At 41.4% G+C, this 72,089-nt stretch overlaps 2 protein-coding genes and 1 pseudogene across 2 annotated transcripts; 1 reads left to right on the top strand and 2 right to left on the bottom strand.

Annotated features, from left to right (window-relative positions):
- Positions 1–13,493: 13,493 nt before the first annotated feature.
- On the bottom strand, positions 13,494–13,594 carry LOC119808527 (annotated as a pseudogene).
- Positions 13,595–35,115: 21,521 nt separating this feature from the next.
- Positions 35,116–66,020, bottom strand: Hnrnpll (heterogeneous nuclear ribonucleoprotein L like). Its single transcript, XM_038319478.1, has 13 exons — positions 65,381–66,020; positions 58,115–58,233; positions 56,560–56,797; positions 55,209–55,294; positions 54,424–54,520; positions 54,267–54,339; positions 49,344–49,415; positions 44,134–44,351; positions 41,033–41,154; positions 39,988–40,189; positions 38,938–38,995; positions 38,749–38,847; positions 35,116–36,124 (listed from the first exon to the last, which is right to left on the bottom strand). The coding sequence occupies exons 1-13, from the start codon at positions 65,738–65,740 to the stop codon at positions 36,069–36,071; spliced, it is 1,800 nt and encodes a 599-aa protein (XP_038175406.1). The 5' UTR covers positions 65,741–66,020; the 3' UTR covers positions 35,116–36,068.
- Positions 65,432–67,490, top strand: LOC119807492. Its single transcript, XM_038319479.1, has 2 exons — positions 65,432–66,354; positions 67,216–67,490. Exons 1-2 carry the CDS (start codon positions 65,739–65,741, stop codon positions 67,320–67,322), a joined length of 723 nt encoding a protein of 240 aa, XP_038175407.1. The 5' UTR covers positions 65,432–65,738; the 3' UTR covers positions 67,323–67,490.
- Positions 67,491–72,089: the final 4,599 nt, after the last annotated feature.

The following is a 72,089-nucleotide window of genomic DNA, read 5'->3' as shown; positions in this document are numbered from 1 at the left end:
AGTGACAGGAAGCCATGTGTGTCCTTTCCGGGATCCTGAGTGACTTGGGTCCTGGCTCATTCTCTTTCTCCTGTCCTAATGATGAGTCTCAGGCCTCCGGCTATTACGCAGCACATTTAACCTGCTTCTTAGGCTGAACCCCTTTCTTTAGGGGATAAACTGATCATTTCGCTCCCATCAGCAACAGTTGCCTGACCCACATGACCCTTCCAGTCTCCAGGGTTTTCCTGCTAACAAGAATTGACTGGAAAGCTATTGGGATGGTCTGTCCTGTCCCTTTAAGAGACAACCCATGCCCACTCCCCCATCTGCAAAGGCCTGGGACCCCTGCCACCACTCGGGGACCTTGCAGCATTTTACTTAAAACATTACAACTATGGGGTTTTTGGGGGGGTTGTGGGTTTTTTGTTTTGTTTTGTTTTGTTTTTCCGAGACAGGGTTTCTCTGCAGCTTTAGAGCCTGTCCTGGAGCTTGCTCTTGTAGACAAGGCTGGTCTCGAACTCACAGAGATCCTCCTGCCTCTGCGTCCCGAGTGCTGGGATTAAAGGCGTGCGCCACCACCGCCCGGCTAGGAACTATTGTTTTTAGTGTTCCTGTGTTTCCCGGGAACTGCAGTTCTCTGCACTGTCCTGAGCTGAAAAGCACAAGTCAGATGATGGTAGGGAGGAAAAGAAACAAAGGAACAAAGGTTAACAGACAGAAGAGAGGGCAAAAGAAGCATCTTAGAGGAATCAGCAAATCATTATTTAAATGTAAAGTGCCTGCTCGTCCCTGTGCTCAGGATAGTGGCCTAGCATTTGTCCTCTATTGGTCTTTGTGACCAAGCCTGTGTCTGTTTCATCCTCAGCACACCTGGCCTGGCATCTGGCATCTTCTCAGAGATGCCTCCCACTCTAGCCTTCAGTCACGCCCTGAATGTCAGACTCTACCGGGTCCCGGACATATTCTTCGGTGCTTGCGCGGAAGAGTGTGGGTCAAGAATGAAATAGACAAGAGACAACAGATTGAGTCGAAGGGCATCTAGTAAACACTGAGATTCACCTTGCGGTTGTTTCTAGCAGCCCTTTATATACTCCACTCCAAAAAGGAGTGGGAAAGCAAAGGGCTTCTTTACCATAATGCAAGGAACAAACAAACAAACCTTCTTCATACCCAAACCACAACCTAGGTCAAATACACACACACACAAACTCACACACACACACCCTAGGTCAAAACAATCTGTTAGTAGCCACACCTTAGGTCAAACCTTGAAGTAGCAAGACTAAGTCTCAACTCTCTGACCTTTAGTCAAGGTGGACAGGAAGGCAAGGTCCTTAGCAAAGCTCCTCCACCTGTAGCCAGGGTTTTTGTTTGTTTGTTTGCTTGCTTGCTGGTTTGTTTGCATTTGACCTTGTTTTGTCTTCTGTGACTTACTTTTTTCCTCCCTACTTGCTCCAAGTGAAGAATAGAACCAGACCTCAGTAGAATTTAAGAACAAAGACAAACCCCCGGGGCAGGCCAACGTCAGGATTGAAATCTCTGACCTTCCAGTTGCCAGTGAGGTCATTTGAGGTCATCCAGGCCAATCTCTGCAGATGAGGAAATGGAGACCTGACTAGAGGCCCCACATCACCTCTCACCTTAGTGACAGCCCGAAGCCCAGAAACCACAGCCCAGGTCTCCCTACAGGCTGGGGTAATCGCTGGCATTTGAAACTTCTTTGGAATGTGTTTCCATGTATTTCCCCACCACTCTTTCCAGGTCCCAGAGAAAGAGAACACCATTCCTGTGGTTGTTTACAGTTGGTGTCTGAGCTGTAAACAGAAACCTAGGCCCTAAGTTTCCCAGAGCCTCCTCCTAACAGTAAACAGAACACTTACTATACTTTACACAAGGTCAGCAGTCATTAAGGAAGTTGGTGCTTTGCCAGGTGTTGGTGGTGTTACCCACAGCGGAGCTTGGAGTGAAGGCCGCCAGCCTCTGAGATCAGCTAAGAGCCAACCTTTACTGCAACAGAATGATCCAACGTCATAGTTCTCAAGTTATGCATTGGCTCACCTGAGGTTGGGACTGGTGCACATACCTGTAATCCCAGTTGAAGCTGAGGCAGGAGGGTTGTAAACTGGAGGTTAGCCTGTACTACAGAGCAAGTTCAGGGCCATTATGAACTGCACATAGAGACTCTGTCTTTAAAAACAAAAGAAGATACTAAAAGCAAAACGTGTCATCCCTCAATGGCTAAAGCAATGAAAACAAGAAAACATGAAAAATCACCAAGACAGGCTCCATAGAGACCAACTGAAAAGTAAGCCCAAGTCTTAGTAGTTTTCCCTAAGGCAATACCTGGTTCCAAGAAAGACCACAAACTGAACCCACCCAGGCACCACCCAGGAACAGACCATCCAAAGGAAATTCCTAAGGTTCCAGCTATTGTTGGACCTTCACCTGATGTCCCTTAGCGCAGCACACCCACACCCCTTCACCAAGACACTCCTAGACAGATGTCAGCCAATCAGGGGTTCTGAATCTTAGAAAATCCCTCACCCCAACCTCTACTATATATATACCTTTTTTTGCCTTGGACACATGGAGAGTCCAAGTTTGAACCTGAACAAGAATAAAAACTCTTCCCTTTTACATACGGGCCTCAGTCTCCTGGCTGGTTCTTGGAGGACTCCACAGTCTGGCATCAGATGAACCTGATAGCGTCTGATTCTGTTTTTAATTTATAGAGAGCTTTGGTCTGAAAGACCCGAATAAATCCAGACCTCTCTAGCAGAAAGAGTAAAGCCAAAAATCTAAGCAGGGAGAGAAGAACCAAAAATCTAGGTTAGCAGGTTCAGTGACTCTGTTTTAGGAACTAGCTAAAGATAAAGTTAGATTATAATCTTTGAGAATAATCCTGAAACAGGGAGTTACCCCCTTGTGATTATCACTGGTATTTTTGGAATTTTTCAATGATCACTGGTATTTTCGGTATTTTCCAATGAGGCCCTCCCTATCCCCTTTGGATTACTGGGTTGTGGTTTCTTCCCTTAAATACCCCTTCTCCCAGCTACTCGGGGTCGAACTCCTCCCCTGTGTAGGAAATGAGTCTCAGCTCCAGTGCACTGGTTCCTGTCAATAAACCTCATGTGATTGCAGCAAGGACGGTCTCTCGTTGTAGTGGGAAGCGGCGGGGCTGCGTCCCGCCACCCGCCGCTGGCTAGCTTTACACCCGAAATAATTACACGGAAACTGTATTCTTTTAAAACACTGCCTGGCCCATAGTTTCAGCCTCTTATTGGCTAATACTCATATCTTGCTTTAACCCATATTTAGTAATTTATATAGCACCACGAGGGGTGCCTTACCAGGAGAGATCTTAACCTGCGTCCATCTCGGAGAGGAGAAGCATGGAGACTCACTATGGCGACTGCCTGAAGCGTCTCCCCCACTCTACTTCCTTGTTCCCACAATTCTGTTCTGTCTACTCCACCTACCTAATTTTCTCTTAAAGGGCCAAGGCAGTTTTCTTTATTAATAATGAAAGTAACACATAGACACTCCTCCATCATCTCGTAAGTTCTTGGGTGTTCATGTTATCCCGAGACTTGAGTGAGAGTCTCCCCACACTGGGGGTCTTTCAGGTCCAGTGTAATACAAGGTACTTAATGACCTTTTATTCCCCCAACCATCTCCCTTTTGATGAGAAATCCCCAATACAGGAATCCATAGTTAGGGAGAATGTACACAGAGACCACTCAGACCCAAATAATCACTCAGAAACTATATTAATTACAACCCTGTTTGGCCAACAACTCAGGCATATTTCTAGCTAGCTCTTGTATCTTAAATTAATAAGGCTTGTGGTTTGCTACCTCTTACTTCGTGGGCAGCTACATGGCATCTTTTTTACTCCGCCTACTCTCTCTATATATCTCTATTCAGATTTCCCACCTGGCTTTACTCTAGTAAGCCATTGGGCAAAATAGCTTCTTTAATAACTAATGGTAATAAATTATATTCATAGCACACAAAGAGGAATCCGACATCAGGAGAATATACCGAGAACTCAGTGAGGTATATGGAATATCTTTGGGCCTTCTCACCTTGAGCTTGGAAATGACTAAATGAGTCCATTACCACATTGGAGAGTGAAGTGTACATGGCTGGAGGTAGAGCTCCAGGAGGACAAGAGGGAGAGGTGACCTGCCTCATTGAGTTTATGGGTGGCTGCCCAGTACAGAGGGAGGCAGAGAGAGATCCTATAAAAAAGATAATGGGAGACCGCTGTCTTGACTGTCAAAGAAACTGCAGGATGCCTAAGGGAAGATAAGCGTGAGGAGAAAGAGGCACTAGGAAACTGGCTCCTGACCATCCCTGCGCCCTGGTCACTTCCCAAGAGTCTCACCTGCCCCTGAGGTGCTGTCCTGGTCTCTGTGCTTCCCCGAGAAGCTATACTTTCCATGTAGGTCATTCCATAACAAGGCTGAGTCACTTATTTGTGGAAGGATGTGGTACAGGTCCTTGGAGAGAGAAGACAGCTCGACCTCAGACAGAAATATGTCCTCTGAAATTTGAGTTGCCTTCTGCTAATTCCCCTGGAGACCGGTGTCAGGTAACTGAGGGCAAGATCATAAACACAGCCCCTTCTGTCCCATCCACCACCATGTGCCAGTGTCTGAATGATCTCTTTCCTGGGGCTTAGATGTTAAACCTTTGTATAGGAACCTTGATGGGAAGGAATCTCCAAAGCAGCTCCTCCTCCCAGGGTAACCTTAGTGCTTCAATGGACAAGGACACATTCACAGAAGGGACTGAACAACAGAATGGGTGTGGTGAGGAGGTCTCAGAACACAGATGGGGGAAACCTGCACCAACAGAGGCCCTTACTGATCCGGGAGTTCTGCTCACAAGGCCAGAGTGGCCTATGTTGACCCATCCTCACCGCAGCTGGGGGAAGATGTAGAAACAGGCTAAGTCCTAAACTATTGGGATGCTCCAGGTAACGTCTCTGTAGTAGCTGCTCCAAGCGAATCAGGAGCCCATTCTCTCTATGTCCATCTCCCCACACATGTAGTGCCCTAAGGGTAGCAGGAATGTCTGTAATATGGAAAGAGAGATGTTCTCTATCCCTGCAGCATGGAAGCTTTAAATTAGACACCCACAGGCATTATAAAAAATGCAAACAGATTGTGTCAAAAAGTTGAAGAAAGCCCTTTGTGGGGACAGTCCACAGAATCCTCCAGTCCTGAGGTTGGAGACCTCAAAGGGATTCATTATATAATCCAAGGGCAGTCCAAAAGGACAGGCATGGATATGAAGCCCTCGGTAGCTCTAGACAGTCACAGAGGGAGATTTACTATGCTTCCTATCCCCATAACCCCATAACACACACACACACACACACACACACACACACACACACACACACACACAATTATTATTATTACTGAGGGCTGGGGGTAGAATGGCAAAATGGTTACCTAACTTGTGTGTTTGTGTCTGTGTGTCTTTCTGTGTGTGGGGGAGGGGTACTAGAGATTGAACCCCAAGCTTTTTGCATGCCAGGCATTCTGCCACAAAGCTACATCCCCAACCCCAATACCATACAAAATAAAAATTTAAGAAATAACTGTAAGTTGAAGGCTTTTATGTATGTTTTGCTTTTTTACTCTCCACGCTGGTGTACAAGAGGTGTGCCAGGCTCTGGTCTGCAGCCGGATCCAGGTGTACAGCAGGTGTGCCAGGCTCTGGTCTGCAGCAGGATCCAGGTGTACAGCAGGTGTGCCAGGCTCTGGTCTGCAGCAGGATCCAGGTGTACAGCAGGTGTGCCAGGCTCTGGTCTGCAGCAGGATCCAGGTGTACAGCAGGTGTGCCAGGCTCTGGTCTGCAGTAGGATCCAGTAGCTGATTTGGACAGCTAGAGAAGCCTATCCCTTCCCTAGGACACCCCTTCACATCTGATATCAATGCTGTTACTTCTTCCATCCAGGAGCCTATAGGATGAGAACAGGAGATAGAAGTTGGGCAGGGAGTTTATGGCATGTTTCTACCCCAAACAAAAGTCTAAGGATCTTACTAAGTTCCTACTCCCTAAAGGAGACAACAATGGACTCCACCCAGGGAACGGTTTGCCTACAGAATGGTTTGGTCTAGGGTGTGAGCATGACTTGTTTTGTTCTAGCAACAGAATGCTTAACTAAGAAAGTAGCCCACAATTGGTCTGTTCATTTCCTTGTATTATGTTAATGCAGGTTTTTTTTTTTTCTAATCTTACACCTACCCTTTGGGGTCAGGAAATTTTAAGCAAATGGAAATTGAATGCAGGCGATTTCAGTATTCTCTGGCACTCCCTCCCAGTGCTGTCCTATGTTTTCTGTTTTATTATTTTCAGCAGCATCTTCTTTGTCCTATTGATTAATTTTCTAATCCCCATGCCCTATCCTGGTAAGTGGTGTTTTTGTTGAAGCTGGTCTCCAACACCCTTTATGCTCCAAAGCCTAAAAGTCAAAAAATGATGGAGACTATAAACCCCAATTTCAGTCTACCTCCTAAATGATTTTAGGATCTCAGCTCTTGATAGAGGTAGTGGGTTTTACAATTATAGATTGGGATTAGTAAGAGTCTTGGAGGCCATTTGTGAGCAGATCTCTACTTCATGATCACCTTTGGACCCCACCAACCATTCCCATGGCAACCCTGGGAAGGGAACTATCACAGCTGTCCCTCCTCAAGGTTTAAAATATCACATGAAACCAGGCAATGGTGGTACACACTTAGGAGGTAACACAGAGAAACCTTGTTTCAAAAAACAAATAAAATAAAATGTCGCATGTAAAGGGGGGGCGTATCAAGGCTTAGGTAGGGAAAGCTACTTCCTCCTGATCAAAAAAATGGAATTTGAGTTCAGCCTCTGGTCTTGGGTAGAGACACCACATTCTAATCTGCTCCAAAGATTAGAGCATTATAAACGATGGTCCCATCCTTAGTTAATGAAACTCAGCCTGTCAGTCACCTGATCCAAAAGATCAGCCCTTCGTAATTCATATGAGGTCAAGCTGAGGAGATGGGAGAATTAATTATCCTCCATGATGTGGTGTACTTAGCTCTCCCAGAACCCTGCCTCTGAAGCTACTGCTTAGAGAACTAGTACCTTGGGGTACTGGTAAGCCTGCCTACATTTCTCTCTTCTGAAACAAATGGAGTAACTTTCCTTTTTTTCTCATCTCTGCTCAAGCAAGCTTTTCCTGATACAGTGTATCTGTTGTGCCCAGAGTCCAGACTCCCAAAGACGACCAAGTGACCAGATTCAATACAAAAGCAAAGAGTCCTTTTAATTATCAGTTGGAATCAGGTTCTCTCGTCCACATGACAGAGCTGTGGAATAGGAGAGACCCTGAGCCACACTGGGGCAGAGCACTTGGGGTAGAGCAAGGGGGGATCTGGAGGACTTCAAGTTACATAGCAGCAGTCTCAGGTTTGGTGTACATCCAGACTGGGGGAAGCTGTCCTAAGTTGATTGGTCAATTACAGCAGTGGGGAATTGCTGCTTCTGGTGGCGCTTGCTGTGGGTACTGCATTCCACCCTTATCCAGAACCTGCTAACCTAATCGTATAGAGGATATCTGGCAGTTTCTTCTGGTAATCACGGCAAGGTCGAGCAAGGTTGGGGGGCACAGAACATCCTGCTGAGTCAGGGGCTTTCAATGTGTTGCTTTTACTGACAGGTTAATGAATTAAGAAGCTGCTTTGGCCTGTGACAGGGCAGAGTAGTTCTAGGCAAGAAAACTAAACTGAATGCTGGGAGAAAGAAGGCAGAGTAAGGAGAAGCCATGTAGCTGCTGCAGGAGACAGACACCACCTAACAGAACCTTACCAATAAGCTACAACCATGTGGCAATACATAGATTAACAGAAATGGATTAATTTAAGATATAAGAGCTAGCCAATAAGAAGCATGAGCTAATAGGCAAGCAGTGTTGTGTGATATTTTTCAGGTCTAAGCAGCCAGAAACAAACAAACAGCCTCCAACAATAGGCTTACGATTTTCTGGGTCTTTTCTGAAGCCTGTCATGGTTGCCAAATTGCTGGGGGGAGGGGTTGCTGGGTGAGGGTCTGGGTACTCTAGGTGAGGGTCTGGGCCCTTCAGTATCCACATTTATGAAAGTCTCAGAAACCAATGTCCCAGGCTTTATAGCAGATATCTCTTGGTACTAGGGACAGAGAGTAACAACAGAAAAAGGGAAAGGTTCATAATTTCCCCCATTCAGAGTTAGGTTGTTTAAGATTTAAGCAATGGGTCAAGCAGTGATGATGCATGCCTTTAATCCCAACACTTGGGAGGCAGATCTCTGTGAGTATGAGACCAGTCTGGTCTATAGAACAAGTTTCAGGGTAGCTAAGGATACACAAATAAATCCTGTCTTGAAAAAGCAAAAAACAGAACAAACAAATAAAAAAGATTTAAACAGTGGGGAAGGAGAGATGGCTCCGCAGTAAAGAAGCATTCACTGCTTTCCCAGAGATCCCAAATCCAGTCACCAGCATCCATAGCAGGTGGTTCACAACCACCACCTATAACTCCAGCTCCAGAGGATCTAGCACCCTCTTCTGGCCTCCACAGGCATCAACACACATGACATACCCAGAGACAGAGAGACAGAGACAGAGAGAGACAGGTCTATCCCTCACATTAAATACCGGGATAAGTACAGATGAATCAAAGATCTTCATGTAAAAATGAAAACATAAAAACAAAAGGGGCGGGAAAGGGAGCTGGCTCACAGGCGAAGACCCCTGGGTGTTCCAGAGGAACGAGGTTTGATTCCCCATACCCAGGAGGGCTCACAACTATCTGTAACTTCAGTCCCAGGGATCCAATGCCCTCTTCTGGCTTCCTTGGGCAACAGGCATGTACATGGTGCACAGACACACATGCAGGCAAAACATCCGTCCACATAAAGTAAAATAAGCTAAAAATAATTCTTCCAAAATTATTTTTTAGAAACAAAGAAAAAAAAATCCATAAAATGCTTTATAACACAAGAGAAACAAACTCACTCTAAATTATACCTCATAAAACTCATAACTAATGAAAGTAATAAAACATTAACGGAGATATGCCTCTGTAGCAATATAAAGCCTCCTGAGCGAGATAAATGGCAGATGAAAAGCTGGGTGGAGTCACCTCAGACTGCATCAAATACAAAGAAGCTGTCTAGAGGAATTTCTAGGGGGAAAAAATAAACAATCACCTCAGAAGGGGGAAAAAAGCAATTCATGCAAAAAGAAAAGCAAATGAAAATACATCCACCATTGCTCATAAGGGAACTGTAAATTTAAAGTCTGCTGAGAAACCATCTATGTTTCTGAAAGGCAGAAATCCAAACGTTTAATAATAGACTCTAGAACTGAGGCTGGGGAGTGGGGCTGCTCTTAAAATGGGATGAGAGTTCACAATGGTCTGGTCTCGGTGCAAGGCGACTTTTGCAATGCCTAACAAAAGCACGTGTGATTTTCCCTTGGACCCAACAGCCACGGCTGAAAGCATTTAGTCCCAAATACAGCCACCAGAATTGTGAACTCACACGTGTCCACATTGTCCTCCGTAGCACCATTTGTGATAACAAAGACCAGAAGCCAGCCAAGTGTCCTGGTGAGGCTGAAGAAACTATGGAGATGACACATGATGGATTGCTGGAAGCTGATCAAAGGGTTAAGCGTGGGGGCTGGAAAGGTGGCTCAACAATTAAGAGCACTGACTGCTCTTCCGGAGGACTCAGCTTCCATTCCCAGAACCCACATGGCAGCTCCCACTGTAACTCCAGTTCCAGAGGATCTGATTCCCTCTTCTGGCCTTCCTGGGCAACAAGCACACACATGGTGCACAGACATGCATGCAAGCAAATCATCCATATATAATAATAATAATAACAGCAATAATAATAATAATAAATAAAACCTAGTTCCCAGGGTACACTGGTAAATGAGAAATAGACAGAAGAATAACTACAGCTGCAGCCTGTCTCTGTCAGGAGGGAGAGTTTTAGTTTATGTTCACGAACAATAAACAAAGGACAGGAAACAATGCACTAAAAACCATTATCTCTAAGATGAGGAGGATGCCTGGGGGGAGCTTGTTGAGGCCCGTGTGGGCTCCAACATAGATAACTATTTTCCCTAACTAGACCGGAACAGAGACGCGAGGAATAATCGGACACAACTTACATGGTCATCCTTGAAGGGCAAGCTGCCCTCTCGTTTATTCTCCAAATAGTTTATATATCATCACAACAATTGGGGGTGGGGGGACACATTAGGCTGTATCCTAGGTAACCAGGTGAATGGCCTTTTGTCACCTGTTTGTGAGTATGCTAGCTGTCATGTAGGCCATGAATTAGCATCTCTATAAGACATCCTCCAAAAGGAAGGAGCACCAAACATCCTGATCATTGTTAAGCAGAGACAGCTTGTCTGCAGAGCTCCGTGACCACCTCAGATCTGGCCTATGGCTCTTGTGCCATACAAAAATATGGGCCTACAGGAGCTGAATGGGAAGAGAGAGAGAGAGATGAAGATAGCCCTCTCTGCTTATATTAACACTTTCTTAGCATTTTTGCTTTCAATCATGTAGAGCATTGAAAGGTAAACTTGTGTTTGGCAAAGGCAGACACACCTCCTCCATCAAAATCCAACTGAGACAAATGGAGCTAAGGATACATCAAGTCGATTTCACAACTACATAGGGAAGAATTTTGTCACCTGACTCTAGCCATGTTAAGCATCCTTAGGGGGTCGAGCCTAGAGACAAAGAGAATGGCAAAAAAAATCTGAAGCTAATTACCCTGCAGGACAAATGACCCAGTTTCTTCAGCAAATAAGAAATACGGAAAGGAAAAGGAAAACATTGGTTTGTGGCTTAAGAAAGATTTACACACAAGGAGTGGTGACACATATTTTTAATTCCAGCAATCCAGAGGCCGAGACAAGCGGATTCCTGAGTTTGAAGTCAACCGGTCTACAGAGTGAGTTCCAGGACAGCCAGGGCTACACAGAGAAACAAAAACAAAAATGTAATGGCATTTCATTTTTATTTTAATAGATAAACCTTGTTTGAGAATCAAAAAGTAAAAAAGCCCCACTGGTCAGCCTTACCAACCAGCAGCGGTAATACACACCTTTAATCCCAGTAGCCACACTAGTTGCTATAGAAACCAGGCGGTTCATGCCTTTAATCCTAGTAATGCATGGCTTTAATCCCCATCCTAGAGAGGATTATAAAACGGAAGAAGAGGGGGCTGGAGAGATGGCTCAGAGGTTAAGATCACTGCCTGCTCTTCCAAAGGTCCTGAGTTCAATTCCCAGCAACCACATGGTGGCTCACAACCATACATCTGACTAGGGTCTGGTGCCCTCTTCTGGCCTGCAGGCATACAGACAGAATATTGTATTATGTATACAATGTATATAAATAAATATTTGAAATAAAAAAAAATGGGAGAAGACAGCTATCATTCACAGTCTCATTCTGAGATTCTTGGAAGCGTGATCACCACCTCAGACTGAGGTTGAGGTAAGAATCAGTAGCTGATTGCTTTGCTTTTCCAGGTTAAACCCCAACTTCTCTCTCTTCTGCTTCACAAAAAGAAAGAAAAGGGGGGAGAAAGAGAAGAAAGAAAGAAAGAAAGAAAGAAAGAAAGAAAGAAAGAAAGAAGAAAGAAAGAAAGAAAGAGGAGGGAGGAAGGAAGGGAGGAGGGAGGAGGGAGGGAGGGAGGGAGGGAGGGAGGGAGGGAGGGAGGGAGGGAGGGAGGGAGGAAAGAACAAAAGACAGGGACTATAACTGTCATGACTATGGTGACTATGATGACTTTGCAGCCATCAGAGAGCTCTGAGCTGCAGTGCCAGATAACACGAAGGAATTACTCCTGCTTTTCAGTACAATTGTATTAAATTATATGGTTTGTTGCGATTCATTTTATATTGTGGCTGTGTTCTGTTATTACAGTATATTCTACTCATCTATAGTTTTATTTGTGTGCCTGTTTTTCCTGTTTAGAGGTGGGTTCTCCCACTAGGGCTAGTGTGCTTTTGTTGACTGATTTTAAATTTTATCTTGCTGGGGTGTTTTTGGATTTGTTTGTTTGTTCACTTGCTTGCTTGTTTTGGTCTTTTGAGGCAAGTTCTCACTAGCTCCGACTGTCCTGGAACTCATTATGTAGAGATCTACCTACCTCTTCCTCTCAAGTGCTAGAATTAAAGGCATGCGCTACCACAACCGCTTTATTTTGCATTTAAAAAAAATAATTGTTTACATATATGTGTATGTGTTTGTCACATAGATCTGGATACCTGCAGAGGCCTAAAGATCCTAGACAGTGTCTGTTGCGAGCCTCCTGATCCAGGTACTAAGAACCGAACTCAGGTTCTGTGCAAGAACAGCTACCGCTCCTAACCGCTGAACTATCTGTCCAGCCCTTACTTCGCCTGTTTTTGTTTTGAGATACGCTTGTGCTGTGCAGGCTAGGCTGGCTTAGAACTCACATTCCTCAGTGCTCCGGTGCTGGGATTGCAAGCATCATCATGTCTGGCTCTTAAGGTAAATTTCTACTTGGGGTCTGTCTGCTCTGCCCATCGAAACTCAGATCACTAGCCGGCTCAGCAGCTAAGAACGCTGCTGTTCTTTCAGAGGAGCCAGGCTCTATCCCCAGCACCTGTAGCAGTCCACGCCCATCTGTAACTCCAGTTCCAGGAGATCTAGCGCCCTCTTCTGGTCTCTGCAGACACCAAGTATGCAAATGGTACATGGACATACATGTAGACAAAACACCCTACTGATAAAATTAAAAAATTGAATATGCTTATATGATCATCTTCAGTACATAGTCCTTGCTTCCTTTCATAACCATTACTGAGAATCTTTCTCAGATATAATCCTCCTCCCCAAAACCCTTGATATTGGTTAAAAAGATAAATCTCATCATAAGGCACACTCACAACCAATCAATTGGAAAGGCAACTTATGGAATGAGAGAAAATATTCTAACTCATATACCTGTTAAAAGTTCAATACTGGAGCTTGAGAGATGGCTCAGAAGTTAACAGCACAGGCTGCTCTTCCAGAGGTCTTGAGTTCGAGTCCCAGCAACCACATGGTGGCTCCCAACCATCTATAATGAGATCCGGGGCCCTCTTCTGGCATTTAGGCATACGTGCAGGAAGAATACTGTATACATATTAAGATAATTTTTTTAAAGGTTTAATGTTTATAACATATATAAAGAATTTTGACAATTAAACAACAAAGGAAAAACAGCTCCAGAACTTGAACAGACAGTTTGCTAATGAGGACATACAAGTGGCCTAGGGGCCCGTGAAAAGGTGCTAACCATTACTAAGTATCGGGGAAAAAGCATGGTGAGAGACTACTGCTCCCCATCAGGGTAACCACTACCAAATAAAACCCAGAAAATAGTTAGTGCTGGTAAAGATGTGGAAAAATAAGAACCTTGGATGGGAATGTAAAATGGTACAGCTGGTAATTTTTCTTTCCTTTTTTTTTTTTTTAGGGGCCATGGTAATCTTCTCTGTATCATTTCAATTTTAATATATGTGCTGCCAAAGCAAGCACAAAAGGGAAATTTGGGGGGGGGTGTTGGTTTTGAGACAGGGAGCCCGTCCTGGAACTAGCTCTTGTAGACCTGGCTGGCCTCGAACTCAGAGATCCACCTGCCTCTGCCTCCCAAGTGCTGGGATTAAAGGTGTGCGCCACCACCACACCGCCCAGCTGAAAGCAGGATTTTAAAGAGATATTTGCACACGTGTTGTTAGCAGGGTTATGCAAGATATCCAAGAGATGGAAACCAAACAACTGTCCAGCAACAGGTGAATAGTTTTCATATATTTTGTATTCCCACGAGGGAATATTATTCTGCCTTAAAGAAGAAAAAAATTGTTTGTTTGTTTGTTTGTTTATATTTAGTAGACAGTGTTCTGCTTGCATATACGCCTGTACACCAGAAGAGGGCACCAGATTTCATTATAGAATTTCCAATGATCACTGATATTTTCAGAATTTTCCAATAATGCCCTCCCTACCCCCTTCGGATTACTGGGCTGTGATTTCTTCCCTTAAAAACCCCTTCTCCCAGTTACTCGGGGTCGAACTCTTCCCCTGCGTGGGTTATGAGTCTCGGCCCCAGTGCACTGGTTCCTGTCCTGTCAATAAACTTCGTGTGATTACAGCAAGGACGATCTCATGTGAGTTACTGAGAGGGGGGGTGTCATCTTATCCCGAGACTTGAGTGAGAGTCTCCTCACACTGAAAGTCTTTCACATTGAAATGCCATTTCCAGCCTGCAGACATTTTGGACTTGCCCTTTCTCTGCCTACCTTCCAGCTCGTTATGCCTATGGCACTTATCACCACGGTACCTAAGGATTCCGCTCAGCTTGTTAAGTTCAAAAGCAGCCATCAGTGGGAAGACTGTTCCTCTGCTGAAGCCGGGTCTCCAGCCCCAAGCTGAGCTTGGTGGAGGAGCCACAAAATGGAACAGATTCCTTGGATGATGAAACCTATCGATTTATGCAGCAGAAGAGGAACGAGCAACGAATATCTATCAAATGGCCACAGGGTGAAAAATCTTATTAACTGCCTGGAAATTTAGAGTAATGTGTCCCTGCTTCTTGCCTTCAAGGACTTAGAGCCTCTCAGGCAAGGAAGGCTGTCCCAGTTCGTTACTCCAAGACTAGTTCAGCTCAGCCCGGGTACATTTGGGTACTCCTCTCCTCTCACTGCACTCAGGGCAAACTACTTACGTAAATCAGCACGGCAGAGACCCATTGAGGGGAAGGATTCCTGGGGTAGCCAGGACTAAGCCCAGAGATGGGCTTAAGGGCTCATAGTGAGAAGCAGACGCCACAGTAGGCGTGATTTACTAACATTCATCCAAATGGCATCCAGAGAGGTCAGATCCTGATTTCTACCTGCCCTGTTTCCACCACCTCCACAGATGCTCTAAAAAAGATGACTTTAGGGGCTCAGTGGTTAAGAGCATTGCCTGCTCTTCCAAAGGTCCTGAGTTCAATTCCCGGCAACCACATGGTGGCTCACAACCATCTGTAATGAGGTCTGGTGCCCTCTTCTGGCCTGCAGCCATACACACAGACAGAATATTGTGTGTGTGTATATATATATATATATATATATATATATATATATATATATAATATAAATAAGTATTTTTAAAAAAAAATAAAGGTGACTTCTTCTGGGGCTGGAGAGATGGCTCAGCAGTGAGAGCACTTACTACCCTTACAGAGGACCAGAATATAGACACCAGCAGCACCTACATTAAGTGAGTGGGTCAAGGAGAATTAACATCCTCTTCTGGCCTCAAGCATGCGCGCGCGCGCATGCGCGCGCATACACACACACACACACACACACACACACACACGGGGAAGGGGGATTTGTTTTGTTTTGCGTTTTGCTTTGTTTGTTTTTGTTTTTCAAGACAGGGTTTCTCTGTGTATCTTTGGCTGTCCTGGAACTCACTCTGTGGCCTGCATTACAAAATTAGGAAAAAAAAAATCAGAACCTGTGCTTCCCACGGGCTGCATGCAGATGTGCCTGCTAAAGTCAAGGCACCCGGATGACTTTACAAAGCCCATTCCTACCTGAGGTGCAATGCCTCCAATGCACTGGGTGTCTGTGGAGCCACCTGCATTGGAATTCTCTTGATTCCACAGCCTAGTCGTGGCACGAAGAACCAGGAATGGCCACCTGCCTCTGCCCAAAGAGTGCTGGGATTAAAGGTGTGGACCACCACTGTCTGGCTAAATTTTATTTATTTATTTTTGCTTTATATAGCCCAAGCTGTCCTGGAACTTCAGCTCTTCTGGTCTTAGTCCTTTTTATTCTTTTCTTTTCTTTCTCCCTGCCCCCGCCCCTCAAAAATAGGATTTCTCTGTGTAACATCCTGGAACTTGCTCTGTAGGCCAGGCTGGTCTCCAACTCACAGAAATCCACCTGCTTCTGCCTGTGATTAAAGGTGTGGACCACCACATCCAGCTACATTATCTCCTTTATTGGTTTTTCATTTGGCTTCTAGGACCCAGCCAGGACAAGCTCTGTAGAGGCCTGAGTCTCTCAGTAGTTTCCCCTAAGACAATACCTGGTTCTAAGAAAGACCACAAACAGAGACTATCCAGGTATCACCCAGGAACAAACCATCCAAAGGAAATTCTTAATGTTCCAACTATTGTAGACAGGATCACCTGATGTCCCTTAGCCCAATACACCCATCCCCCTTCACCAAGACAGTCCTAGACAGATGTCAGCCAATCAGGGGTTCTGAACCTTAGAAATCCCTCACCCCAACCTCTATTATAAAAACCCCCACCCACCTGAGCTCAAAGCTCTCTGATCGTGCCAATGCATTGGACACATGGAAAGTCCAAATTCAAACTTGAATAAGAATAAAGGCTCTTTGCTTTTGTATATGGGACTTGGTCTTCTTATTGGTTTGGGGGGACTCTGCCTGTGATCTGGGCACAATGGGCTCACATTGAAACTATGGATTACAATGAAAAACTTTCCTACAAAAAAAACCTAAATCTAGGGGCTGGAGAGATGGCTCAGAGGTTAAGAGCATTGCCTGCTCTTCCAAAGGTCCTGAGTTCAATTCCCAGCAACCACATGGTGGCTCACAACCATCTGTAATGGGGTCTGGTGCCCTCTTCTGGCCTGCAGACATACATGGAAGAAATGCTGTATACATAATAAATAAATATTAAAAAAAAACACTAAATCTAGACCCTGTGAGGTTTAAATCATGTGACGGTCAATCTCATGATGTGATCATCTTGACTGACTGGGACTTAGACAAACAAGGGGCATTTCTGTGACGGTGTTTCCAGAGAGGTTTGACTGAGGTGAAAGGAGCCAGAGTAGAGCATCAGCATTCATTGCTCTCCACTTCCTGACTGAGCAACAAAGTGACCAGCCATGCTGCGACTACCACAGCTGGAGCATAACCCTTGCCTTCCTCTAAGTTTATCTTGGGTATTTTCTCACAGCAACGAGAGAAGTAACTTAACACATATTAAAAGAAGTCCAGAAGGGAAGGGATTTATTGGACCCCCAGTGTGATCCTTAGCCTTTGGGTCCTGCCAACACAGTTACTTCCCCAGACCCCAGAGGCTACAGCAATTATACCGCTATTGCCCTATGCTTACCCTGTCCATGCTTAGATGACAAAAATACCATAGCTTGGGTGACTAACCCCTCACTCTAAGGCTGCACAAATATTCCTTGCTATAGTTTAAGTAAAATGCTGCAGGTCCCCAAGTGGCTGCAGCAGGTCCTGAAACCATGCAGCAGGTCCCCAAAGTGGCGGCAGGAAGCTGGCAGTGGGTCCCCAGAACAGCCAATCCCAGGCAGGATGGCGCAGTTCCCCAATGGCTACAGCGGGCCATGAGTCCCAGGCAGGGAGCCATGTGGTGGGTGAGAGACCTCGATGGGGCAGCGAGTCCCATGAAGAGAGACAGACAGACGGGCATGTCACGAGACCCTGCCGCAGGTCTCTGAAGGTGGCTGGTCCCGGGGAAGGAAGCCATGTGGTGGGCGAGAGAGAGAGACATGGATAAGCACACATGCAGAGTGAGGTTGGATATTTATTTAGTGGGTTATGGAGGGAAAAGAGGAGAAGAGCAGAGAAAGAGGGAGAGAGAAACAGAGGGGAGGGGAGAAGGGAGAGAGAGAAGCTGCCTCTTGGAGAGACAGAGACAGAGAGACAGAAAAGAAAGGACTCAGCCTAGAAGCTGAAGATCAGCTTGCCTCAGTGGGCAGGGGAGGGAGTGGGCATGGCTTGTCTCTTAAAGGGACAAAGCAGACCATTCAATTCCTGCTCAGACACATATTTGCCAAATGTCTTCAATTGGACTGGCACGGTGATTTTACCCCTCAGACAGAACCTAGATTTTACACAGTGACACACAGTTCACAAAGTAAACCCATCTAGCCCTTGGGCAGAGAGGTCTCCAGAGACTCTTACCTGCTTTTCTTCAGACAGATCTCAGTGAGGGATCTTATCTTGCCCTTGATGGGGCTGCCCTTCTTCTAGGGCATCCAGAACCTGCCACGTGTGGCAGAAGGTACTGTGCAGCATGTGACCTCTGACCTGCACACTGAAGTTTCCCAGCATAGCCCTTCCTTCAGAATTGGCTTAGCCCTAAGGCAATACAAAGGCAGAATACTTACTGCACAGAGTGGCCTTCTTTACAGGTAGCCATTGAAGTTCTGTGGGTTCACCCTGTATAGCAGAGATGTCTCCTGACCTTGCTAATCTTCCTGGTGTGTTGTAGAAAGGGAGTGGATACCTAGCCTCTGGTGGGGCTGCCTCTCCTAGAGCACCGTGCACACAGCATCCCTGCCACCGCCGCAAACAGTCCTCCGTCTCTACATTTGTGCAGTCTCCCTCCAGCATCAGCGAGCTTGACTTACCCGCCAGCTTTAGGCTGGTGACAAGGTGCAAAAGACCCTGAGTGAAAAATGTCCAGCTAATTTGGCTGGACTACACCTGGGGCTATTACCCTGCCACGTGCTGCTGTAAAAGGGGAGGGGCATATAAAGTGATTCCAACTTTTTTTAAACCCTTTCTGATAAGAAACAAGGTTACAAAGAAAAACACAGAGGCCCATTGCATTATCACACTGATTTCAAGTACTAGGAGAATTTAAGGAGCCCGGGAGGCAAAAGACAAGCACGCCCTTCTCAACTGAGCTTGCCCTGGCTAGTGTAGCCCACTCGCCTCAGGTGCAGCCTCCCTATGCCCTGCAGCCCTGCCTGGTGCCCGGAGGCCATGTCCGGGAAGCCCTTCCTCGGAACTTGAACTTGTAACTGAGAGGCCCCATGAGAGTTTCGTCCCCAAAGGACCTCAGACCGATGACCTAAGTGTCTTAGGGATGTGCAGGAGCGCCCGGGATCCTGCCAAGGGCGCTGTCCTTTAGCCTTCCTGAACAGTAAATCATTGACTGCTCACGCTCCGGCTCTGTACTCGCTGCCACCAGGTGGCGCCACGTGGCCGCCAGCATCTAGACGCGTTCTCCTGAGTCCATCCTCCACCCTGGCTTCAGGAGCTCACCGACCTGGTAAGGCAAACGCAGAACGCAGTTGTTTAAAAAAGAATAAAGAATAAAGAACAAGAAAAAGGAAAGAAAGGAATCCCACTTGGCAGTCCCAGATCAATTAAAAGATTAAAAAGAGCCGGGTGGTGGTGCACGCCTTTAATCCCACCACTCGGGAGGCAGAGGCCGGCGGATCTCTGAGTTTGAGGCCAGCTTGGTCTGTAGAGCTAGTTACAGGACAGGCTCCAAAGTTACACAGAGAAACCCTGTCTCGAAAAGCAACATAACAATTAAAAACAAATTAAAAAGAGGGAGCTTGAGAGATGGCTCAGAGGTTAAGAGCACTTGCTGCTCTTGCAGAGAACTCAGGTTCCACACAAATGATGGCTCACAACCATCCGTAATTCCTGTCCCAGAGGATACCCCTTTCTGATGTCCACGGGCACCAGGCACACACCATGTGCGTGGACACGCATGCAGGCAAAACACTCACATAAAATAACTTATTTTCTTATCTCTTTCTCTTTTTTTTCAAAATATTTATTTATTTATTATGTATACGATATTCTGTCTGCATGTATGCCTACAGGCCAGAAGAGGGCACCAGACCTCATTACAGATGGTTGTGAGCCACCATGTGGTTGCTGGGAATTGAACTCACGACCTTTGGAAGAGCAGGCAATGCTCTTAACCACTGAGCCATCTCTCCAGCCCCTCTCTTTCTCTTTTTAATAAAAATTTAAACTGGCAGAAAAGTTGTTGGAGACAATGGCCTACAGGTAGCAACAGCAATTGCTGTTTAAGAAGACAGGATGGAAGTCCTGACATGTCGTGCCTGTAGCTGTAATCCCAGACTGAGGTTTAGGCAGAACACCCATGCTCCAAATTCCAGCCCAGCGGCAGCCTGGGATACATAGGAGACCCTGTCTCAAACAGTGCAGAGATGCACAGGGCCCTAGACCTTAGTAGGCCCAGAGACCTTAGCACAACTGACTCCATCATGGGTACCATTCAGGCTGTGCAACTCAGCACATAGATAGCACCACCTACCAAAACTGAAACAATGGCCTAGTCCATCAGTGTCCACAGTTTGGTACAGTGGTGGCACATGCCTTTAATCCCAGCACTTGGAGGCGGAGACAGGCAGAGCTATGAGTTCTAGGACAGAGTCAGTTCCAGGACAGCCTCTACATAGAGAAACCCTGTACCCAAAAATAAACAAACAAACAAAGTCTGTAGTTCCGGGAAAGTCTCTAAATGTCCTAACCTTGCTTTTTTGGCTTTTATACTTCCACTTCTGGCAAACTGTTCTTGTTAACTGAAGCATGTCAACCCAGGATATGGTTTTTGTGCTTAAAAGCTCACCCTGAGAAAGGTTCAGGGCTACACTGGGATCCCAAACACCCAGGGTAGTCGCCAGCCGAGTAATAAAATAAAGACTTTCTATTGGGTCATGTCTGAGCAGTCTTCTCTGGTGGATACCCACAACAGAGAAGGGAGAAGGAAGTGTGTGTATGTGTGTGTGTGTGTGTGTGTGTGTGTGTGTGTTAAACACACATTTAATATATCTTACATGTATATGTTATGCACATGTTATACTATACTAAATTTAAGTATAAAACTAAATAAATGTCCTAGAACACAGTAACAATTAGATAGGTGGTAGAGGAAAGATGGATGGATAGCTTTTTTGAAGAAGGATCTTATGTAGCCCAGGCTGGCCCCAAATCACTATGTTGGGGCTATTATTGCTATGATAAAACACCACGACCAAAAGCAAGTTGGTGAGGAAAGGTTTATTCAGTTTACACTTCCACATCACAGTCCATCGCTGAAGGAAGTCAGGGCAGGAACCTGGAGGCCAGGACACCAGGAAGCAGCATCTTCCATGGCCTTTGCATCTGTTCCTGCCTCCGCCTCCCAGTGCTGAGGGCTTATGTGTGTGTCGTGGGTGGTATATATTTTATATTTAATTATGCAATTTCTGTGAATTTTTACATTTTATTTTTTAGATTTACGTATTTTATGTGTACATTTTGTCTGCACGTATGCATGTGCTCTACCACAGGTATGCCAGATACCCTGAGAAATCAGAAGAGGCTGTCAGATTCCCTGGAAGCGGAGTTCCAACCAATGCTTGCACTATCACCTGGGCCCTAGGAACCGAACTCAGCAACTCAACGACAAGAAGAACAAATGCTCTTAATTGCTAAGCCGTCTCTCCAGATCCAACCATGCATTATGGGATTGGAGAAACTGCTCAGTGGTCAAGAGTGCTTACATCTCTTCCAGAGGGCCTGTTGGGTCCCAGCCCCCTCGCCAGGCAACTCCAGCTGTAGGGTATCTTACATCCTTTTCTGGCTTCCCTGAGTACCTGTACAAGAGGCGTAGGGGGTACCAGGGGGTAAGAACATATTATAGCAAGTCTTGGTGGAGCACACCTTTAATCCCAGCACTTAAGAGGCAGAGGCAGGCAGATCTCTAATTTCAAGACCAGTCTGGTCTAGAGAGCAAATTCCAGGACAACCAGGAGTACATAGAGAAACCCTGTCTAGAGAGAGAGAGAGAGAGAGAGAGAGAGAGAGAGAGAGAGAGAGAGAGAGAGAGAGAGAGAGAGAGAGAGAGAGAGAGAGAGAGAGAGAGAGAGAGAGGCAGGCAGGCAGGCAGGCAGGCAGGCAGGCAGGCAGGAAGGAAGGAAGGAAGGAAGGAAGGAAGAAGAAAGAGAAATTTCATTCCTACACAAGACAGTCACACAGTTGGGATTTGAAGGGTTAATTTTTATGTGGAAATTTTAGACATTTACAAATGTTGAGGAAATAATATATTGAGTCTCTCTAGTCCTTTACTCAGATTTACTAAGTATCAACACCTGGCCAGCTCCATTCCAGCTGTATCCCAGGCTCCCCTCCACCAGCCAGCTGAATTACTTTAAAGCAAATCCCTGAGCTTGCATGGTTTCACTCATGAATACTTTCCTATTTTACGGTATTTTTAAGCTCAGTATTTATTGCATAGAGTCTATGTTGCAATCTGTCCTACACACCATCTGGAGAGTTCCCACAACACCGAAAACCCTACCCACAGCAGCATTTAACTCAGAGACTGGAACTAAACACTGAATCGGTTATGGGAACTTGGAGCAATGATTTCTTTAGCTGGAAAAGTATTTCCATTTCTTGAGGCCCGTGTTCTAAGGGACAGGATGTGATGCTCGGTGGCTGGTTTCCTCCCAGTGAGAATCAAGGGACCTTCTTTTATCCATAGTGGCAGCGTGGGCTGAATTACTGCGTGCAGGGAAGGGAATGTCTATTAGTGAGATTGCTATGCTCAGGGCAGGATGTGACCCTAAACACATGAAGGTTTTAGGATATGCGTTCAGTATTGTAGGGATAATCCACTGTCTGCCTAAAGCTTCCGTGCTCAGTGTGATGTTCTTTTCACACGAAATTAGTTTTCTTCAAGGAAATTGTGGAACATACACACACCTGTCTGATATTAAGAATCCTTTGAAAAAGACAAAAACGGACAATAGACAAATAAGGTTGATTCTCTGTTCAACCCTATGGTCTTAAAATCAACACAGCTGGCATTCATTACTCGACCCTGCTGGATGGACAGCACCAACCAGCACGATGGGAGCAGGATCAGGGCACGAGATTTTCAAACTGCCTATTTTCTAGTATAATAATAGACCAAACTCTTATATTTCTGTGAATACATATTCACAAAAATTATGTTCTATGCTTAATCCTCTCAACTCTAGGGATTTGCATTTTATACATTTTACAAAAGAGGACAAAAAAAGCTGAAATGGCCGGGCGGTGGTGGCGCACGCCTTTAATCCCAGCACTCGGGAGGCAGAGGCAGGCGGATCTCTGTGAGTTCGAGACCAGCCTGGTCTACAAGAGCTAGTTCCAGGACAGGCTCTAGAAACTACAGGGAAACCCTGTCTCGAAAAACCAAAAAAAAAAAAAAGCTGAAATGTAAGGATATCCAGAAACACACAGGAACACACTTCCCTCTAGCACTTCTGGGTTACTAGAAGGCGGATTCTCTCACTGGTATAGAAATCTAGGCAACATTGGCTCTCTTATACTTAAATAGGCACGTGTCTTCCTCCTCTACTCCAAACAAGAATCAGTGTTATCATGTAACATGAAGCAGAGTGCCTGGGCCTCCCAATCAAATCTCTGTTTCCTCCATTGCCTTTCAACAGCACAAGTTCTCTTGCTCAGATATCCTTTTTCACCAGTGGGCCTGGTTTCTGGTCATTCTTTCCAGGTTTTGACTGAGGATTCCAATGACAAGTCTCTGCATCTTGTCGGAGAGAACTACAGGGTTGGGGCCTGCTTCTAAGAGCCATGAGCAAACAGACCAAAATGGAGGGTCAAGATGAAGTCCAGGATACTTCAACACTTCCAGGAGAGGCCAAGTAAGTGACCATTATGTCTGTGGTCACTGGACAGTGATCTCCTCAAAACCCCCTTTTTCCTTGGAAACCTCAATCTTTCCAGGAAAGTGTAAGCGTCCCCTTATTCAAGTTGCCAAGAGGATTTGGGGACATTTCGAGTAGCCTTGCAATGGAACTGCTGGTGCTCTCAACAGCCTCCTACTTGTGGAAGGCAGAGGTTGGTCTGCTGATCTTTAGCTCCCTCAGTGCCCAACCTCAGAGAGGGTAGGGCCCCAATATATATTAACGCAACTATTTAAATCAAAGCCAGTGCCCAGGAACACACCTATAATCCCAGCGTTCAGTACGTAGAGGAAGCAGGATCAGGAGTTTAAGGCCAACTTCAGTTTCATAGCATGTTCAGGCCAACTTGGGCTACATGGGACTTTGTCTCAAAAAAAAAAAAAAGCCAGATGGTGGTGGTGCACACCTTTAATCCCAGCACTCGGGAGGCAGAGGCAGGTGGATCTCTGTGAATTTGAGGCCAGCCTGGCCTATATAGTAGTGAACTCCAGGACAACCAGGACTACTTAAGTGTTATCTTTACATCTCAGGGGAAAGCTCTGTATCTCAGAGATGGTAAGAAACTCATCTCAAGTCCTACACCTGGTTAGCCAGAGACTTCCACATCTGTTGTGTATATGGTGGAATACAGACTTGTTAGACGTCTTGTATTTCAAATATTTCCTTATTTGTACTCCATCCCTGTGGGTCCCTCACTGTAACATGCGCCACCACCACCCAGCCCCTCTAACATGTTCCAAAGAAATACTCTGCCACAAGCAGTTCTTTCTCATGAAGATCTTCACATTCCTTGCTCAGTCAGCCGGTGAGGTAAATGGTAGGATGAAACCCTGTGTCTTCACTCTACCCATCTGCCTTAATACCTGTCTCTTGGTTTTTTTCTTTTTAAAGATTTCTTATGGGGCTGGGGAGAAAGCTTAGTGGGCTTTGTTTTATTTTTGTTTTTGGAGACAGGGTTTCTGTGTTGCTTTGGAACTAGCTCTTAGAGACCAGGCTAGCTCAGTGGTTAAAAGCACTGACTGCTCTTCCAGAGGACCTGGGTTCAATTCCCGGCACCCACATGACAGATAACAACTGTAACTCCAATATCTGAAACCTTCACACAGACAGACATGCAGGCGAAACATTAATGAAAGTAAAATAAAGATTAAAAATACCTTTAAAAAAGATATATTTATTATGTATGTAGTGTTCTGCCTGCATGTATGCCTACATGCTAGAAGAGCGTACCAGACCTCATTATAGATGGCTGTGAGCAACCATGTGGTTGTTGGAAATTAGACTCAGGAAGAGCAGCCAGTGCTCTTAACCTCTGAGCCACCTCTACCTGTCTCTTGCTAACAACTCCCAGCAAAAGCATATAAGGAACACACACTATCCACCACAGTTGGGTTTATTGACCTGTTCTGTACAAGGAAAGGTGGGCCCTTGGGAACAGCTTAACTGAAGGGTTTAGTTCAGGTGACATGCAGAGGCTTCAGGGAAATGGGACTTTGCTACGTTTATACAAAGTAGGGATGATTCTGTGACTGGTTCCTTAAGTCTTATCTAGAAGCAGAAAACAGGGAAGAAGCTATAGCTATAAATGGAAGTTCTTGTCCTGTAGCTGCTTCCAAATAATCATTCAGAGGAGTATATTAACTACTAATGCTCAACTCAGGCTTATTGCTAGCTAACTTACATTTAAATTAACCCATATTTCTATTTAATTTTGCCACATGGCTCAAGGCTTACTAAGTCATTTTCTTTTCTTTCTTTTTGATTTTTTTAAAATTTGTTTTTGAGACAGGGTTTCTTGTGTAGCTTTGGAGCCTGTCCTGGCACTCGCTCTGAAGATCAGGCTGGCCTTGAATTCACAGAGATCCACCTGCCTCTGCCTACCATATGCTGGGATTAAAGGTGTGTGTCACCACTGCCCAGTGTTGCTTCATTTTCTACACGCCTGCTTGTTTGGCTAATGGTTAAAATCTCTTTGGGTGGCTAGCTCAAGTCTCCTTCAACTCCACCCTTCTTTCTCTCTGTATTCAATTTGGCTTTCCTGCTTAGCTCTCTCTCTCTCTCTCTCTATATATATATATATATATATATAGAGAGAGAGAGAGAGAGAGAGAGAGTACTATATAGGTCAAAGCAGTTTTTATTATCAACCAATGAGAGCAATAGTCACATCATACAGAAGGGTTATCCCACAGCAAAACCTGTACTTAGGAAAGAAGTGACAGTCTCCATTACCAGAGTAGGGATGTTCTAGTATTCATTTGTATAGTTGAGATAATTTTTTTAGTTCAGATTATGCTTCTATATATTTATATATAGAGAAAGTAGTCTTGTCTTGTTTTTTCTTACCCCATCAGATTCCAAAGTAGCTTTGTTTAACGTATCATACTTTTTTTGTGAAATTATCTTTAACAAAAGAATCTCACAGGGGCTGGAGAGATGGCTCAGCAGTTAAAAGAACTGGCTGTTCTCTTAGGGAACTGGAATTTAATTCCCAGCACCCACATGGCAGCTCACAACTGTAACTCCAAGATCTGACACCCTCACAGAGACATACATGCACACCAATGCATAAAAAAGTAATTTTTTTAAAAAAAACAAAAGAATCTCACAAAATAGGACCATATTCTTGAAATTATTGCTTATTTTCACTCAACAGTGTCTTCCTTTCCAAGTTCATATGCATAAATGTCACTTGTTCTATTTGATGACCACAAAGTATTCCATAGAACTAAAAGGCTTTATTGTATCAGCCACCATTTGTAAGCAGAGACTGCTCGTTTGTTCCCTGGTCACCCATACCCAAATAATTACACAGAAACTATAATAATTATAACACTGTTTGGCCAATGTCCCAAGCATATTTTTAACTAGCTCTAACATGTTAAATTAACCCATTTCTATTTATCATGTATCATCATGAGGCTGTGACCTACTGGTGAGATTCTGGCTTGTCTCCTTCAGCAGCTACATGGCATCTCTTTGACTCTGCCCACACTCTATCTTCCAACGAGACTACATTCCCATATGCCAAAACAGCTTTATTCATTAACCAGTAATAGCAATACATATACAAAAGGACATCCCACATCATCCACTAATTAGGAGCTATGCTGAAATCATAGTTGTGTTTTGCTAATCATTTCTTCGTGATTTGTGTTTTAGTCCTTATCTCTTAAATAACAAGGACCATAATTTGTTGGTTTTTTTTTTGGTGGGAGGGTTGGGTTTTTGTTTTTTGGTGTTTTTTTGAGACAAGGTTTCTCTGTGTATCACTAGCTGTCTGGAACTCACTCTGTAGACCAGAATGGCCTCAAACTCAAAGATCCTCCTTGCCTCTGCCTCCTGAGTGCTGGGATTAAAGCCATCACTGCCTGACCATAATTTGTCTTTAATACAAATTTTCTTCTTAGAACCCAGCACATTGCTGCTTACTTATACCACATATTTATCACATGAGTATTTTTTTTGAACTTTGGGAGTGTTTATACTGGTTTCTCATTTGCTAAAAAGAATATCGTTCTTGAGATGAAAGGCTTGTTTGAGACATTCACTAAGCAAGAGAAGATAATTTCTTAAATTTCATTAATCCCGCTGGGCTCACGCCTTTAATCCCAGCACTCGGGAGGCAGAGGCAGGCGGATCTCTGAGCTCGAGGCCAGCATGGTCTACATAGTGAGTTCCAGGACAAGCTCTAGAAACTACAGGGAAACCCTGTCTCCAAAAACAAAAAAAAAAAAAAATTCATTAATCCCATATGGCCCAGTTTTTCTTTATAAGTCAATCTCCCTCCCCAAAATGGATCTTTTTTTAAAATATTTATTTATTTATTATGAATACAATATTCTGTCTGCGTGTATGCCTGCTGGCCAGAAGAGGGCACCAGATCCCATTACAGATGGTTGTGAGCCACCATGTGGTTGCTGGGAATTGAACTCAGGACCTTTGGAAGAGCAGGCAATGCTCTTAACCTCTGAGCCATCTCTCCAGCCCCCCAAAATGGATCTTATTTCCCCATCGATATCCTTGTATCACTACCTGTAGGAAGATAAGGCCTAGGAGGTCAAGAGATGAGCCAACCTAGAGTCTGGCTGAGGGCCTAGCAACAGGCACTGTCAGAGGTCCTGATCGTGCCTAACCAATGAGGGGCGACCATGCAATGTCACCAGTTTGGGATGCAGCATGGGTGCTGTAAATAGGGTATAAAAGGTTCTTCCCATTGCTGAATAAAGAAGTCTGCTGTTTGCCTTTTACCTGACTCCTAGTGTACAAGCCCTTGACGCCATGCCTTCTCAACGCCTACCCTGAGGGAGCTGTTAGGACCCAGCAACAACTACCAAAATAATTTAAATTCTACCTCTGTGCCATATAATTAAGTTTCAAAGCAAGACTGACTAACCCAATATTCTTGCTGAAAAATTTTTAATTACATTTATTTATTACTGTGTCTGCAGGAGCAGAGCTTGTGGAAGTAGGAAGACAACATATGGTCGATACTCCCCTCCACCATGTGGATCCAAGGGGTCAAACTCAGGTGATCAGGCAACAGCACTTCAGCCTCCTGAGCCATCTCACCGCCTCCAACCATTTCATCTTAAAGATGATCAAAGTGATGTTTGGAAGAATTAATAATGTGGCCAAAGTGCACAGTTATGTAGCAGAGGTGCTGGAGCTGGGACCACACCAGGGTGCTCTCCTCTGTAAGACACACCTCCTGGGGCACTGGGCAAGGTTGGGGGCAGTGTGTGAGCAATGGCATTTTTCTTTGACTAGGATTAAGCCTTCTCAAAGACACCGGAATGAGTAACCAGCTACTTGCTTCTCAGCACTGAGAGAACTTTCTGTTGGGCCGGGTTATACCTCCTTTTCCTCAGAGCTCTGTTCTCGTCCCAGCTTGCAGTGTTCTCTCCATCCAGCTGTTGTATAGAGCTCATCTTTCCCTGTGTTCCTACACAGCTCTTGGCACTCCAGTTTGCCCTGGCATAGAATCCAGGCTGCTGACTAACGGTTACATAAGATGAAGAAATCCATCAGGCATGGCCTTGCCAGAAGTGGATCTGGGTTTACAGACCTAAAGACCATAAATACTTTGAGGAACATAACAGAAAAGCCTGTTTTTGCCATTTATGTGACATTATTCAAACACATTGCCCTGCCTTTTGCCTTCTGTCTGACCAGTGAGAGGCACTGAAGTCTAATTTCCTCCCACTTCTGAATTAAATTACAAGAAGTATTCATGGTGAACAGAGCTGTTTGGACCTCTCTGTGTGTCTGTGAGGTTCCGAAATTTTCAGGACAGTCCTTCTTTGGATCATGTACGACATGATACACCTTGACACTTCAAAACATGTCAAAGAGAGAGTAAAAAGGAGGAAGGGAAAGAGGGTAGGAAGGACGGAGGAATAGTAAAACAACCTGGGGTTAGAGAGATGGCACTGTTTACAGAGGGTTCTCAGTACCCTCATAAGTTCGTGACTGCTGACGCCTCCAGCTCCAGGGCATCCCAAACCTGCTTCTATCCTCTGCGCGCGCGCGCACACACACACACACACACACACACTCTTTAAACAACGCTGGAAGGCATGTAACTAGGAATTGAACTACCAGTTGTTTTTGCTCTCTCAGAATGAGAAGAGTCATGGCATCCAGCAGCTGCAAAGCAGAGAAAAGAAGGCTCTTTAGAAAGAAAATATTTTCCTTACTGGGTAGCAATAATTATGCTGCCAGGCAATTCTCACCATCTAAGACTTAACAATGGAAAGAAAATATAATAGGCAATTCTTTGGATTTTAAAATGTGATTTTTTGGCACTTCAGCTCAAGGACTAGCAGGGTCCTTTAACACACGTCTGGGTGTCGCATGCAGAAACCCATCAGCATGAGGTTGACTGAATCAGTTCCGGCTCATCTGGCAATGGGACGCTCTACAGCAATGGGCAACCCTAGTGAAAAATCGATAACTTTTCTTTTGTTTGTGCTTTTTCTGCAATGCTGAATCAAACCCAAGGCCTTGCACATGCTAAATAATTGTGCTCTACCACTGGGCTACCCCCCAGCTTCAGTCCTTTTTAAATTTATCTATAACAACTTAATTGTATTGTTGTCTGTGACCCCAGGATTTTGTCCTGCTGATGACTACAGAGGAAGAAGATTCAACCAGCATATATTTTTGGTTGTGAGCCTAGCCTTTAATAGCTGAACCATCTCTCCAGCCCAACCAGCATAGTTTTAGAAAAAGTAAAAAAGAAACTAGAAGGAAGAAGGTCCCAACAAAGACACCACACATATGGTAAGGGCTGTATGCTTCTATATGGTTGCAGACAAAACAGTACTGAGCAATGGTAAAGGGTGCCTGTTTTTTTCAGGCACACAAGACGAATGGCTTTTTACCCTGGTGCCAGAACTGCCATAAACTATATCATACAGAGCAACTTTGATTTGTGAAGCATTGGCACCAGGACCCCAGATCACTCACTAGACATGCAGGGGCCTTAGATTCCCCGGTCTCCTGCCTCAGCCACCCAAATAGCTGGGAGTAACAGACACAGCTTGTTTGTTTATAACTTTTTATGTTGACTGTACTGTTTGGTCTTTCCTTTCTGCTTTATGTTCATGCTTATTTAATGTTGTGTTGAAGCTTGAACCCAGGACTCCCTACCACTGAGCCACACCCATTTGCTAACTGCAACATTTGTAGTAAACATGTCTTACTTTGATAACTGGAAAAATCTAACAAACCATTTCCACACTGCTCATTTAAAAGCAATTTAGAAAGGTAATTGAGGGCACAGCTTTAGAAACCAAACTGCAGGTTCAAGACCTAGCACTTCCCATTTGTTCAACCTTTAGCTGCTTGCCTGAGGTTTCTTCTTCATTAAAGCCCCACACCTTTAACCCCAGCACTTGGTCTACAAATCAAGTTCTAGGGCAGCCAAGGCTACAGAGAAACCCTGTCTCAAACAGCATTCTCCTACAGTATGTCCCGTCACCTGTCTGCTAACACAGGGGAATGTTTTTCCAAGAACCATTGGGGGTTGGCAAAACAACCAAAAAAAAAAAAAAAAAAGTTGAATTTTTGATTCAATCACTGTATCATTCTATTCCAGAGAGATACTTCAACAATTCTCAGTACCATCTTTCTTATGGCAAAGCAGTCAATGTTCTTGTTTTTGTATTGAATTTGATGTTTTAGTGCTGCTCCCTCTTGCCCTGGACAAGTCCTACTTACCGCTATATGCCAGTGTCTGTGAGATTTTATTGTGACCACCAATCTTCAGCTTAGATGTTTCTCAAAGCACACGACTTGAGATCAAGTGCGTCCCCATGCATTACTGTAATTCCCACAACCAGCCTGTTAGGCCCTGGTAGAACTCTAGCTTCTCAGTAGGGGTGCTAGGGATTGAATCCAGGGTCTCATACATATTGGACATGTGCCCTGCCACCAGCCCTGCTTCATGTATTTTTTTTTTTTTCATTTCATTGTCACTAAGTTGACCAGGCTGGCCTTGAGCTTACTCTGCTCTATTTCAGCCTCCCAAATAGCTGGAATACAGGCATGTGTTACCAGGTGTGGCTACTTCTGAGTTTCCTTCAAGCTCAGAAGGGCTAGTCCTCAATGAACACTCAGCTTCCAAAACAACCAAATGCAGCCAACATTATCCTCCTCTCTGCTGCAATCCATTCATGTCGTATCCCCATCTTCCATATGCATAGCATGAATGTCCTCAGCTAGCCCTCATACACTGGGCTCTAACTTTCCCCGTCCAAGCTGCCCCTCCGAATCACACTAGCCTTAAGGATCCTCATATGAGCATTTTTCATGCTATATAGGTACTGGCAAGCAATCTGATTCTGTTATTCTCTAAAATGGCTGTTACAAAAGTAAAACTCATGCAGAAAACAATTACATTAACAAGTTCTTAAAACCAATCTAGTTAACTCAGGAAATAAAACACATACAATTTGATCCACATTACCTTTCCATATGTGTAACTGCTGAGCCACAAGAGTTGGGCATACCTGTGCAGCAGTGGACTTTCCAAGTATGCATGAGGCCCTGAGTTCACCAAAAAACAAAACCAAAACAGAAACAAAAATATCAAATTTGTTTTAATATGGGAGCAAGATGCTTTAAAAGGCACCCTACTGTCAGGCCTGAAAATATGCATTCAAATCCTGGCAATGCACATGAAAGAGAAAAGGGATTCTCACAAGTAGTTCTGACACACACACACACATGCACACCATGGCACATGTGTCCCCGCACACACGTACATAAGTCAAAAGTAGTAAAACTGGCTGGGCAGTGGTGGCGCATGCCTTTAATCCCAGCCCTTGGGAGGCAGAGGCAAGAGACAGGCTCCAAAGTTACAGAGAAACCCTATCTTGAAAAACTAAGCCAATCCAAACCAAACAAAATAGGAACAAAAAAAGAAAAAAAAAAAAAAAAAAAGAAAAACCCAGGGCTGAATTCTTACCAAACTAAATTCTACATAGTAAACAACAGAAAATTAGACCTAGGAACCGAGTTGGTCACAATCAAAGTTAATGACCCGTTTTAACATAAGCCATGTTTTCCACCAGCCTCTTGCTCACTCCAGGCAGTCACAGGTTCTTCAGTGGGGAAGTATTGTGAGCTATCACACACATCTGGATTGCTGCAGGTAGAAAGGATGGAGAACACTCAGGATGTTTTCCCATCATCTTACTGTCTGGCTTTACAATTTACGTACCACATAAAAAATATTCTCAAACCAGTTCTATCTTCACTGAACACATAAATAAAAGTAACAGGTTTTATTCATCCTGAGACTATTATTTGGAACAGGATCTATTCGGAGACAGAGCTATTACACAGTAGGAGCTGAAGAGGTTTTTAAAAAGCAGATGTATCCCTACCCTATCTGGCAGATTATAAATATGTAATGAGATTGAACACAGATGTAACCTAAGTATTTAAAATTATTTAAAAATAGATGTAAAGTCAGTATCTACCTGTCTACCCACTCTTCAACCTACCTTCTATTCTGGCGAATCTAAAGCATTCTTCTGTGTCCATATGGGATTCATTCTATCTTGACTAAAGGTCAGAGTTGAAGCCTAGTCTTGCTCCTTCAAAGTTACTGACAGGAGGTTTGATTTAAGATGTGGCTAATAACAGGGTATCTTGATCTAGGGTGTGGTTACTTGGTGTATTGGGTATTAAGACGGTAACTACTTTGTTCCTTTTATCATGGTAAAAAAAAAAGTCTTCTCCTTTTTTTTGGATTGGGGTATTTAAAGAAATAAGAAATAAACACTTGATTGCTCTCCCAGCACTATCCTATGTCTCTGTATTTACCTCTCTATTCTGCCTAACATTTCTAATCCACATGTCCCTACCCTGGAATATATGAACCCGTTGAGGTTGGACCCCAAAAGATGGTTTCCCAATGTGGAACACGACAAATGTCACCCCAACATGTGGCTATTAAGCTGAGACGGCAAAGAATGGCTTCAAGGCTAAGAAGGGGAAACAGCCACAAAACTCCATTCAAACAGCAGGGCAAGGATGCTCAAACATTAATGACAAGAGCACGACTTTATACAACTGAGCATCTGTCAGAGATCTCAGCTTACTCATGAAGACTCCATTGTCATGTTTGTAGGAAGGAACCTACTAAGGACGAGGTCAATTCCACTTCATGACACTCTAAATTAAACTTTGCCTTTAGCTATGTTTATTTCCTGAAATCTTAGGTGTGCACACATGATGTGGGAGTCTTCTATTTGTGTTGATTTCATTGGTTAATAAAGAAACTGCCTTGGCCCATTTGATAGGCCAGCCCTTAGGTGGGTGGAGTAGACAGAACAGAATGCTGGGAAGAAGGGACGTCCCCCCCCCCCCCACACCTCTCATCTCTGGGACAGACGCCATGGAGCCAGCCACCAGGTCAGACATGCTGAATCTTTCCTGGTAAGACACCACCTCATGGTGCTACACACATTACTAAATATGGGTTAAAGCAAGATGTGAGAATTAGCTAATAAGAGGCTGAAACTAATGGGCTAGGCAGTGTTTAAATGAAGTTTGTGTGTTGTTATTTCGGGGCATAAGCTAGCCAGGTGGCCAGGAGCCAGGTGGCAGGAAGCCTACTACACACACACAAACACAAAATCCTATACTGAACGCACACATTAGTTTTCAAAGGAAAAAATAAGATCACTACATAGGTTTACAAATTATTTTTGTTTCTGCTTTTTGAGACAGGGCTTCTCTGTAGTTTAGAAGCTCCTGTAGACCAGGCTAGTCTCAAACTCACTGAGATCTGCCTGCCTCTGCCTCCCAAGTGCTAGGATTAAAGGTGTGCACCACCACCAACTGGCTACAAATTACCTCTTAAAATTAAGACTTGTAGCCAAAGGGTAAAATTTTCTGTTATGGTCAGGCAGTGGTGGCACACGCCTTTAAACCCAGCACTTGGGAGGCAGAGGCAGGTGGATCGCTGTGAACTGAGGCCAGTAAGAACTAGAGTTCCAGGACAGTCAGAGCTGTTACCCAGAGAAAACCTCTCAAAATAAATAAATTTGTTTGTGGTGCCATCGGGCATAGTTCCTTCTTCCTCCTCCCCTCCCCCCCTCCTCCTCCTTTCTTTTTGTCTGTTTCTTTTGCCGAGACAGGGTTTCTCTGTAATGTTGGAGCCTGTCCTGGAACTAGCTCTTGTAAACCAGGCTGGTCCCAAACTCAGAAACCCACCTACTCTGCCTCCAGAGTGCTGGGATTAAATGTGTGTGCCACCACCACCCAGTTTATAGTTAGGTATTAAAGTGATAATGAATGAAGAAATATATAACTCAGTAACCTACACTTCCTAGCTCCTACACTGGGTGGCCCATGGCTGCCTTTAACTCCAATCTCAGGAGATCCAATGCCTTCATCTGGCCTGCTGGTACTGTGCAAACATACACTCTGCTACACACATACACTATAAATTAAAAACAAAGCCCACAGATTTATAAGTCTTTAAGAATTGTTAAAATTAGAAATAATAAAAACAAGTGTGGTAGGACGTGCCATTAATCTCAGGATTCGGGAGGTAGCGGCAGGCGGATCTTTGAGTTTGATGCCAGCCTGGGACAAATCAAGTTCTAAGAAAAGTTCCAGGACAGCCAGAACTATATAGAAGATGACTTTCAAAACAAAGTCTTTTGCTGGGTGGTGGTGGCGCATGCCTTTAATACCAGCACTTGGGAGGCAGAGGCAGGCACATCTCTGTGAGTTTGAGGTCAGCTTTGGTCTACAGAGCGAGTTACAGGACAGGGAGGGAGGGAGGGAGGGAGGAAGGGAGAGAGGGAGGGAGTAAAAGAGAGACAGAGAGAGAGTCATGTAAGTCTTATAAAAGACTTACAAGAAACTTGAAATTTTTCTTCACTAAAGGTTACAAAACCGCTTCTGCTAACTATGGACTACCTGGATGAAAAGTATTTTATTTTAAGATGAAAACAAAAAGCTATATCCATTTTCATTTATAACAGCCTTAGCATAAAATTACTTAAAAAGAGAAAGAAACCAATCTAGAGGGAGAATGTTTAATAAATGGTATTGAGACAAATAGCTGTTTTGATCAAAAATAAAATTCTTACGCCATATAGAAAAATACATATTATGATGGATCAAGATTAAGAAATAAAAATGCAAATATCCCAAAATCTACACACAAGTTTGGAAGGGCTGACAAGTTCTCTGAAACCCATCTATGGAATTCAGATAATATAGGAGAATTATTAATTTTAACTTCTATAGCATTAAAATATCAATGTCAAATACTATATGTACCTTAAGATTAGGTCACATGCAAAATAATGAAGATGAACACATTAACTTATTATTATAACTTTATAAAATCTCCAAAATGGAACTAGGAACAAAAACATGTCAATACAAACGGATGATTTTTAAAAGAAACACACCAATCTGAGTTTGAGTGCATACCATACAAGTGTGTTCATGTATATTAAGCCTTTTAGAAATTGAAATCGGCTAAATCTGTAGTTCTTGAAATAAACAAATGCAATGTTATTGTCAAATTTGATTAAAATAATAAATACAAATTATGTTTAAAGAGTAACTATAACATTCAATCAGCTATTGTAGGAATTCTGTAATAAAATGCAATATTTTCACCTGCATTAATCTCAAACACAATGGAAAAACATTTACAGATAATTAGCACTAAGAATGCAAATGTATTTTACCATGGAACAAAATTTCTAATAATGTTAGAAATCATACGTTGTATTAATCCACAATGAAGCTGTAGACAGTCTACATTATGGTACTCTATCTTAAGGTGAAAACAATATTTAAGCTAACAACAAATTTACTTGAGGCAAAATATGTTTATTACAGAACAGGATCTTATAGTAAGCAAGGCAACATTAGATCAACCATTTTAGATTATTTTTTTAATGAAGTATAGTTTTAAAACTATAATAAAGATAAACAAATTCTAACATGCTCTTCTCTTCTTATAAATGGGATGATGTAGAAAAGCAAAGCTTCAGTGTATAGGGGTTGGAACCATCTGTAAAAATTGAAAAAAGTGAAGTTAACATTCCATCAAAAATTTGAGATCAGCTTGAATTAGAAAATTATTCTACCATTTTATAGTACTGGAAACAGGAATACAAAGAAGGAAATTCTTAAATATTTGTTTACACGTATGAGTGCTTTATCTGTATGTGTATGTGTGTATACATACACACACACACACCCAGCCATGTGCATCTCTGGTGCTGATCTCCTGCACTGGAGTTAGTGAGCTACCACATGGGTGCCAGAAGAGCACTCAGTGCTCATCACTAAGCCACCTCTCAAAGATTAACCAGCCTGACCTAATAGACATTAAGCTCCATTGAAGTTACTACACTCCTACTGTTCCAAGTTTAAGGACAGTCAATTTTTCAAGTAAATTAATTCATCATTAAAGATCAATAATATCAGGGTTAAACAGCTGTCCCAGCAGAATTTGCATTCATTCATAAATCATATTGTCAATGGTACAGTTTATCAATATTAACTTTAAAAGTTTAATTAAAACTTTCCATTAAACTAAACCACTTCACGTTTGCTCCTGTATAATTTATTTCAAGTAGGTACTTCTCTTTGTTTTTTAGATAATTTTCAAAATCAAAATACAGATTAATGAATTCCACTCATTTACTTCTAAACTTTTTCCATATCTGGCAGTATTATTTTCTGCCTGGCCCTTCACAAACATTTTGGGTGTTTTAAATATAATAATATTTAAAGCATTTTTCCACACACAAACTCAAATAATTTTTAAAATTTTACCCCTTCCTTTTTAATGGAATGAGGTCATGCAGTGTATGTTGCCCAGGCTGCTCCTGGAACTCAACAGCTCAATTGACATTCCCACCTCAGCTCAGTCTCCTGAGCACCTAGATCTACAGGCAAGTATCACCACCCCTGCAGGGTGTTATCTTCTTTCCTTTTTTCCCTATCACCATTCTAAATAATATTCATTTTCCCCAAACTTTTTTTTTGTTTTTTTTTTGAGACTTCTCTGTATAAGTCTTGGTTGTCCTGGAATTCACTCTGTAGACTAGGCCAGCCTAAAACCACAGAGATACACCTGTTTCTGCCTCCCCAGTACTAACATTAAAGGCATGCACCACCATCACCTGTCCCATACAATTTTTTATTATTTTTTTGAAATAGGGTTTCATAAAGTCTAGGCTAGCTTCAAATTCGTGATCCTCCAAAATGCTAAAATATAAGTGTGCCACCTAGCTAGTACTTTTTTTTTTTTTTTCTGTAGCTTTGGAGTCTGTCCTGGAACTAGCTCTTGTAGAACAGGCTGGCCGTGAACTCACGGAGAATCACAAGCCTCTGCTTCCAGAGTGCTGGGATTAAAGGCGTGCACCACCACTGCCTGGCATGCTAGTATTTAAAAGATGAAATTTATGGGACTGGAGAGATGGCTCAGAGGTTAAGAGCCCTGGCTGCTCTTCCAGAGGTCCTGAGTTCAATTCCCAGCAACCACATGGTGGCTCACAGCCATCTGTAATGAGATCTGGCGCCCTCCTCTGGCGTGCAGGCATACACGGAGGCAGAATGTTGTATACATAATAAATGAAAAAATAAAAGTAAAAAAAAAAAGGTGAAATTTTATACCCTTGAGATCCAGGATCAAGGGAAATTATACAACATAAAGTTTCAAAACTTACAAGTTTTTTCACAGCATATTGGAAAAAACAAACAAATAAAAAAAAAAAAAAAAAAAAAAAAAAGCAAGGCCATTTACCTTTCTGGAGACGAATTAAACAACAGAATACTATTTTTCAGCTATCATACTGGTAAAGACTGAAAGTGTGACTCAATATTCTAATGCTGGGCAATGGGCGTTTTAATATATCACAGGTAACCACAACCTTCCAAAGGGCAATCATTTTGCCAAAATACACACCTTAATGTCCTGTACTAAGGAAACTGACCTATAAATACAGGTTGAAAAGGACTCTATTTTTTTTTTAAGGTGCTGGCTACTGGGAGTTTGACCATGCTCCGATTAGTCTATGGGCAACACAAATTAGACTTGAGGGTTCATTAGTGAGATTAGCCTCAAACTCCTCAGTGCTGGAATTAAGGCATGCAATTCCACGCCTGCTAATCTGCTAATATATATATATATATATATATATATATATATATATATATATATATAAATATTATTATATATATTATATATAATATATATATATTATATATATATATATATTATATATATATATATGTTTGTTTGTTTTTCAAGACAGGGTTTCTCTAGCTTTTAGACCAGGCTGGCCTCAAACTCAGAGATCTGCCTATCTCTGTCTCCCAAATGCTAGGATTACAGGCATGTGCCACTAAAGTCTGGCCTGGATTTTTTTTTTTTTAAAGTTTATTTTCTTAAGGTAGCTAGGAGAATTTCAAAACTCACCACCCTGTGGCTTTATATAGGTTCCTGAACAATCCTTTAGAGATAAATTGCTTCAAACCCCATCAAAATCCCATGTGACTCTGAAGCCCGTTCCTGCCTTCCTAAGCACCTCCTCCACTCCACCTATTACAACCAGTACTAAAAGCCATCTGTTTCTCAGATGTGTGGCCAGTATTTCTGAAGGCAATGCCCACCACATCACTCACTTGGGACTCGTATCTGGTAGTGATTGAGTGCAGTAAGAGCTTCCACAGCATCAGTTTTACATTTCCACTCCAACAGCCCAGAAAGTGTTTTAGCAGAAGCTAAAAGAAAACAAATGCAAATCCAGTTGTTACTTATCTGTCAGCAACCTTCTTGTAAAACTTCAAGATTTTCAAGAGATGTTCACTTACCTTTCGCATCGAACACTTTATATTTGATGAATGGAAGAACTTCATGGTCATTACACAACTGCCAAGGAAAGGTAAAACATCAGAAATACAGCTAAATAAAATTTAAATAAAAAATAAAATTTAAATAAAATAAAAAACCCTTGTTATAGTAGCATTTAAGCCTAGAGTATAACATAATGTATGTTCAGGTTATTATCAAGTTCTAAGAGAAACAAACTGGAAGAAAACAGTGAAATTCTAAACTATGGAAACAATTTCACATAAAATAAAACAGATTCATAATACATTTTCTCAGATTTTATGAAGAGCTAACTAAACACCAAAGAAAGGAAGTACAACTCCAAAGAAGTACATCATTCCTGAACTGCTCCTACAGTTATACAAGTTACAGGGGGAAGGAATACAAAATTTTATTACTAGTGAGATTTAAAGTAAAATAACTTTACTGTTGCTTTTTACTTTATTTTTTGAGCCAGGCTCCTGCTATGTAACTCAAGATAGTCTTAAACTCGGCAATCCTCCTGCCTCTCAGCCTTCCAAGTACTAGGACTATACACCACACTTAGCAGAGAAGATCCTAAAAGCATCTGGTTAACCAGTCCGGCCAAGTGGCAAACTCTAGGTTAAGGAAGAGACCCTGTCTTTAAAAAAGGGGTGTGAATGTCATTTTGACAATGCATATACTAAGGTTGGAAACAAAGAATATGAACACGGACCTTTCCAATGATGCCAGATTCAGGAACTGTCTATGAATTTAAAAAACAAGTTTAGTTGGGTGGTGGTAATGCATGCCTTTAATCCCAGCACTCAGGAGGCAGAGGCAGGCAGATCTGTGAGTTCAAGGCCAGCCTGGTCTACTACAAGAGCTAGTTCCAGGACAGCTAGGATTGTTACACAGAGAAATCCTGTCTCGAGGAGAAAAAAATACAAACAACAACAACAACAACAAAAAAAGAAAGTTAATTTTCAAAGCAAATTTCATTAATAGAAATATTACATAAACTTCAAACACAAAGAGCAACATTCTATACACTTTCCTTTAGTGCCTACCTTTGTGAAGGTCTCTTCGGTAACACACAGTGGGACATTGTAATAATGCAGCACACATGAGGGTGGCTGGATTATATTCTTAGATGCTTGGCCAGCACTTGTAAAGCGATTATTTTTACTCATTGCAAAATCTTTGTAGCTACTTGTACCATCCTCCAGCTCAAATATTTGACTTGGAACAACTGAATGTTGTTTAGATACACTGAGGATTAGAAAAGAAAAATACAATGTATCTTGTTAGATAAGCAGCAGCAGACAGTCACAAAACACTTTTATGAGTCAAAAAAAGAAAGTGTATATAGTTATTTAAGTATAGTACAAAAGTATTCATTGGTATACAAGGGAATACCAAATTGGTATCCAGGAACCACCGCCCCCATCCCCCAAGGGGGGGGACATGCTTTTTTATACATGTAACCCATGCACAACCTTCTCTATTCACTCTTTTGTTTTCTGTCTTTCTTTCTTGACACAGGATTTTTCTGTGTAACAGTCCTAGCTGTCCTGGAACTAGATCTTGTAGACCAGGCTGGCCTTGAACTCAAGATTCACCTATATCTGCCTTCCAAGTGCTGGGATTAAAGGTGTGCGCCACCACTGCCCAGGTCATTCTTATATTTTAGATATTAGAAAGAAAATGAATCAAATCCCACGTTAGAAAAAAAATTTTTTAAGAACTTATCTGTTTTAACATTGTTTTATGATAATAAAACTAAAAACTAGGAGGTCTGGATTAAGAGATGGCTCAGTGGTTTAGAGTTCTTACTGCTATTGCAGAGGACCCCTTCCCAGCACCAAGGCTGGGTGGCTGACAACCACCAGCTTCCGGCGATATAATGCCCTCTTCTGGATTCTTTGGACACTTGCGCACTCATGTATACATACGTAATTTCAGAAAAGTAGAACAATTATATAACTCCTACCACTTATCAACAGTAACAATAATAATGTTTCTACATTCAGATGTATGCTTAGTTACTATAAAATATTCTAAGATTAACAAGGATTTCAAAACACTGTTAACATTTATAACTTAAGTAATTACCAAACATTAAGTCTTTTCCCAAAGAGTTTGACATTATTAAGGTGTGTGACAGCTCTTTCTACAGCATACTCATCGCCCATTTCTACGAGTGCTGTGCCAGGAATGGTCTTCATAAATTTTACCTGAAAATACAAAAATCTCAACATCATTTCTTAGAATCTTAACCTTATTCTGTCTTATAGGACGGCCTTAACTGTTAACAAAACTGACTGAAGTTAAAGGGAAAGACTGTAATTGTACTCTACAGCACATGGAGGACAGGTTTATCCTAAGGCTATTATCTGTGTGATCTAGAGCTAATTTACTTAATTCCTCTATACCAAACTGTTGTTATAAAATGAAGATAATGATTACATCCCTAGGTACTCAGCCTAGACTCAGAAATATTCATCAAACAAATATCTGAGTAGTATGTTTTGATAAGCACTGTGCTAGGTACTAGAGATTGAATGGTAAACATAACCGTCTTCATCTTTATATGGTAGTAAACAATTCAGAAATGTCAAGGTGATAAATAATACAAGATAGTCTAGAGGTAGCATGGTAGCAGGAAGTACACCGTTGGACACTTAGAACTATTAAACCACACAGTAAATGCAACAACTTGAACACTTTTCTTCTTACCTGTTCACCTCAAGGAAACAGAGTGTGTAAATCATTAAGTTCAATCATTATATCCACATCTGCCAGTTTTAAAAGGATACCCTAGCACTCTTTACCATACCTGTACAAATTGGTAATACCAGAAATTTTCAGCTTTACTTGAAATCAGCTGATTTAATCCAGCGATATTATAAAAACCTAGTAAAAGTTTATACATAGTATGTTTATATAAGTATAAATTAATGAGGTTCTAAGCCCTTCCCTCCCAAAATAAGTAAAATTAGACAAGTGCCAGAGAGACAGCTCAGTGATTAAGAGCACTTGTTGTTCTTGAAAAAGAGCTAGGTTTAATTCCAAGCACCTATATAGTGGCTCACAACCATCCATAACTATAATTCTGGGGATCCAATGCCCTTTTCTGACCTCCATAGTCAACAGGCACTCACATCATACATACATACACACATGCAAAACAGTCATGCATATTTATAAATCCTTTAAAAAAATTAAATCAGAAGCTGGAGAGATGGCTCAGAGATTAAGAGCATTGCCTGCTCTTCCAAAGGTCCTGAGTTCAATTCCCAGCAACCACATGGTGGCTCACAACCATCTGTAATGAGATCTGGTGTCCTCTTCTGGCCTGCAGGCATACACACAGACAGAATATTGTATACATAATAAATAAATAAATATTTTAAAAAATAAAAAAATAAAAGTTGTTTGATTTAAAAAAATTAAATCATTGGAAAAGTTTAAATGAGTTATCTTTAAACTTAAAGGACTATAATGGCTTGCGTTTTAGGCATCACAATCCATCATTTATTTATTTAACACTATTAAAAACTTGGGGGCTGAAGAGATAGATGGCTCAACAGTTAAGAGCACTCATTCCCTGGCTGCTCTTCCAGAGGATACAGGCTTAATTCCCAACACCCACATGGTGGCTCACAACTTTCTTTAACTCCAGCTCCAGAAGATCTAAGCTCTCTTCTGGCCTCAGGGATCAGACAAGCAACTTGCATAAACACACACAAGAAATGTTAACAGTAGAATTAGCTAAACAATATAACAAAAACTGAATTATGAGAAAATTCTTAACACAAAGGACATAGATTAAACTTACTGAATTTAGCTGTCTACCTACCCTCAGACAAAATACAAATTTTTTTTTTCCTTTTCTTCCTCTTCTTAATACAATGAAATAATGGAAATATATCAGGTTTTTAGAATTAATGAACCAAGAACCAGGAATATCAAGTTTTCAGGTCATTCTCCCACTCCCATACCAATGACTCACATGTGTATCCTTTATCACTATCTATAGAAAGAGTATTAAAATCACAAGAGGAAAATTAACATTATTACAATATTGAAACATTCTGTCAAAGTGGGTCAATTTCAAATATTAACTGAGCTCAAATAAAAACACATTGTTTCTCACAAGATGATTGAAGCTGGCTCAGCCATTAAGACATAAGTTTAGTTCTAGCACCAACATGGTGGTTCACACCATTCCTAACTCTACTTTCAGGGAATCTAAAACCCTCTTCTGACTTCCATGGGTCCAGGTACACATGTGGTGCACTGACATACATTCAGGCAAAACACTCATACATATTTTTTAAAAATATTTATTTATTATGTATACAATATTCTGTCTGTGTGTATGCCTGTAGGCCAGAAGAGGGCACCAGACCCCATTACAGATGGTTGTGAGCCACCACGTGGTTGCCGGGAATTGAACTCAGGACCTTTGGAAGAGCAGGCAATGCTCTTAACCTGAGCCGTCTCTCCAGCCCCACATTCATACATATAAAATAAAATATAAACACACATAAAATAAAAAATGGAAAAGATATTCATACCATGGTATTTAGAAAGCAGCATATAACAACCCTCCCAAAACAAGTCAAATAGCCCCATGAGTATAACTGTTCTTTGAAATTCTACCATTTAAACTGGAAATGCAGTTAAATATACCTAGTCTACCCAACATCATAATTTGGTTGACAGTACACTGTAGAACATCAGTATCAGTTTCTGGTTCATGTGATCACATAAGAGAGACACATAAGGAAGCCTGGCCTGTTGCTGCTTCTCAGGATTACAGAACAAATGGTATATATATTGATAGTATGGCAAATTTTAAATTCATGTTCACAACATCATAAAGTAGTAAAATCAGGAGTCAAACAACTGATAACACTTATCTATACAGGCTTCATATCTTTAGTACACTAGTAGGTGACTAAACCTTTTGGTTTCAGTCACCTTTGGACGTACTCATTATACTGGTATTTTAAAACATACTTTTAATACTAACAATCTATACTAATCACTTGCCAGTAAAAAATCATTTCTGTAATTCAAGAGTAACAGATTTTAAGCTTATGAGTTCATTATTCAAAGAACTTAAATGTTTCTGACAGAAATGTGTAGCATTTTCTGAATTAACTACCAAATATTCAACCCAAATAAACTAACAAAATGAAACTTACCTTTTCGATATTTCCATACAAGCAGAATAAGTTGAAGACTCTTGAACAATTCATTTTGAGCTGATGTAATCCACTAACCATTACAACGGAACCAGAGGGACTTCCTCCATGCATGTAAGAGGAAGAAGCTTGTGGTAATGGATAAGCAACAAGTTCAGGTGTATCTCTAGAGCCCATTCTATAACGACTTGGTAAAGGCAATAATGGACCATGTGATCCTGCAAAATTAACCAAAATAAAGTAAGTAACACTTATATGCATTTCCATTTACAAAAATTAGTAGATGCACTTTACCATATAAAAATCCAGAACCTTGTGTATTCTAAGCAGGCACCCTGCCACTAAGTTATAACCTCATTCTCCCAAATTAGATTCTCAAAATTTGTTTTATGTACATCAAAAAAACAAAGAATATGAATATTTAAATATAAATACAGAAATCAAAATCAGTATTTATATGTACCACACCCAATAGACAGCTATATCTACATATACAAAATTTCTATTTTCAAAAGGTTTAAGACTAGGCTAGACTAGAACTGAAGGAGCTAGTATAAAACTCTGGGATATGGATGTATGCACGTATGGTGCTATAATTCAGCTAGGCATGGTGATACACACTTATAACTATCCATGTCATTTAGAGGAATAAGACACAATATAAGAAACTACCTTTATAATAAATATAAGAAAAAATATTTTCAAGCCAATGTAATGGTGCATGCTTTTAATCCCAGCACTAGGGAGACAGAGCCAAGTGGATCTCTGTTAAGGTTGAAGCCAGCAAAGTTACAAAGTGACACCCTGTTTCATACAACTCCCCCACAAAAAAAAAAACCATTTTCAGTTCTACAAAATGTCTCCTTGAATATATTGTACTATAATGTACTTTTCAGAAAAATGAATACTAGGATTCATTAGGTAGCACCTCATCTATATGTAGTTCTATCATCCTCCATTAATTATTTCATTTGTGTGTGTGATGCGTGTGCCATGGTAAAAGGACAGCTTCCAGGAGTCTGTTCTCTCCTTCTACCATTGTGGGTTCCAAGAATCAAACTCAGGTAGTCAGGATTGGCAGCAAATGCCTTTATCTACCAAGCTATCTCACAGGTCTGCAACCCTCTCCTACCCACAATAAATAAAAGCAAAACAAAACAAGAACCTATCAGAAAGTATCTACTCTCTGTCCACTCATTACATCTCTTAATCCAAAAAAATCTTCATGTCAGAATCAACTTGCTAAATTTAAGAGTTGTAAACCTTACCCTACCCCCCACCCCCAGACAGGGTTTCTCTGTGTAACAGCCCTAGCTGTCCTGGAACTAGCTCTGTAGACTACGTGAGCTTGGAACTCAGAGATCCATCTGCCTCTGGTCCCGAGTGCTCAGGATTAAAGACATGCACCCACCACTGCCTGGCAACCTTGTGTTTTTTTTGCATCTACAACTTCACTTCAAGCTTTTTTGAGTGTGTAACAGAACAGAACTGTAAAGAAACTGAGGTACAAAAATAGAGCTGTGCAGTGGCCACACACGCCTTTAATCCCAACACCCAGGAGGCCTGCTGATCCCTAAATTTGAGGTCAGTCCAGTCTACAGAGTGAGTTCCAGGATAACCAAGGCTACACAGAGAAATCCTGTCTCAAAAAACCAAAGGAGACAGGGAGTATGTTAACAGCAATTAAGGACACAGAAGCAGCAACTAAGATGGAGACCTATAATTCAAAAACATAAACCCAGGGGGCTAAAGAGCTTACTGCTCTTCCAGGAGGCCTGGGTTTGGTTCCCCCATGTAAGGTAACTGCCTACAACCTTCGTTACAGGGGATGATAACTTATAGCCTCCCCAGGAATCTGCACAAGTGATGTACATAAGCGCATGCAAGCACACTTGTTAAACATAACATAAATGTTAATATACATGCGGTGGTGGCGCATGCCTTAAATCCCAGCACTCAGGAGGCAGGGGCAGGCAGATCTCTGTGAGTTCGAGGCCAGCCTGGTCTACAGGATCTAGTTCCAGGACAGGCTCCAAAGCTACAGAAATCCCTGTCTCAGGGTGCAGGGACAGAAGCACAATCTACTCCATGTGTACAATAAACACAAAAATCTCAAGCTATTTTTCCCCATTTTAAGAAACCGTAGCATCACCAACCTTTTTGTAGGACACAAAGACTTTGATCACCACATTGCAACGTCATTATTCATATTATAGTGCCTTCCTGCCACTACTATTTGCTTATGCAACAATACTTCACTAAAGTTACTATTCCTTTCCCCCTGGGAAGTGAAAAGACCTGAAGCAGATAAGCAATACAAGCTTCCACAGAGATCAAGTGGAACAAATTTTATTACTGTTGAGATACAGGTTAAGCAACAGCCAAAGCCAGTACAAGAGAAAAATGCTGTGATGTTTTTAAATACGACCGTAAGTCAACAGAATTAAATTATCTAAATGATTTAGACTCTACTGTATAGCCATCAGTCCCAAATAGCAGATTCACGTCTTGATGCTTTTTAGATAACTAATGCTTCACATTTTTTTTTAAAAAATCCATTTATATGGGAAATATTAAATAAATGTCATTATTAACATTTAAGTCATGTACTGTCTTTCAAAATTTAAAATCTTTGATCCAGGAAATCAAAAAATGCTAATCATCAACTTGTGATTGCTTAAAGCTCACAGCTTAAGTATGATGAATTCAAAACCAGCCTGATTGACACCTCGAGTTCCAGATCAGCAGGGAATACACAGTGAGACCATGTCTTTTAAACAAACAAACAAACAAACAAAAAACCCAACTGATAACAAAGTTAGTATAAAACTTATCCTATGGTAACAATGAATAAATTTAATCTAATTGAAAATATACACCTGACTCATATTTTTCTCGATTTCCTCTTTATTTCCGATCATTACGTAGGAATACCTATGATGTTCTCTTTTTATTTACAGTCTGTCCTTTTAAGTCCATCTGCTTAACCTCTCTCTATCTCTTAAAGGTTTGTTTCTGCCTGCACTTATTCCAGAAAGCCAGAAGAGGGCACCAGATCTCATTATAAATAGTTGTGAGCCACCATGTAGTTGCTGGGAATTGAACTAAGGACCTCTGGAAGAGCAGCCAGCAGCAAGTGCTTAACTTCTCTTAGGAAGCAGAACAAATTAATCTACAAGTTTAATATCTTAATGACATAGCTGAGAATAGATGTACCCACACAGCCCTGAGACAACTATCCCCTGAAAGCAAGACTCCACCATCTCAATGATCCCTATTTAGCACCTATCACTCAAAATTACGCACTACCCTCTCTTTTTAGTTCTTTGAGACAGGGTTTCTCTGTCCTGGAACTCACTCTAAAGACCAGGCTCACCTCGAACTCAACTGAGATCCATCTGCCTCTGCCTCCCAAGTGCTGGGATTAAAGGTATGCACCACCACTGCCCAACTGCCATTGACACATTTAACTCCACAAATAACACAAATCTTTCTGTGATACACAGCACAATAGGCTTCTACTCAGCATTTCTTTACTGTACGAACAAAACTACACATACACTTATGTTACAGAAACAAAGAAAAATGATCAAGGATTATACAAATTAATTAAAACAACCATGCCAGGCCAGCAAGATGGTTCTTCAAGTAAAAGGCACCTGCCTCCAATCCTAACAACCTGAATTCAACTCCTGGGTCCACACGGAAGAGAACTAAGTCCTCTGACCTCCACTGGCGCGCGCGCGCGCACACACACACACACACACACACACACACACACACAAAACGAAAACGTAGTTTTAAAGAAACGTAAAAACAAAACAAAAAATAGCTAAATGATGAAGGCGCATGCCTTTAATCCCAGCCTTGGGAGGTAGAAGCAGGTGGATCTCTGGGAGTTTAAGGCTGCCTAGTCTACAAAGCAAGTTCCAGGACAGTCAGGCTACACAGAGAAACCCTGTCTCATAAACAACAACAAAACAACAAAAAAACAAATAAAACAAAAAAAAAAACAAAGATACCCCCCATGTACAACATTTACTGCTTTAACAAAAAACTCTGCAATAGAGGATACTAGAAAACTTGAAACAAATTTTATCACAGACATAAGAAATAAATTTTTCAAGTTTAAAAATAGATACTGGAGAGGTGACTAAGATGGCCAAGAGCACTGCTGCTCTTCCAGAGGACCTGAGTTCAGTTCCCAGCACCCACATGGAGGCTCACAATAGTCTAACTCTAGCTCCACAAGATCCAATGCATTTTTCTGGTTTACAAGCACATACACTGTGCATAGATATGCATGCAGGCTAAACACACACAAAACATAGAAAGTTAAGTAATTTTTAATTTAAAAAAAAGATACTAGTCAGTAAGCCAAAACTTCACGAATAGACTTTATGATAAATCTAAACACAACATAAAACGTATTAAGTTCAACTTTGAAGCAAAAACTAGGTAGAAGTCAACAACTACCCTCTAAAAATTTTTTTAAAAATATTTATTTATTATGTATACAATATTTTGTCTGTGTCTGCAGACCAGAAGAGGGCAGTAGACCTCATTACAGATGGTTGTGAGCCACCATGTGGTTGCTGGGAATTGAACTCATGACCTTTGGAAGAGCAGGCAATGCTCTTAACCACTGAGCCATCTCTCCAGGCCTACCCTCTAAAAATTTAAAAAAATATTTTAAAACTGTGTAGTCAGTCAGTTAACACTATTCTAATAATTGTCAACTTCAATCAAAGCCAAAATACCAACCATAAAATTAAGCATCTAGAAATAAAAACATGTTTCTTTCTTGACAAATACTCATTCTTTTTGCTTTTATTACTAAAAATTTCTCTTTGCTCTTAATTGTTAAGTGAAAATAAACTTTCGAAGCAGTAATACCCCTTTCTGGTTCTCTTATAAATACGTCAGAGTCAAACAACAGGAACAGAGAACCAAACTATAGGAACAGAGAAAAAAAAAGTGCTCAATTCTCCAACCAATCAATAGTTCTCATTTATCTCAAGGAGTATTTAATATATCAACATCCTAACAGGGGGAGGTCTTGAATACTGCTGTAATGGGCTGAACTCATATAAACTACATCAGGTGATTAGTAGTTTGGGAAAAATACAGACAAGTAATAAGACATTCTTTATCAGATATGCAAATATTCTTATAGTTAGTTGATCTTCCTCCTGCCTCGACAAACTTACCATAGCCGTCATGTCTAAAGGAAGAAGGATGATCTCCCAGAATGGCTTGTCTCTGGCGACCCTTTCCTCTATCTGACACAAAAGTAGAAACAGGATTTTAACAATTTGATCCAAGTACTTAACAGAGTTTTCACATGGGAAACACCCATTCAAAACATCCAAATACTTCATAAAAGAAATATTACTCCTGGTTAATTTTAAACATCCATCCATATCCAGTTTAAATACAAACACCAAATATTTAAGAAAACAATTCTATCTAACAAATTCCACTGGAAAGTATGTTTTTGATAAATGCCAAATACAATCACACTTTCAAATTTAAAAGATTAGATGCTTTGCAGGAGATGAATGTACACAATGCTAGAGTTTGACACTGTACACAGGTTTTTACCAATACATGTCTTTAAAACAAGCTTTTAAGTGCAGTACTTTTGAAAGACAGTACCTGAATCATACTATTAGCTTCAACAGCAACACATTTTCAAAGTGGGCTTCTTTCAAGAAGTTTCAGCATAAGCCAACAACAACCTGTATTACATGGTTTCACAATCAGTAAACACAGAGTATTTTATATGTACATACACATATTTACAAACACCTACTGACTTGAGAGCTGAAAATTTGCACATCACTGGCTTATGTTGTATCAAAGATAGGTCATTTTCTATTGACCATAACATCAAGCAGAAGCATGAGCAACCTCCAGAGTTAAATAGGCCAAGATGAACCTAACCAAGGGGGCTACATTATTGGATGAGACTACAATACTCTAAATTTTTATTCTAGCTATATACATTTTTTTTTTAAAAAAAAAAAAAAGGCATGCCAATTTCCTCAAATCTTACTTGAAAGATAATTTTTTTTTAAAGAATTACTTCCAGGGTTCCAAAATAGGACTTCTACTGCTGGTTAGCAAATTTCAAAATCATAATACTTTTAGAAGTTTGCTGATCCAATCATAGAGCCCAAAACATCCTTAGTCACCTAAACAAACAAGGTTTATGGAAGATGAGAAATACTTTCACTTTAGTCTAGAAGTCTATTTTTAATTACCTATTCTAACCATGCTATCATACTACTGAAAGGGACTGAAGAGTCATCTAGTTAAACTTTTATTCAATAGTAAAAAACAAACAATAAAAAGGGGAAAAACCTCTTACTCATCCCTTTTGGCCACTGCTTAGCCAATACCAGCAATAAGGTGTTCACTATCTTTCTTTACATTTATAGATAACCTAGATTTAAGAAAATTACTTCAAATTTCAAGAAAATTACTTAAAAGTCGGAGAAACAGAAACTGATCCTCCACTCAAATTCTAATGTATTTAGAACCTTACACTTAGTACTTACACACTGACCTCAACTCCTAAATCACTGCTTCTACAGGCTAAAGAATTCCTTTTTCTTACATAGTTTCTAACATTTCCTAGTCTATTCTCTTAAATTAATCCTGTCTGCTGATCCCTCAGGTATTGTCCCCTTAAGTAGATACCAAAAGACTCAATTCCTTATCTCTTCTCAGAACCATGTTTTCATGGCTTAAATTTTACTGATAGTTAACAATGTATACAAGGAAAGACTCCAATTAACCACTTATTTGCCGTATAGTTATAAAAACCCACAATCTTCATAAAGAGTAGAAGATGGGTGTGGTGGCACATGCTTTTATTTCCAGCATTCGGGATACAGAGGTAGGTAGTGAAACCCTCAAAAAAAAAAGAAAGAAAAAATAGAAAAAAAAGAAAAAAAGGTATTTCCAAGATATCTTTCATATATTTTTCACTACTATATTTTGAAGCATTCACTGCCAAAGATAAAACTATATAAAACAAAAGGAACAGTCGGGCGGTGGTGGCACACGCCTTTAATCCCAGCACAAGAGCTAGTTCCAGGACAGGCTCTAGAAACTACAGGGAAACCCTGTCTCGAAAAAACAAAACAAAACAAAACAAAACAAAAAAAAAAAAGGAACTGTAAAGTCAAACATTGAGCCTATCAGTCTATAGTGTTTTGTTAAATTCTGTATATTCAAGCAAAATCTGATAAATGCTATACTTTCTTCTCAAAAAGGTACACACATATATATAAGTTTTGTGTAACGTTTATGGAAGGGTTCCCTGAAGTTTAGGCTAAGAATTCTCTGTAATAAAATGTAATCAGGGTTTTTTTTTTTGTTGTTGTTGTTGTTTTGTTTTCCTGGGACAGGGTCTCTCTATGTAGCCTTGGCTGTCCTGGATCTCCCTCTGTAGATCAGGCTGGCCTTGAACTGAGAGGTCCACCTGCCTCTACCTCCCAAGTGCTGGGCTTAAAGGTGTGTGCACCACTGCCCAGCTTGTAATCAGGTTTTGTAAAATGAATTTTTAAAAAAAAAATTTAATGATGATTTCTTTAATAAAATTTCTTCAGTAAAGATATATGAAGATCCTATTGTCTTCTTTTTATTTATTGTTTTGTTTTTGAGACAGGGTCTCATATAGGTTAGGTTGACTTTAAACTTCTGACTCTTTGCCTCTACTTCCTAAGTGCTGGGATTATAAAAGCACACCACCGTATCTGGCTCTCCATGAAGGTCCTTTGGGCAAAGGAGATAAATAATTTTAATAATCTGTCAACTTGAGTCAAGTTTAGATCACCACAAAACTATGTTTATGTGTTTATAAGCTGCAAGTCTAGCCATAAAGTTATCTGTCAATAAATTGAAAAAACAAGAGTATTTTTCATTAAAAGCATAAATATAAATTTTACTTCCTTTAATTAATTTTATTAAATATTTACCTTACACATTTTAAAATAGATTAGCTAGAACTGCATGAAAAAACTAAGCTGGATTTGTGTAAAGGTCAGATCTTTTAAAAGATACACATAAACAATGTTAAAAATGTATAAATGTTTCACTGGGCATGATGGCACACACTTTTAATACCAGCAGTAGGAAGGCAGTTCTCTAAAGTTCAAGGCTACCCTGGTCTACTGAGCTAGTCCTGAGACAGGCAGGACTACACTGAGAAACCCTGCCTTGAAAACAAAAAATTAAAAAGGGGGAAAAAAAATCTATAAATGATTCAATGTATGGTAACATAAATGCAACCCAAACTATTTCAAATGAGTAAATAAAACCTCAAGTTTTCAATAGGATCAGTGGACAGCAATGAGAGATTTCTCATCAACCATTTATCCTGCTGTTTGAGTTCTTAAGGATTTGTTTTCCAGTATCGGATTTAATTGCACCAATCATAATGCCAAGCAAATTTCCTTAAGCATCAAAACGGGATTTTAACAAAGCTACATTTTACAAAGCAAACCTATTTACAATTTCATGCATAAGATGAAACGATTCTTGGAAACTGAGAGCTAAAGAAGCCAATCACAGAAGTATCTGAACATGCAAGTGATCACACTGTGTTTTACTCTCTTTCCTTAAGTACATGCACTATCGAGTACTCAGTGCTCAAGTCTGGTTGACAAAGTTTTTCAAACTGACTTGTACAGACACATTCATCTTGAGCTTTCCTAACATGTAGTTCAAACATTAATATTGTAGTTGAGATGTAGCCAATACTGAAGCCCCCTTGTTTTTACAACATTGACATTTTAATTGGTATATTCCAGAATTACCACAGTTAGTTGAACAATTTTTAAGTGAAATCTATGCTCATGAAATTTAGCATGTATAGGCTATTGGTGAAAATGCATTTCAAATGAAATGCTATTGATTTTCAGATTCATCAAGTTTAAATATATCCTACCTTGAAAATCACATGTTACTTTCAACTGTATTTGAAATGTTAAATTTTCTGGTTACACAAATTAACATAAGTGAAAAACCTTAAATTGTTACAAAATATGGCAACTTATAAACAAGTCACTTTACAAAAATCAAACCACAAAGAAAAACATCTTTTACATATAATGCACCTTTTCATTTGTTAGAATATCTGTTCAATGTTCATAATTAGGAAAAAACAAAAAGCGAAAGTAAACTTAAATGCAACAAATGTGCATTATTTTATGCTGAGGATCAAGCACATGGGCTTACACATGCTGAACACATGCTCTTCCACTGACCTGTTTATCCCCAGCCAAATGCACACCTTTCTAATTCACATTAAATCTTTAACGTTTGTGTGGATTGGTTGAGCATATCAATTCCCAAGACCTGTAGATAAACTGACCCCTTGTTAAAAGCCAATTAACAATTTAAATTTAAGCTGAAAACAGTTACATCAATGGTCAGTGAACTTTACAACATTGCAAAATGTCTAGTTTTCATAAATCTTAAATTCTACAACTGAAACCTTAAGGGAAATCAGATCAGTATACATACAACTTGAATAAATGGGCACAGTCTATCATGGTGTTCATCCCATGCAAGTCTGAAGTACTGTTAAATGTCGTCCTTTAAAAACTTGGGGTGATGGTGCATGTAGTATGCAGTCAAGGTGAATTGCAAGTCTGAGTTTTTCAGAGGGCTTTTTGCTGATGCCGATGTTGTGCATGATGAGGTGTAGAGTCAGCCTGCCGTAGTCCTCTATCCTTCTTAATGCCTCGTCCAGCTTGGGGGAAAAGTCCTTTCCATAGAGAAGCAGTGTGCAAGTTTGCAGTTTGAAAGGAATATTCTGAATCAGTTTCCTCTCCTCCAAAGAGAGAGAGCTGCTTGGAGAAATGCAAGTCCTTGAACTGCGGGCGTGCCTGTATGTGAGGGCTCCTTGTTGAACTAAATATAAATAAGCTCAGCACATACCAGTAGGGGGCACTAATGTCCAAGGTTAATTTCCAGCATCACACAACTTTTGAAACAAAAGCATTCAGAAACAAGATTTTCATTATAATTAACTAGCTCATCTCAGAAAAAAGAAAGTAACTGCTTGTAAAAATTTCTCAGCAGATCCAAGTACATTCTAAAATTCGTAAAATACCTACCTCGTCTTCCCAAATAAGGTTTAGTGTAGTCCCAACTGTCATTGTCATTCCTAATAACATTTAGACGAGTTGGCTGTTGAAAGCGAAGAAGATAAGTTAGTTTAAATTGAATACTGAAAGCATAAATACTTCTTTGGGGGGGTGTTGAAATACTTACCCTTGCATATTCAATTTTTAGTGTGCAACATCCGGCATATATATCAGCTCCATTGAGTGCTGCTTTAGCTTTCTGGGCACAAAGGACTGACTCAAACATAAAGCTCTATTAAGGAAACGTGGCTTTAGTTGTTCTTTATTCCCAGGGAACTAAAAAATAATCAAAACTAACTGTTTCTGGAAAGGTTTTCCCAACTAAAACTTACAAATAAATCTTTACTCATAAAAATTTATTTTAAAGACTGAAAATAACAAACAAAATGGAACACCATCAATGTTATCTACATTAATCCTTCCAAAATTATTAGAAGTACTAAAAAGTAGAGCATGGAGTAGGTTTTATCCTCTTAGTGAAGGGCAATCTACAACCTGGAAACAAAATTACTTTGTTCTCAGAATAGATCCAAGGAAGTAACACAGTGTTAGGATACTTGGCCTCAAATGCAGAGCCTCTAGGTTCAATCCCCAGACCTTAATGGACTATTCTATGGTACAAAGTTATTTTTACTAAAAGAGTAAAATTCCCTAGAGTACTGCAGTTTCTTTCATGTTTTAAATGGGGTATGGTAGTATACACCTTTAATCTCAACAGTCAGAAAGTAGGCAGATCACAAGCCAGGGTTATACAATAGCCTATCTCAAAATAAAAAACCAACCAACCAAATTTAAGTCAAGAAGATTGCTCTAAGAGGAAAAAGCACCACTTGCCTAGAAATGCCAACCAGAAAAAAAAATTAATTACAAACACTTCTATATATCAGTAACACATTTACAAATAAAGGATATTCAACCATTGCTTGTATCCCATTTCTCTTGAATATAACAATCCGCTGTACTTTTCCAACAGGGTTGCATACTGTATATAGAACATCCTATAAAGAAAAAAAAGAATATTTCTTCATTTTTTACATTTAGGAAACATTAAAACTATATTCTATTTTGTTTATCTAAAAAGCAAAAATGTATAGATATCATTCCTCTTAATTACTAAACTTTTTTTAGAGGATCTAACTGTGTAGTTCTAACTGGTCACACAGACCACCAGAGCCTCAAAATAAGAAATCTAATAAGGCCGGGCAGTGGTGGCACACGCCTTTAATCCCAGCACTCGGGAGGCAGAGGCAGGCGGATCTCTGAGTTCGAGGCCAGCCTGGTCTACAAGAGCTAGTTTCAGGACAGGCTCTAGAAGCTACAAGGAAACCCTGTCTCGAAAAACCAAAAAAAAAAAAAAAAATCTAATAAGAAATCTATCCACTTTTGCTTCCTGAGTGCTGGAATCAGAGGTTATCTCCCACAATTATTAACCACATTGTTTGAAAGGGTAAGGAGTGGGGCTAACCCAGTGGTGCTCAGCCTTTCTAAGGCTACAATCCTTTAATACAGTTCCTCATGTTGTGGTGACCCCAACAATAAAATTATTTTCATTGCTTCTTCATAACTGTAATTTTGCTACTGTGCATCAGAATGTAAATATCTGATAAGCAAACGACCTGGTATGTGATCCTGGTAAAAGCAATCATGACATCCAGGCAGTGATGGCCACGCCTTTAATCCCAGCACTCTAGAGGCAGAGGCAGGAGATCTTTGTCAGTTCAAGGCCAGTCTGGTCTACAGAGCAAGTTCCAGTATAGGCTCCAAAGCTACACAGAAAAACCCTTTCTTGAAAAACCAAAAACAGGGATCATGACCTGCCAGTTGAGAATCACTGGGTTAGAGATGGCTCAGACCCTAGGCTAGGTTTCCAGCAACACAGCAGCTAACAGTCCTAACTGTTATCTGTTCCAAGGGATGCTCTCTTCTGGACTCCAAGGGCACTGCACACAGGTGGTAAACAGACATGCAGGCAAAATGCCCATATACATATAATAAAAATAAAACTTAAAAATAAACAAATAAAATTAAAAGAAAGAAAGCTAAGCATGGTGTTGCACATCTTAAATTCCAGCACTTGGGAGGTAGAGGCAGGCAATCTCTCGAGTTCCAGGCCAAGCTGGTCTAGGCCTGGTATAGCAAGATCCAGGCCAGCCAGGGCTACATAGTGAAAACCATGTTTCAAAACAAACAAAAACAAGTAGTTGGCAGATAAAAAGAACTACAGGTTAGTTATAGAGGTAGTTTGTTCTACTAAAATACATACCACTGTAATTGGATAAAGAGGATTCTGAATAGAGAGCAGGAGAACTTTGTTGCCACCTGATGGATCATCAGTATTTCCCGGCCGAGTGATTCTTTTACTTGTAGAATAGTTGAAGAAAGCCTGTTGGCCAGCAATGTACACAGGCTCATCTGCAGCAAATGTCACGCACTCTTTGGCACTATCTATATTTTCAAACTCCACTAGAGCCTGTCGTTTAAATGGCATCATCATCACATAGCTAAAACGGAAGAAATATCAAAATACAACATCATTTATTCTCAGTCAAGTAAAAGCAGACTTTTAATTTCCCCATGACTGAAAGCTTATTCATCTCATGCCCTACTCAAGCCCAATTCAATCAATCACTTACACCCCTCTCCCGTGCAATAATTAGAAAACATCAAGATACAGAAACTAAAAAACCCCACAGAAGATCAGCAAGCAAAACCTAAAGATAAACAATAGAAACTATCTGGACATGGTGGCAAAAGTTGTAATCTCAGCACCTGGGATGTGAAGGAAGAAGGGGGCTGCAAGTTCAAAGCCAGCCCATCTCGAAAGAGAAAAGAAATACCCACATAACAATAACTAAGAATCAACTACTTCTATTTTATCTTATTAAAAACAGACAAATAAGGTGACCATAGATTGACCAAAATTCATCCAAGTAATTTACCCCAAAATACTTTAAAGAATCCACAAAAAGACAAACACTAGAAGAATACAATAATCTTGGTTTAACTATGAGCATGAGGTATTTATTTTTGAAAATATATTCCTCTGGAGGAAATATATTTTAATATACAAAATGAATAATAAATGGGGTGATCCCAGCACTCAAAAGGCAGAGCCAGAAAGATCTCTGAGGACTTGAGGCCAGCCTGGTCAACCTGGGCTGCTATATTGTGAAACCCTGTCTAAACTTTTTAAAACAAAACAAAAAAAAAATCACAGTGCATGTTTTATAAAAGGAGAAACAGCATATTCACAACTGACATGAATAAGAACTTTCAACTGTCTGTTCTGAGTTTGAGGCCAGTCTGGTCTACAGAGTGAGTTCCAGGTCAGGCTACAAAGCTACAGAGAGAAACCCAGTCTCAAAAAAACCAACCAACCAACCAACCAACCAACCAACCAACCAACCAAAGATTCCAAAGACGGCAGACACCTATAATCCTAGCGCTCAACAGGCTGAAACAGGAAAAACACAAGTTCTAGGCCAGTCTGCCCCACCTCAAAATATGGGGGAGAAGTTTTTTCCCATAGAAAAGCATACATACGCCAGGCGGTGGTGGCGCATGCCTTTAATCCCAGAACTCGGGAGGCAGAGGCAGGTGGATCTCTGAGTTCGAGGCCAGCCTGGTCTACAAGAGCTAGTTCCAGGATAGACTCTAGAAACTACAGGGAAACCCTATCTCGAAAAACCAAAAAAAAAAGAAAAGAAAAGAAAAACATACATACATACATATAGCAATGCTACAACTCAAGCAATCAAGCAAGGCGATTGTCCTACCATGTTATTTTCAATATCTATTTAAGTCCCTGCTGTCCTTACCATATTGTCCCAAATTTCTCCAGTGCCTCCACAAGGTCTGCTTCCACCACAGATTCACAGAGTCCTCGAACATGAACAACAGGGGAAACAGAAACTTTATGATGACTTCCACCTCCCTCCTAGACAAGAGAAAAGAATGTCAAGTTAATTTCAAAGTCTAAACTGCTCCTTTCAGTAAATTCAACTGTACATACATGACAAACTAAATTACAATTCACAAGTTAGCAAAAGACCTGAGAAATAAGATAAACTGAATGTTTGCTTTGAAATTTTATTTCTAGTAAGTTTCCAAAACCCTCTCTCTGGCTTTGGGCTTTTAAAACAGGATTTCTTTATGTAGACCAGGCTGGCCACAAACTCAGGCCTGTCTCTGAAATTTTTATTTCTAAAGAAGAGTGATTTTGAGAACAGAAGTCAGCTCAGTGGGTAAAGGCACAGGCACCTGCCACCAAACCCGACACCAAGTCCAATCCCCAGAACCCACACAGTGGACATAGGGAACTGTTGTGTACACAAAATTCCTTTCTTTCTTCTTCTTCTTTTTTTTTCTTCCCTGAGACAGGGCTTCTCTGTGGCTTTGGAGCCTGTCCTGGAACTAGCTCTTGTAGAGTGCTGGGATTAAATGTGTGTGGCCACCACCGCCTGGCCAAAATAAATTCCTTTAAAAAGTGTTCCAGCCAGGAAGGGAAATGTGATAGGCAATGTCTGATGTACTGAAGTAGGTGGTGGGCTCATGAGTGTTTTTTTTAATACCTTTCTGCTTGTCTTATATATTATATAATAATTATTTTACAGCTTTTTATTTCATAAAACACTCAGTATTGTTTGTGTCCCCTACCCTTTGGGGGGGCTTTTACCCTTGCATTTTATATCCAGAGTTAGCCACTTTTTAAACTACAAGAAACAGGGTTGTAGGCCTCATGATACTTTATCACTAAATAGTTCAACATCCTAACAACGATGATGTTCTTTTATATAACCTTTACCATTTTCCTAAGACAAAAATAATTCGATTAGGCAAATCAAACATTCTGTTTTAATATTTCTCCAACTGTCCATCATCTGGCTTCTAACTGCACTTTTTAGTCTATTATAAAATTCACCTTCTGCACTCCAAAGATTATATTTATGCTAATCCAATTAAATCTTTCATGTAACAAATATACCTTCTGAATTCTGAATTTTGTTTTTCTAGAGGCTCTCTCTTCCTGTATTTTGGCAGTAACTTTTGAATAGGCCTTTTACCTTTGCCAGTTTTTCTCTAAGAATTGCCCATCATGAATAATGACTATGATGAATACAGTGCAAAAAATGGCTAGTTTTCAAATTGGTCTTTCCCATAAAAATGGATTGTAGATCAATTTTTTTAAATCCCTCAAAAGAATTCACAATCTACACTGACATCATCTGCAAAAGCTGCAGGACATGAAAATATTACTGCTCCGATTTGATCCATGTATTACATACAAATTACGAGTCTGTACTCTGTAAAGATTATTATTTGTTGTCAAGGAAAATTTTTAAAAAGAACTTACAGAGAAAAACTGGAAGATGTTATTAGCTATAATATAGTATTTGAGGGAAAGGAGATTGTTCTCAGTCTTTAGACAAAGAAACCACCTCATAATCCTTGTACTTTTCCTTATTCCCAATCATTTCCCATTCTTAAATTATCTATGTTGGCAATTCTCTAATTTTAATTATATTCCCATACATACTTCTGTTTGAGATAGGTTCTCACTATGTAGCCCTGGCTAACCCAGAACCCGATTTCCATCCCTTTAATACAAAAACTTTTCTATCGCTCATTTTTGAAAAAACTAAAATTCTAGCCATTCCCAATTGAAAGACAATTTTCTTTTCAAACTATATGTCCACCACTCCCTTCCTCAAGGTATAGTTTTCTATCCTCCCTTCTACCCTAAATTTTGTTGTTTTGTGTGTGTGTGTGTGTGTGTGTGTGTGTGTGTTTTGTTTTTTTATTTTTTTGGAGACAGGGTTTCTCTGTAGTTTTGGAGCCTGTCCTAGAACTAGCTCTTTAAACTACCCTGGCCTCGAACTCATAGATACACCTGCCTTTGCCTCCCGAGTGCTGGAACTACTATTAACTTAAAAAACAAAACAAAACAAAAACAACAAAAAGCCAAGTTCTCATACATTCAAGACCAGCTTCAAGCTTGCTATATGCAGCAGAAAACAACTTTGAACTTCTGATCATCCTGCTAAGATTATAGCTATGCACTAGAATACACTGTTTATGCATCACAGGAGATCAAACCCATGATTCCATGTACACAGACAAGCACAAATTTAGCTATATCCCAATCATTAACACTCTTCTTAAATCACTATTTTTTTCCATTTGAGATATACCTGTGACAAGAAATCTGAAATCCTCTGCAGCACAGAGCCCTTTACCTACCCTAAAATTAGGTATGTATCATGTATGTAGCTGTGGTATCAAGAATACACTTCTCTCATGCTAGGCAAGTATTCTACAACTGAGTCTTACAACATTACCCTATTACCTGATTTCTAAACTAGTGGGTAAATCAGTATTGATAATCCCTACCTATATACAAACTAAAGTAGATGTGATGGCAAAGGCCCACAATCCTCTCACTCACATCACCATCATTCATGGTCAAGGTCAGACTATATACCCACTAATACTTGCAGCATATCTTCTCCGGCTTAAGAAATCATTTTAAAATCTTTTTGTCTACAGCAATCTTTCCATTTCAAATTCTTCGATAGCTAGGCTCTCTTCTGTTCTGCTATATCTATCATTTCCCAGCTTCAAAGTAATATTCTAAGTATATATACCCAAGAAAATCCAACCATTCTTTTAAAATACATGTCTGACTTTACAATTTTTCAATTCTTTTCGCTAGGTAAATTGTGTCAAACTATAATGGAGGCTCAGTGGGTCCCCACCAACAGGCTTAGTTTGTCATAACTATGCTGAACAGCCATTCAAAGGCAGTCTCAAGGACAAATTCTCACAAGCCAATCAAACTTTTTTTTTTCCTATTTGGCTATAATCTTTCATTTGGAAATCTTAGGGGCAACAATTTCATCTGTCTTACTACCTTAGAAGTCTACTTTATTAAAATTTGAAAACCCTGAGTAGTTACTTTATATGCAAACAAATTACCTAACATATGATTTTTGGCTATCTGGGCATTTTTTCCCCTTTCCTTTTGGAGCTTTCTGTTCAGGCAATTTTGTTGTTACTGTTCTTTTGATAGTATCTTGGAACCCAAGCTAACCTCAAACTCACTATGTAGCTAAGGCTAGTCTTTCCCCAACTACTACCCATTCCTGACCTTTCTTGGCTGAAACAAGAGTCTGAAGCCCAGGCTAACCTCCAATTCATCATCTTTCTGCTTCTGTCCACTTAGGAGTATTAGAGCTGCTGGGATTACAGACATGTACCACTGTCCCTGGATTTATTTTTAAGACACCATACTGCCCACCACAGACTTGATGGCCTAGGCTCCAGTAGTCCTCCAGACTTTTTTTAATCTCCTGAGTAGCTGGAACTACAAACTGCCTGGTTATCATTCAATCCTTGATGTGCCTGTCCACTCATTAATGGAATACAACACTTGAAAAACTTCATCTTCAAGATAAATTGGAACTCCATCTCTGTAAATAAATTGATTTTGGTAAGTGAAGCCCTAATATGTGAAGGACTAGTTTCTTTCTTAAAATTAAAAAGATATAAAAACTAATGAACTTGAAGATTATGCCTGCTAAATTTAAGAATGCTACGTAAGGAGAAATGGCTTAGCACTTGTTGCTTTTTGAAGAAGACCCAGGTTCAGTTTCCAGTACCACACAATGGCTCACAAACATCTTTCACTCCAGTTCCAGGGGCCTCTTTTGACTTCCATGGGCACTAGGCACACACAGTGACATGTAGACACACAATAAAAAATAAATTGGTTAGACATAGTGAAACACACAACTTTAATCTCAGCACACAGGAGGCAGAAGGAAAGCGGGTTTCTATTGAGTTCCAGGCCAGTCAAAGGTATACAGTGAGACCCTGCCTCAAAAATAAATTTTAAAAATCATAAGCTATTTACTCCAAAAGAATAAAATAACTATATCACATACATAGCATGAACCTCCTTAATTAAGCTTTGTTCAGGAATGAAATCCAGTGAATCAAAAGCCCTGGGAATTTTTGCTTTGTGACACCAACCAAGCGGTATCTTATGTGTCCAATCCAAACCATTCAAAGCAATCCATCTCAATCCCACCCCCTCTCATTCTCTTCTCCCTCCCTCCTTCCAGAGTCTGGCTATGGAACTCACTAGATAGGTCAAGTGGCACAGCAGTGCTCCCTACATCTACCTCTTGGGTACTGGAATTACAGGCATGCACCACACCCAACTTTCATATTTCCCTACCTTCAAACACTGAGACCATTGCTAAGGATCCATTCCCATTTTAACTCTTCTTATTCACATTCTTCTTTAAACTCAGTTATTAAATCATGAAAAGTCAAACAGAAGGCATCCTTTAAAATTTTACTTCTCCCTTCACAAATTTCCAATTAGAGTTAAGAAGATAGTTCATGGCTGTATTGAATCTGCATTAGAGTGTGACTACAGATGTATCTCTTCTATAGGCTAAGGATTACAGAAATTGGACTAAACTCTTCAGTTGAATGAAAAACTATTTCAACAGGATGGAGCGCTAGACTCTACCTTGATAAAAGTAATTTTATTATGTACATGTTTCATAATTACAATGATTTCAAAACAGTACTGAAATTACAAGGAAAAATTTTGAAAATGAAAAACTGAGTCTTCATTAAACTTAACATTAGCCCATCAATTCCAATGTTAAATTTACAAATAAATTTATTGGAGAGGAGCGCTGGTAGAGCCAAAACCAGCTACACATGCTAATCAAGTGCACCACCGAGGCTGTCAAGCTCCAGCCCCAGCTCCAGCTAAGCAGTTAAATGAAAGCACCTTGCCCTAAGCACTAAAAGATGAACAGCAACTTGAATTTTAACTACAGACATCAATTCCTGCCTTCGTCATTTGCAAGTTGTATTAACTAGTTTACTACAGCATCAAGTAAGGAAAGTACGTACAGTTCAAGTTTCACATCTTACAGACTAAGAAAACTAAAAAGTACACTTTCTCAAGGTCACAAAAATTGTAAGACTAAACTCCTGATCTACCTCAAACCCTTGTCCAATGCCATTTTCACGCTTTTGACTAATGTTAATTACATATTTCTCCCTAGCATTCAAAAATAGCCGATTTTAAGACAAAAATTTTATCGTTGTGTGTGCGTGCACAAACGTGTGTTAAGTGTGTGCACACCAAGGCATGCATATACAAGGCAGAGGACAATATCCACCATGTGGGCTCTGACAACTGAAGTCTGGTTTTCAGGCATTTGCAAGAACTCTTGCCCACTGAGCCACCCACCTTTCCTGCCAAGTGTTTTAAGTATCTTTCCAAGACATTTACAAGTACTTCACAAACAACTAGGGCTTTGGCAAAAGAACCAAAACACCACTTATTATAACCCTATTTCCAACTCTTACAATAGTTGACTGTGATCTTAAGAGTCTCTAAGAAAACCATGATCTCCTCCTTTATTAATACCCCCAAGCCACATTTGGAGTACTTCAAAAAACTTGATAAAGTCCCCAAATAACAAATGCATGAACTATGCCTGATCTTGGCCAAAAAGGCCTTCGAGAATCAGTTGTGAGCACAGTCACAGCAAAAAAAAAAAAAAAAGGTCAAATTTACCCATCACTTTGTCGTATTTAAAAACACTCCTATCAGAATTTTCACATAAAAATTCAAGCTGGGTCAGTGAGCTGGCTCAGGTGGTGAAGGTGATGTCAGTGACCAAAATTCAATCCCCAGGTCTCACATGAAGTAGCTGTCCCCTGACCTCCACACATGCAGGTTTCAATGCACACATACAAATTAATTTAATTTAGTTCAAACGGGCAGAAAGAAGGGCTCATCCGAAAAGCACACAGTCCTCTTGGGGGCAATGGATCACAGTTTGATTTCCAGCACCCAAGTCAGGCGACTCACAACTTTACTTTTATCTCTATTTCCAGGCGATTCCACTTATGAGGCTGCCATGGATGGGAGCTAAAGTACCCATACATATAACTCTTTTTTTTTAATTTAAGCTAGACAAATAAAATTCAAACAAACTTTTCAAAGACAAGTTGCTTTTGATTAAAAGGGTTGAAACACCCTGAATGGTGGAAGATTTCTATAACTTCATAAAATGCTCAGAAGCTTTGCTCTCAAATGTATTAAATGTTTAAAGAATATCTTAGTCACCAAGGGAGTTTAAGGACTCCAACGAGGGACAAAACCGTTGGAACGCTTTGTTTCCTTAGACTCTCCACGAAACTGAAGCTGTGGCTTAAGCTGTCCACATTCCTTCGGTCTCCAGCAAACACTTCTGATAAGGAGGCTTCGAGGAATGTGTGTAACACAGCTCTGAATTCATTTCCTTCTTCCGTGGGGACAAACTTGAAGTGCACTACCAACGAAGAACTCAAAAGTCATTCGGGAACGTTTGCAAACCTTTCACTTGAAAGCACGGCCACACTCTTGCCCACCATTTTTTTTCTGTTAAAACTGTCTTGAGTCACCGCCCAAAAAGCGGGTAGTCCAGCTTGGACTCCAAGCCCGCAAACACTTTTTAAAAGCAAAATAAGGCGCGCGCATTCACGCACACGCACGCACGCACACACACACACAAACCCAAGACAAAACAAACTGGCAAGGGAACTAGAGTTTAGGGCACGGGGGCGTCATTTGTCTTTTGGCCTCGGCTTTTTTGGAGACGAAGCCAGGAGAGCCTTCCTGGGCTGGTGCCCGGAGGGAGGATGCTGCGGCCGGGAGGGCTGTATCCAGCCGGGTCCCAGCACAGCCAGGGCAGAGTTGTTCAACTAACAAAGAGCTGAGCCCGCCGCTGGCGCGCGGCACCGGCTCCCGGAGCGGAAGCACCACCCGCCCCCACCCCACGACCCTCCCCCCAAGTTCAGGGCCCCGGCTGTCGACTCGGCGAGGCCCCGACACCCGAAGCCCGAGCCGGCGTGGCACCGGCACGATCCGGAAAAATCTAAGCAAGCCATAAATACTAAGCCCGAGGGGGTCCCCAGCGACACGCTCGGCAGCCACGCAGCAAGAAAGCAGGCCGGGGCCCGCCGCCCGCCCGGGCCCGGAGACAGGGGACGCGGCCGCGCTTTGTTACCATGGACTGGGGCATGCTCCGAGGGCCGCCGCCGCTGCCGCCTTCGTCGCCGCCGCTGCCTCCTTCATCGCCGTCGTCGCCGTCCCCTTCGTCTCCCCCGTCGCCTTCTTCACCGTCGCCTTCTTCGCCGTCGTCGCCGCCGCCGCCGCCGTCGCCGCTGCCTCCCTCGCCGCCGTCGCCTTCGCCGCCGCCGTCGCTCTCGCTCCCCGCCTGAGGCGTCGTCGCTTCCTGGCGATTGTCGCTCTCCTCCGCCGAGTAGACGATCTCTCCCTCCTCGGTCTTGAGGCGCTTGGCCTGGCTCTCGAACTCGCGGTCCTCCTCGTACGTCTCCTCCTTCGGGGAGGAGGAGGTGGAGGACATGGCGGCGGTCGAGGTGGCGTGGGAGACGCTCGGCCTCAGATGTCGCCGATCGGTCCCCGCCGCGGGCTGCGCCTCCTCAGCGCGGCTCGGAGCGGCCCCGGCGTCCTCCGCGGCGCGCTCCAGGAGCCCGTGGCTGAGGAGGGAGCGCGGGCTGAGGGGACGCTTGCCTTTCTCTCCCAGCCGGCCCCCGGCTTCTCCCTCCGCCAGCTTCGCAGCTCCCAGCCCCCGGGGGGAACGCGAAAGTAAGGATGGGGCCGGGGCCGGGGCCGGGACCGTGGCTTCCGGTCTTCCCTCCTCCCTAATCCGCTCCCCGCCGCTCAGGCGGAGCCTCCACCCCGCCTCGACTGCCGCCGGGCGGGATCGGATCCCTCAGCCAAGAGCTCCCGCCCCCTCGCCGAGGTTCCGCTTCCTATTGGCGAGGGAAAAGTCGATCTGCTGTCCCATTGGATGGAGGGGCCGTTCGTCAGAATCCCGCCTGGATCCTCGCCCGGCTTCAAGTCCGGACGGCGCAACGCCCGCTGCGCGCGACTCTGCAGCGGTTGCGGCCCCGCGGCGGTTGGCGCTGTTAGGCCCTCGCCTCAGGCGACGTGCTCGGTGCCTCTGGGCGAGCGGCGGTGCGTTCGGTAGAGTCGGGGCTGCGGGTGTTAACCGCCTTCCCGCTAATTTGAATGCTTGGCTTCTTTTGAAAAGATGGGGGGGGGTGAAGCCTCGAGGATCTCCGCACCCCTACCCCACATGGCCCTAAAAGTGCGTGTGCAAAATTTCAGCAGATGTTTAAATATCTGAGAGCAGCTGTTAGCAATTATTGAATGTGGCGATCCACACAGACCCGCGTGGGTTGCATAGGTTCTTGGCAAACCGGACCCCTGACTGGCAGACACATCCAAGTCCCCGCTGCAGTCAGATGTTCGCAGCCTTTATCTAAAGCCCTACTCTTCCTGTTCTGGATGATCCATTCCACTACCATTCATTTTCCAAAATAGGAACCGGTATCACAGCTCTGGTTTCCAGCCCACAACTCACTTCCTCTGTGAAGCCTACGGACCGCTGTAAGGGTTCAGTTGCTTCTCTCTGCAAGAAGCCTTTTAACACCTATCTCAGGGTGTTTTTATAAACTAGGTGTGCTTAAGAGTAGGAACTGGGTTGTCTTTGCAATCCAGCTTCATACCCCACCCCACCACGCCGCACGATTTCAATGGCTTATTGAACGACTGGCCCTTGGTGAATAACGGTCCATTTCTTTCCGGAGAGAAGCCTGTCATGCCCTAAGTGCCCCATTACTTTTCAACCTTGGAGAATTGCCTGAGATCAGTTGTCTGTGCCCTTCAGTCCTAAATGCACCTCTTCCTTTCCCAGCTGTGGGTAGTTTCCTCCTCTAGCCGGGGTTCCCCCCCCGCCCAGTCACTTCTTCCCCAGGAAAGACAACGTGTGCTTTCCACTGATGGTGCTTTTAACGTATGCTATTTCTCCTCCAGACTTCGCATCGCTTATCATTTTAGAATTCCCGTTCCAAGTGTTCCTGCACACCGTACAGCAACTGTGTGTGAGGCCACCGGTATACACTGACAAAACTGAAAGCTAGAAATTGAGTTTTAAGATAAAATCGAAGTGTACCGAAGATGTATCAAAGGAGTTGCGGAGCTGGGGAGCAAAAACTAGGGCCTTGAGGAAATCGGCAGCAGTAAGAGACACGGTGCACCAGTTCCGCTTGAAGTCTTTCTGTTGGATTCAGATGCTCCCCTCGAGCAAATAAAATATGCAAAAAAAAAATTGTCCTCCAATCAAATTTAGTACAGGGGTTTTAAACCTGAAGTCTAAAAAGCCTAGATTTGGGGCTGGAGAGATGACTCAGCAGTTAAGAATACTGGCTGCTCTTCCAGAGGACCAGGTTGGATTCCCAGCAGCCATGTGGTGGTTCACAGCCATCCTTTACCCCAGTCCCTGGGGATCTGATGCCCTGTTCTGGCTCCTTTGTAGGCATCACAAACCCATGTGGTAAACGGACATACATTCAGGCAAAACACACATAAAATCAAATGACTACATTTAAAAAAAAAAAGCGTACGTTTAAAAGCCAGGTTATCTTTAGCATTCTTTGTCCCTGTTTAAGTATGTATATAAATCTGTAAGTATGAATTTCATTTTGGAAACTGGATGTGATGGTTTGAATGAAAATGGCCCACATCGGCTTAGAGGGAGTGGTATTCTTTGAAGGATTAGGACCTGTGGCCCTGTTGGAGGAAATGTGTCACTGGGGTGGGTGGGCTTTTGAAGTTTCAGGATGTCAAGGGAGAGTAGTTCACTCTCCCTGCTGCCTCCAGATGGAGATGTAAGACTTGGAGCCACTTCTCCAGCACCACGTCTGCCTGAATGCTGTCATGCTTCCTGCCATGATGATAATGGATTAAACCTGTGAACTTGTGAGCCAATCCCAATTAAATGTTTTCGTTTGTAAGAGTTGCCATGACCATGGTGTCTCTTCACAGTAATAGAACACTAAGACACCAGGTCTCACTAGGGAGCCCTAGGTGGCCTGGAACTTCCTATGTAGTCCAGGCCAGCCTCAAACTCACAGAGATCTGACTGTCCCTGCCTCCCTAATCCTAGGGTTAAAGCAATCACCACTACTGCTGGCTCCTTTTTTATAGTAGTTTTAGCATCAAAGACCAGGAAAGAAGGACAAATTAATTGTAACTTGTTTGCCAGAGAAAATTTCTTCAGTGAAATGGAGTAGATCCCAACATACTTCTATTTTACACAAAATATAGCTCATTGGAAGTGTTTCAGGCCATTAGGTGGAATGCCCAGCACCAGGATAATTTTTATAAATTTTTAAAGATGCTCTATATAATGCTAGGACAGCCAGGACTATAGAGAGAGACTCTGTCTCAAACAAACAAACAAATAAAGCAAGATAGTATTTTGTTTGTTTCAGAGAGAGTCTAGCTAGTTAAATACACCACGCTGACCTCAAATTCATGTTCTTCTTTACTTTGCCTGTACTGCTATGCCTGACTGTTTAATCTATATTTCACATAAAACATGAATTTAAAAAGTTATATTCATGGGGCTGAGAGCACTGACTGCTCTTCCAAAGGACCTGCTGGCTCACAACTGTCTGTAGCTCCAGTTCTCAGGGACCTGAAAATCTCACACAGACATACATGCAGGCAAAACACCAATGCACATAAAATAAAAATAAATTTTAAAAAAATTATATTCATATCCAACTAAAGGCTTATTTAAACTTATACAAACTTTCCAAATACTTATTAAACATTTTCAATTTTCAAAGCTCAAAATTTCAAACTAAATAGAAATTGCCTTTAAAAGTTATACTAACCAGAGTATTCTAGTTGCAATTTACTGTGGAGGGGAATAAACTTTCCTTATACAAATTAAAATGGTATATCTGTAATCTACTCATCACTTCCCCGATTTACACTGTTGGTAGAAATTAGGGAATGAATCACTATCATGATAAGTGACTATAAAGTAAGTCTACATGTCCACTGTAGTAACAAACACAATCATTAAATCATTTTCATTCAGGAATAGCTCTGGCTCTATTATCAGGGTTGGATTCCAGACCTAAAGAGAGAGCCAGGTTCTTGTTTGTTTGCTTGCTTGTTTGTTTTTCAAGATAGAGTTTCTCTGTGTAGCATTGGCTGTCCTGGAACTCACTCTGTGGACCAGGCTGGCTTTGAATTCAAAGATTCTCTTGCCTCTGCCTCTGGCAAGAGCCAGATTCTTAACTGCATCTCTAGAGCAAGCAGATTTTTTGTTTGTTTTGTTTTGTTTTGTTTTAAACTTTCCTGAAATTGATTAATGTAGAATGGATAGAGTATAAATATATAATGTCTCTGGTAGAGACCTTGTGTCAGGATTTATCAACATGACCCTTTCAATGGTTAGCACATGCAATGGCACACAAACAATGATATTTATTATTGTATGTGAACTATTATGTATGCATATACATATATATACATATATATATATATATATGTTTATATCTCTCAGGTAGGTACAATCAACTTGGTTGTAAGATGTGAAAAGCAGGTACCAAAATTCAGACACTGAGGTGCACTCCTATAAACCCCCATTTGAGAATCCAGGGTATGAAGATCTCATATTTGAGGCCAACCCTTAGCTACATATACAGAAAATCCCTGTCACAAAATGAAAACAAAATAAGGAAGAAGACAAGAGCAAGCTCTTAACACCTGAATGTTTTATTTTTACATATATCAGCAGTGAGTTTTAAAATTGTAAGCAACATTTGGGGCTCTGTCCTGAAGGACTTTGACTATCAGTTTCCCCAGGCCTGCTAGGCTAGTATTGCCCTTATATCCCCAGTGAGTTGTGGCAATGGAAATTCTTGCCTCCCCTCCTCAACAATAGTCAGTTAATTAGAGGCTTAGAAAAGTGGCCCAAAGTCTAAGCTTGTAATGCACGAGAGGTTCCAACAGTCATGGCCTTCAGGAGAGATTTACTCCTGACTTTCTTGGCATTTCTGGCTACCAAGCACTATGTAATTTCTTTATCTCATGTAGTTCAAATATGATTTATTATTATGATTTACTATCTTTTCTCGAATCTTTTCAGAATGTAGTGATGAGCTGCCTAGCATTTTTCTTTCTTTTTAAAAACTTTTTTACACAGGCTCTCTCCACATAGCCCTAGCTGTCCTAGAACTCTGTGTGTAGATGTGGCTTGCCTTCCTTGCCTTCCTGTGCCTCCCAAGTGCTGGTATTAAAGGAGAGCTATATCACTATGCTTTCACCACGATGCTTTCATCAAAGGACCTACCGTTACTGTCTAGATGACTTACCTACAAGTTGAAACATTGCTCATAGATCAAACAACTGATGCCATATAACATTTTATTGAAAAGTATCACCATTTTCTGGTCCCCAACTCATTTGAAGTGGAGCTAAAAATGGTGGGATTTTCATACCCAAATTCAATTTTCAACAGTGTTACTGTTTTATTGAATATACAACACTTTTGTGTTATGCCTGAACTCCTTATGCACGCTTTACTCTGCGTTCTGCTTCCAGAAGATTGGATGGAGCTGGAGAGATGTTTTAGGTCAAGGCACATTTTATATATATATATATATATATATATATATATATATATATATATATATATATAAAATCTCAGAAACAATCCCTTTATTTCTGCAAAATTTTGTTGAACCCAAAGCATTCTATTTCTGGATCCCTTCTGTTAGTTTGACAGCAATCTCCTAGAACAAGTATTGCCACTTGTCCCTTTACTCAACTAGGCTTTGGTTGGTAATGGTGGAAAGTCACTGTTCAGGAAGAATGCGCCATACAGGAAGTGCTGGAGGCAATATTAACTTCAAGAGCAGTCAAGTGTAACCACATATGCTTTCAAGAGTTGTGCACATCTGTTTGGGGGCTCCAGCTTTCTTAGTATTGATGTACTTTTTTTTTAGAAGCCTGTGGCTGGAGATGATGGTATACACCTTTAATCCCAGGAGTCGGGAAGCAAAGGCGGAGGGATCTCTGAGTTCAAATATCAGCCTGGTTTGTCTACATTGTGAGTTTAAGCCATCCAGGGCTACATAGTGAAACCCCCCCCCCAAAAAAAACAAAAAGAAAAGAAAGGAAAAGAAATCTGATCATCTGATCACGCTGGAGATGTAACTCAATGGTAGAGTGTTTGCCTAGACTGTGGGACCTTGAATCTTATCCCAAGCACCAGAAAAAAAATAAAAAATAAAAAGCTGGTCCATGGTGATGAGTGCCTATAACGCCAGCACTCAGAAGTCTAAACAGAAGGATCCAGAGTTTAGGGTCAACCTCTATTAATATGGAAACTGACTCTCCAGAGGGGAAGGTTTGTGGCAAATCTGCAAGACATGAAATTGACCTTAGAACTCACATGCCAGATGACAAAATTCAAGTTCTAGGTGTACATTATAGACACTTCCCCTTAACTTTAGATATAGCATTTAAATTATCTTGGCTGGGCAATGGTGGCACACACCTGTAATCCCAGCACTGGGGAGGCAGAGGCAGGTGGATTTCTGAGTTTGAGGCCAGCCTGGTCTACAGAACAAGTTCTAGGACAGCCAAGGATATACAGAAGATCTCTGTATATCTTTGAAACTAACTAACTAAATAAATAAAATAAGCAAAGTTACCTTTATTTTTCTCTCTGACATGTCAATGGGGAGTATTTTAAAAGTTAAAAAATAATTTTATAGCCAGTAATGGTAGCAGATGTCTTGAATCCAAGCACTTGGGAAGTAAGACAGAGGCTGGGGGGGGGGGGGGGGGGAATCAAGAACTCAAAGCCATCCTAGGGAACAGAG

Source organism: Arvicola amphibius, chromosome 2 (genome assembly GCF_903992535.2).
Source record: "Arvicola amphibius chromosome 2, mArvAmp1.2, whole genome shotgun sequence".
In the NCBI taxonomy this organism is placed as follows: domain Eukaryota; kingdom Metazoa; phylum Chordata; class Mammalia; order Rodentia; family Cricetidae; genus Arvicola; species Arvicola amphibius.
This window is presented reverse-complemented; position numbering and strand designations above follow the sequence as displayed.

Bases quoted from the DNA above. Each gene is read 5' to 3' on its own strand.
- LOC119807492 (XM_038319479.1), top strand. From the start codon at position 65,739: ATGGCGGCGGTCGAGGTGGCGTGGGAGACGCTCGGCCTCAGATGTCGC. The intron at 66,355-67,215 runs GTGCGTTCGGTA...TTTCTCCTCCAG, and splicing joins GTGCCTCTGGGCGAGCGGCG to ACTTCGCATCGCTTATCATT.
- Hnrnpll (XM_038319478.1), bottom strand. From the start codon at position 65,740: ATGTCCTCCACCTCCTCCTCCCCGAAGGAGGAGACGTACGAGGAGGAC. The intron at 54,521-55,208 runs ATATCCTTTATT...ATAGAGCTTTAT, and splicing joins GGGATACAAGCAATGGTTGA to GTTTGAGTCAGTCCTTTGTG. The intron at 40,190-41,032 runs GTAATTACTTAA...TCTAATCCTCAG, and splicing joins GGGAAAAGACTTAATGTTTG to TGTATCTAAACAACATTCAG.